The sequence below is a fragment of the Pempheris klunzingeri genome, chromosome 9 (genome assembly GCF_042242105.1).
Source record: "Pempheris klunzingeri isolate RE-2024b chromosome 9, fPemKlu1.hap1, whole genome shotgun sequence".
In the NCBI taxonomy this organism is placed as follows: domain Eukaryota; kingdom Metazoa; phylum Chordata; class Actinopteri; order Acropomatiformes; family Pempheridae; genus Pempheris; species Pempheris klunzingeri.
Window position 1 is genome coordinate 13,732,650 of NC_092020.1, and position 72,089 is coordinate 13,804,738.

Sequence of the window (72,089 nt, forward strand, 5' to 3'; positions counted from 1 at the left end):
GTGGCGTTTTTTTTCAGATATTGTTCTCATGCCCCCTCACTCTGCCATCCTCTCTCAGGGTTTCCGTCTCCTCCAACTCAGTGATGCACTGGTATCTCTTGGCAGCGGATGTGGAGTCCTTCATAACCCTTCATAAAAGCCCTGTGGTGCCACTTCATATCTCGTGGTGCTTGTGTTCTCCTTGGTTCTCGTCTCCCTCTACCTCCCACCGAGCCTGTGAGTCTTGTCTTTCCTCTCCTCCCTCACTCCCTGAAGACGTTGCCTTTAATTAGAATTTAACTGTCAACACAAATGCACAAAGTTTACCTCACCTCTGACCTTTTGACCTTGTGCTCACTTGCAGTTGCAGCTATCTCCTTTCCACATTCCTTCCTAGTTGGTCATTGCATATACAAAAAAACTTGCCTCTTGCTTTATGTTTGCAGATTTTAACTCATTTATGTCACTATGTCGCTGTCACTTTCTACCCTGTCTAGACATAGACATCCTGCTTCCACTCTCCCTTTTTTTCCCTCTTCCGCTACAAAGGTCTTAAAAATACCTACCCTGACCCTGTTTTCTGCCCCCACCTCCCCCTAATTTTACCCTCTTTCACATCCTCCTCCCACCTTCCCTCTCTCTCCTTCTTGCGAGCCCTGTCAGTGTCTCATGGTGTTCTTGCCAAACTTGTCGCCAAGTTGTTGGATGAGCTGGGCCAGATCTCCAGCGGCCTGGGACTTCTCCTCCAGAAGCTCATAACGGAGGCTGGAAATGTCTTGCTTGATCTCCTTCAGCTCGCCTGAAACACAGTCACACACGGACACATATGCAGGTGAGCACGTAGTATATGAAGCCATAGAACACAAAGAATACAATGATCTACAGCATAACTTAATTTACTTAATGTCACACATACAGACACACACACACTAAAGCCCATCCTTTATCCCTCAGCAACAATCCATCCTCATCCACACACATGCCCTGAGGAAATAATGACACAGAGTGAGCCTTAATGAAAAGGGAATTTTTACCCTCATTGACTTCATCGTTCTCTCTGTCCACTTGAGCCTTTAGCACATACCGCTTAATCAGGCGCTTCATGATCTTCTACAAGGAGGAGAGGAAAGGAGAAGATTAAATAGAGAGAAGGTGACAGGGTGATGTGACAACACATGGTGTGTTTATCCAGTAAACAAACTGCTCCTTCTCTAATTACTTTTATGTGCACATTTGTGTGTACGCGCCTCTGCACACACACAAAATCATGCAGACAGCGGTAAAGAACGGCGCTGCGTCTCAGAGACTGTGTGCGAAGAGTTGGGTATTGATCTGTGGCCAGTAGGGATGTCCTGCAGCTGCTGCCAAGGCTCAAGCAGTCATCCTCTGCATGCAGGCAATCTGGATATGGGTCGATACCTGTCATACCTGTCACCACACAATTAAGTGATATGTAATTGCTTGGTGTGAGTGATCTCGAGACTTTGTGTGCTGGATGTTGGAAAAAACAAACAAACTGGGAGACAAAAGTGCAGTCGACCAGTAAGGGAAGTTAGAATTCCCTCAGTGCAAAGGTGAAGGCTAAGGAGGAGAGGATCTCTTCCCTCTTCGGTGTGAAATTTCGAGCTCATTTACCCTGTGTCTGCTTTCGATCTGCCTCAAACAGCTCATTAGAGGCATTTACAGGCTTACTCTGTTGCTCTCTTTTTCTTTTTGCAATTCCTTCTCTCCCTCTTTCACTCGCAATCACTTGTTCAATCCTTCCTTCCTTTCAGTCAGAATCCTTTCATCCAAACTCTTGTTAAATTCTTTCCTCCCTGTTGTCTCCCTACCCTCCTCGCTCTTCCTTCCCTCTGCATTTCTTACCAGTCTCTATTTGCCTCTTCCAACCCTCTCATTTTCTCTCTCTTTCTGTCATCCTTTATCACCCTCCAGCCAGCCCACTCTCTGCTGCTATGCCTCTCTACTTTTGTTTTCCTCCATCTTCCTCAGCCTGAACGTTCCTCTCCATCTCCCTTCGACTCGCTCTTCTCTGAGATTCCACGATTATGGTTTGTCTCATCTTCGCTCTCTGTCTTACCTGGTATCTGGTTGGTTGTTTTCTAGATTTTCTTGGAATGAACTCTTCTCCCAGTCGTGGATAAGACCTGAAGCGTTCATCCTGTTGCAACAGTGGGATACAGACAACAGTCCAGTGTTAACGTCACATTTCAGGGTTGAGTGATCTTCTATAATGGAAGCATTTGAAAAGGGTGTTAGGGGAGGCAACACACTGCCAAAACAAAACAACAATGAAAGGCAGGGCTTAGTATTTGTGTATCTCGTCCTCACAGATGTCTTCAAAGAGAAGGCAAAGAGAATTGACAGCATCACTTGACCAGGGTGAATGTTTATTATCTGATTTCTACATGCCTTCCACGCCCATGACCATGCTTTGTAGCTTGTGTGTCATTTCAGCGCCGCAGTGTCAAAATGAGTTTTAACTGAAGTGTGGAAACGTGCAACTAGATGGGACTCTATGTACATGAAAGCTGCAGAGGCCTGGTGATACCTCTTAAGTCAACATAAGAGTCGAACAATGACGAAGAAAAATAATGAATAATAAACAACATGGGAATTTTCTGCTTTTTTCTAAAATATAACTGACAAAGCTTTAATGTTTAAAGCCCTGACAAAGCTAAGTAACATTGGTTTTCAATATTAAAGAATGTTTAATTTACCTCAGACAGTAGCAAATTCTTTCAAAATTATGAACATAAAACATACTGTACGTACAGCACATATATTAATAAAATACTGATGCTATACACCATATACATCATAGTTTTTTTTTTCATTATACAGGGAAATGTACAGTCATTTTAGGACTTTGTTGAACTTGAGACACCTACTGCAAATCAGCATTTTTGTTATTGAGCCAAAGAACTACTGAAACTACTGTTTCAGTTTCATGTCAACGTGAGGAACACATCTGACAATGCTTAACTCTCTTTGAGGGCAGTCTTTGATCTACTCCCTACCATTAACTTGCTTTGTTGGCCTCAGCTGCTTCCCATTTAAGTGATATTCAATTTATTTGCTTTAAGCAAGAAGCTAATTGTCGTAATTACAGTGAATATATGAAAGACAAATTCACTAAGGGGCCTGATCATCAACTACTGCATATGGGCAAACACACACACACACACACACACACAGTACAAATACTTACTGAATAAATGTGAACTTATTACTTCTTTTAAAATCAAAGCCACCTACAAATTTTCATTTAAAATATATCCTGAGGCTCAATCAGTTTCTCTTAAACATGTACAATTTAGTCATTAAAACTGGCATTTCACCAACTACTGACTTGGTTATCTTTCTGAACATATGCTGCTTTGAAAGCAACATAATTACTAGCTTAACATAGCTTAAATTCATTAAAATTGTTGATATTCCACCTGAGAAACATGGACCAGAAGATTGAAAGGACTAAATTAATGATTCAAAAAGATGTGTTGTCTTCTCTGAATCTCACTCGACATCTTTTAAGCTGCACCATGGTCGAGCATGAGCTCATGTATCGATCGCCTGCTGCACCTGCTTGGCTCTGCAGTTAAACTGTCAGGGCTGTAGAGAACTTGGGGCTCACAGAGGCAGCAGGGTGTAACCCATCTTGTCCTCATCAGAAACCTGCCCAGACAGTTGAGCATACGTGGGCAGATCCAATGGCCTGACTAATAGCTTAGGCAAGGTGCTGAGGTGAGCCAAGGACTCAGATGGAGGAAATGCTTGCAGACAAGGCCAGCACTAATTTTGATTCTGTGTTAAATGGACTATGCCATTTTCTTCACGCAAGACTTTCTTTTCATTACGATGATTTTATTTAGATGGACAATCCATGAGAGGGACAAAGTGTGAAAATGAACAAAGCTTAAATTGCATCCCAGGCTTGTGGAACATCATCTATTCCCTGGGTCTTAACCACAAGGGTATCAAGTACAGTGCATATATATGTTGAAGATCCAATAATTGACTGCAAACAGTAGACCCAGACCTGTACATATAAACGAGTCCACTGCAGATTGTGAGTGCAATTAGTGAGCCTGTCCTTTGCCCCTTTTCAAATATCGACCGTCCTTTAAGTGAAGTCACCTAGGAAATAAATTATAATCATCATCATTTAGCTGGAAAGGAGCCTGCAAAAAAGAAATATTTGGATGGAAAGTACTGATATGGCCATTGTCTTCTGCACAAAAGCAAAGAATAAACAGGATATAAAGTGAACCAAACTCCATTAAAAACTGCTCTTCGTCACTTGCTTTTTCTGTGTAAACTATAACTTCATAATACTATTTTCCTATTGTCTGAAAAATAATATGCTGGACGGGAGGCAAGAAAAACAAGTTGCATGTTGTCAGTAATTAGCTTGCAATTATTGGCTCCAACCACAGTCTCTGGAAAATGTAGGAGAAGTTGAATGAAAGCACTGAGAAAAGATAATTGTGAGATGAAGAGAAACATTACTTAACAAGTATTCATTGTTTTGAAAAATCATTAATTAAAATGTGACAAATAATGTAAACCCATTGTTCCCAGTCACATATGATAACATATGCAAAATAACAACATATTTTTAGCTTGTATCTGTAATTTGTCATGAGATCAGGAATCAAAGAGTTCCTGACACTGACCTTGGCCTGTGAGTTCAGCATACCCATCTCCAGCTCGGTGTTATGGCTATGGCTGCTGGCCTTGCAGAGGAGTATCAGGCAGGCCTTGATGCGAAGGACCAGGTAGTAGAAGGACTTTGGACTAGGAACCAGGTTGAAGGGGGCGGGCAGTGTGCGTCCCTCGTCAAAGTAGGACAGCCACAATTTGGCTCGGGCAAACTTCCATTCCACATCGGCATCCTCCTGAAGAAACAAACACACAGAGAAAGAGGGTGCATTAGAAATATGTAGAGCGGGTGATGAGTGGAGTAAAAATAATAATAATAAAATTCAAAAAAATCACACTGAGAAAAAACTTGAAACTTACTTAGTCTTAGTTCTTCAGGCCCATGACAAAATTATTCTTACTGATAATATCATACCTTTTCTGTATTGAATGACCATTTTATTTAAGTACCTCTATCTCCTGGTATGAGCTGTTGATCATGGCAATTAGCATGTTGAGCAGGACAACCACCATCGTGACATTATAGACTCCATACAGCACGTAGCCGATGTTCTCTATGAACTTATGGTCATACTTCAGCACTACTGAGATCACTTCAGACAGCCCAAAGATTGACCAAAAAAGAGTCTTAAAACTCTCTTCCACCCTGCAAGGAAAGTGAGACAAAATGTGGTAGTAAGAAAACAGTAAAAGACAATGAATACACACATAAAAGCCCATCATGTGAGCAGTTAATTGCTCTTTCACTCAAACATATACAACGGGCACATACAAACACACGAAATCCTTTTTAATGTTGTGGGGTTTATGAGGTGGCACTGATAAAATACCTGATGAGTCATGTCCAATTTGAATACATGATCCCTTTTCTCCAACGACAATATCACAGCCACTACCTGCACTTTATCACTACTCATTTGTTGTTGTTTTTTTTTTACTACTGTGTGATACTTGCAATATCCTGTGCAATACACACATATATTTTATATTTCTCATTTTTTTATATTTGAATTTATTTTCAGATTTGTTATATCCCTTGTTTTTGCACTACTTCCGTTACTGACACTTTGTTTCTGCACCTTCTCTGTCTCTTCTGTTGCTGTAACAAGTGAATTTCCCCACAGTGGGATAAGTAAAGTCTCTCATCTTATCTTATTTATTGCTCTCACATACACATACACATACACACACACACACACACACACACACACACACACACACACACACACACACACACACACACACACACACACACACACACACACACACACACACACACACAAACACATACAAACACATACACTTCCACTTACAATTACACACACAGAGCACTGCAAATACATATGCATAAAAACCTTTGGCTTCTGAAAAACCTAACTAACTAAGTAAGTAAATAAGATTTATAAAGAAAATCAATTAAGGAAGTCATAGCCTTGTCCTGTATCTGCCTTTACACAAAATAGACACTGGAGTTAATGGAGAAACAATAAAGGTTTGTTTTGCACATAACTTACAGTGAATATGTATGTGTTCTTTTTGGGGGTGTCAAGGCTGCATATAATAAGATAAATGCAGAAACATTTCAACCAAGAGTTCACTAAACCGCTAAAAAGCACACTGAACATTTTCAAAAGTTAATGGTGGCTAACTATACTTTCTTCAGTTCAATGTCATTGTGAATCAGATTTCTGAGACTGATCATCATAGAGACACCAGGAATTAGTTATGGCTGAAATACTTAAAGTTAGCAGGCTTCACCTGTCTTATCCCTGACATTTAGACCTGATAAAGTAAACACTGTTAATGTTGTTTCGTGCATTTTCAGCTGCAAGACCTGTGAACATTGACATTCCGGTACATGTCTGTTATTAAATATTTCATGTCCTCTCAAACATGGGCTTGAGATGACAGAGAGGGGCTCAGAAGGGAGTGAGAAGCCGTCTGGTTGGATTGCTGGAGGGGTTGGAGGTCTGAGGGAGGCTGTGGGGAGAGAAGATCTGTGGGCTCCTGGTCTGAGGCTGTAGGTGTCTTCCAACTTAAATTCTTTCAAACAGACCCAGTGTCATTGGCAAGCAGAGAACTAGGTGAGGGCACAGAGGGAAAAAAACCTACCCTCGTATGCATAAAAAGACAGAGACAGACACAAACACACATAGGCTCAGGCTCTCCCCTCGGCTTTCTCGCACACATGAAAACAGAGACTCCTCTTGGTACTTCAGCATTAACCTTCCAGGAGGAAACCAAAACACACACAGAGCAGATATGTGTGTGTTCTCTCTCTAACTCAGCTGCAAAACATCTAAGAATATGATCTGCTTTTATCCAGCACGTTTCCTTGAAAAATACATTGCTGTCTGTGAAAACATTTACCAAAAAAGTGAGGGCTCCCACTGGTTATGAATAGACTGTTGAAACTCTGTAATTACTAAACCCATATAACTGTCTCTTCTTGTGTCACATTTAGCTTAGAACAACCTTGTTCATTAGAAACACTTCTGCTTAATGACTCCCTTTATCAGGCTGCCCTTTGGGTGTCAGCCCGCAAGTCAATATTCCCTCTGCATCTCTAAACTTTAGCTGAATAGCATAATTAACAGTTGGTGCATACCATGTATTTATAGCTTTTTACCTTTGAACAGATTATTTCTCCTTCAAACATGGAAAAAACATCCCATGTTCATTGATTTAACATGTATGGACAATTGACTCACGTGCCAACATGACCCTGATGTCCTTATATCATTACACCACTGTCTGTTGATAGTTTGGGTGTGTGAGCCTGAGTGAATGTTGAACATTGTATTAACATGCAAAAAAACCCCCCAAAAAACGTTCTCACATGAAAAAGTGTTACAATAAATCGATCAGTCTCTATTTCAAAACCACAGAGCACTCTATAAACTTAATTGCCCTGATAATGTTTTTTTTCGTGGTCAAAGTCTTACTAGGAGTGACTGATTTCTACATGAAAAGAGAATTTATGTCACATTTGACGTCACTGCTTTTATTTTCTCTGTGCTTTTTGTCTTCTCTCTTCTCTTCTCTTCTCTCTCTCTCACTTCTCTCAGAACCTGACAACAACCGGGGACCACTGTCAATCAATTTTATCAAACCACATCCACCAAACCTATCTCCTAGAAATTCTGTTTATATATTCTAATTTTTTTCCCAATAAAGTTGTGCCAGCATGACAAAAGCTACGACCTTCTCCTGCCTACGTTTATATGTTACCACACTAACTGCCAGGCATATAAATGGATACATTACAGATTTACAAATTTGCTTGAGTCTGACATTTTTTTAGCTTGCTTTAAGCAGTGCAGGTGGAGACTAACCATCCAGCCTCCTGCAGCTGTATGTGCTCATTGCTGAAACCGTTCAGTACAACAAACCTGTATACTTGACTGTACTTGAACTGACTCGACTCAGCCGCTGCTGAATCACCTCTCATTCATACTCACGGCCATCAACACTTCCAACATGTACTTCATACTGTACAAAAGTACCAAAGAGACCACTTGGGGGATTCAGGGCTCACAAGATGCATTCATGCACTAATCAGACAGTAGGTGCAGTGCTTGTTAGCCTGTTAGCCTGTTCACATTCCTGGCAGAGTGTGGACTGAATGTGGCAAGACTCATCGCTGCAGTTTGTTTGATAGTTAGTAGATGTTTTGCATCTTGACTGAAACATCACACTTTTCCTTGTTTCTGCTACTGCCAAGATACATCATACATTTATATTAATTGCTGGGAACACAATACTGTTCCAAGCAGTAATACACAATACTGCTGGGAACACAATTCTCAAAAGCTCAAAATACTTCATATGTTTACAGAGGCAACATAACATTTGAACCTCACAGCACAAAGATGAACTGCCCTTGTCCTAATCCCTGACCCGTGATGTCCAACTTCTCTGAATGTTAAGACACAAAGCAATTTCTCAAACCAAGTAATGATCAAATAAATAAATGTCTTAATTGTCTTTTTCTCAACTTGATTAATGCAAATAAGTAAAAACCATTGCTTTACTTGCCCCAGTATAAGTGTTTCTGACCAGATAAACAAGCAGTGACATCATGTAACCATGGAAACAATTTCTTTCTTGACTAGAATTTGAACTGACATCACCTCATCAGGTTACAAAATATCTACTTTGTAAAATATCCATCTCTTTTACAGTGAACACAGGTGCAGAGGCATGGACATCATAAGTGCCAACACACTCATTAGTGACACTGAGCACTGGAGGCATGTGTAAACAGAAACACATTCACCAGCATTAAAAGTACATCTTGAGTGTTTTTCTTTGCTTTGTTGCTGTAATAGATGACCTAAGCATAGACCATTACTTGGAGACTAGCAGCAGCTGAAGGCAGCTATCAACAATACCATCGTCTCACTCATTATTCACATCACACACCTACCAGCCTATCGCGCAATCAGGAGAGCCGAGTGAGGTGATTTCGATGGACTTGCCTCGAAAACCTGTTATTCTAAGCCTTCTCTCTTTAAATAATGTCTCGTCACTTATCTACAGCCTGTCTTACCAGATAAAAATGCTTTCCCGTGGTTTTGTAATTTGAACCAAAATAAAAAAGGGGACAATTATCTGGTCGTGATTGTGTAGCATCCCAATTATCTTTTTAATCAAATTATTCTGTCTCCCAGCTTTCCTTCCCACCCGTGTGAAATGCTCACTCGATTTAGATTTTCATGTTCCAAAAATGTGAGTGCAGATAATGATGAAGGGCTTTGTTCCAGGCAACATTAATATGTGCCTTTACACCAGACACTCGTAGGGACAAATGCACACACACACACACACACACACAATTAAAATGACACACTCAACACATGCCGGACTATTTATATACACTGTTCATCTGCGCACAGACAGATTGTCAGTTTAATATAAAGCAACTTCCAAAATGTGGCATTTATGTGTTGGCAGTGTTGCTGGAATTGATCCCCTCACAGCCCCATCCAAGTCAACCATGTATTAATGTAAATGGCTACATACATTACACCTCCCCACTTCTATTCATAAGACACACGAATACAGACTCAGAATAGGGATAGAAGTGCATATGAGGGTAGAGGCCTTTCTTGCATACTGGATAATGTTGATGCATGGGCAGCCAGTCCTGCTGTGCATCATCATTTGTTTTGTTCACCTTGTTTTCTGCTTATTGAATTCACTGAACTTTGTGTGAGGAGCCTGTCTGGGAAGAAGTGCAATAATGAAAAATCTAAAATGTATCCATGGAGATCAACAACACAAATTTGAATTTGTCTTTTGCTAGTGTCAGCTAAGGCGCTGGTCATTTGTGTATTATACAATCCCCCGTTACTGAGATATATGAGATGCTTGATGCTCTGGATAATGGAAGATTTTTTAACAGCCTAGGAATGAGATTATATCATTTAATTTTAACTTGTGTGTCCGTGTGCATGTGTGTGTTTTATAAGAGCATTGTACAACAGGCAGTGAATCAGCAGGGACAGTGGGCATCTGGAGACAGAGATGGACAGTGTGTTATTATCTGTTATTAAGAGTGGCAGCTCCCAATAGGCTGCACACAACAGGATGGCTTCACACAGACACACACACACACACACTCTTGCCGCTGAAGGAAACTGACAGTAAAGAACTAACTCTGTAACTCACACTCTACCACACGTACAGGTATACACACTCAGGCCACATACAGCACGGTGTGTGTCTGTGTGTGTGGGAGACTGGTGAGTCACCTCGGCTCTGCAGGAGCGGTCCAAACCCAATCACAGGCAGGCCCAAATCAACCTCTTCCCCCCAGAGACATGCTCTCCGTCACTCTTGCTTTGTGCTTTGTTTGTCTCTGTTGCTGTTTTAGCTCCTCTCAGCCACGCTATAATATCTGCCTCTCGTTCATCTTTCACCCATTTTCTCATTATATTCCCATTGCCAATGCTTTTATATCTTTCTCTGCATTACCGTCCATCCCTCTCTCTCGCTCTTTCTATCTTTCATCCCAACAGCTTTTAGAAATTTCTGCCACTCAACCTATTCGTTTGATTTTCTTTTTTTTCCATTATTTTTCCCCTCTCGTACATTTCTCCTCTTTGTTTCATCTCCAGCAATACTCTCACATTGGCCAATAGTAGCTGTAAATGCAAATTTAGACTTTGTGAACGGCCTTCTGCTCTGCCTCTTTCCTTCTGCCCTTCAGTCGTTAGCAAGATATTAAATTTCTCCTCTCCTCTCCTCTCCTCTCCTCTCCTCTCCTCCAGACAAATATAGATGAAACATCTTTAAATATTAAATTGAGTTTAACTTTCTGTGTATCACACCAAAGGAGCTGTCACCATGGCGACAGCAGGGGCCGTGCCCACCTCGCCTTTTAATGAATGAATGAATGCTGCTCCCAAGAGGTGCATTCTTGCCTGCCTGTGTGTGTGTGTGTATGTGTGTGTTTGTTAAAGAGACAAAAAGAGGGAGAGAGAAAGAGAAAGGGGAACCAGATGAAAACGAGTGTATCTCATGAATGTGCCTGTTTGAATGTGTGTATATCTGTGTGACAGACAGTGTGACACAAAATGAGAGCTACGCAAAAGGAGACTGTTTCAGGCAGGTTGTGAGATAGATCTTATTAAGCGGGGGATACAATGTCACAAGACGAGCAATTAAGAGTGTTTTGATAGCGAATCAAGCTCAACATCAACTTTTTTCTAATTTGTCTGCTCCCTTGCTGTTTTCCATCCTCTGTTAGCCTGTGCTGTCTTCATCTTTTCATAATACGCAACAAAAACCGATGTGCTGGGACTGGGATTTTGGCTACTAATATGTGTAATATTAGCCAGCCAAATGATGACACTCAGTCTTTTTAACTTTTCATTTACCAATCAAACTGTAAATGGACTGTTCGTCAAACATCAAACAGTAATTGCGGTGGTGTCCATAATAACTTTTCCAAAATCAAAATCACAAAGATGTGGGTTAAAAGTTTACACTTAAGCAACTCCAGCCAAAATTGTTATCCAAGATATTATCACCTGGTGTTATGTTTGCTAAACAATGATTACACACAGGTTTTGTCTACCTGAATTTAAAGTGCTAAATCTGCCACCACCATCACTGCACTTTAAAATAAGTTTACAGTATTCAAGTAAAAGCAGCAATACCATACTGTGAAAATACTACACTACAAGTAAAGGTCCTGTATTGAAACCCTTACTTCAGTAAAATCAGCAAAATTGACTTAAGATAAAAAAGCAAAAGAGCTCATTATGCAGAAAAATATTGTCAGTGTTTTGCTGTTATATATGTGATGTTTTGGGAATTTGTTTGGATTAGTATTACTGATGCATTAATGTGTATGTTGTGTATGCAGATGTTTAAGGTTGAGCTAATTTTAACTACTTACTACTATACTACTATAATATACAGTTAGGTAGTTTAAGCTACAGCAATGCATCATATAAAATCACCTGTTTGCAGTATTGCTGTCCTGTGTGTCCTTCATGTGCTTAGAAAAACAAACCTGTTTTCAACTTTGTGACAATGATTTTTGTTGTTGTTGTTTTTTTCAATGTATTTATCTCAAGATATAGGATACTCTTCACAGCCCATAAAGGAATACTCAGTCCTTCAGTTTATCAGAAAAATTCAAATTCAAAATCACCAAATTTGGAGATACAGTATATGGCCTTCAGTTGAAGAGAAAATTGAAATCTGAAACTTGACTAGTGGCTGATGCTGTCAGACGTGTAAATGTAATGTGGTAAAAAGTACAATATTTGTCTCTGAGATGTAGTGGGATAGAAGTATAAAGCTGCATTAAATGTCAAAAGTCAAGTAAAGTACAAGTAAAGTAAAGTGTCAAATTTGAACCAAGTACAGTACTTAGAAATGTAAGACGTAAATGTACTTAGTTAAATTCCACCACTGATCAACTGTATTTATGATGTGCAAGTTGGAGAGCTGACAGTTTTTAATGTCTCTAAAGTGGATTAATTCTTCATGTGATGGTTTAATGAACGGTACTGATGTGATTCCATGACCATATGTGGGTTGAGCTCCCTGCTCTGGACTTTTTAACTGAAGCACTACTACTCAAAGAAATGAATTTGAATAGAAATATTTTGTGTCAAATGATGGTCTCACTGCTTTTGCATTTCAAACAGATTACATTTGACCAAAAAGGAAATTGAATGCTTGACATCATTTGGCAGGGTAATGGAAGAATTTATTTCAAAATACTGAAAATTGGCACAAACCCTAAAGCTACTGGTCTGAGCACTGACATTTAGAAGCCCATATTGGTCACACAGCATGAATGCATTCTTCTTCATTTATTTTTGTCTCTCTGTCCTGTCTGTCTGCCTAACTTTAATTGTAATTGTGTCTTCTCTCCTCATTTTGACATTCAGATGTGCTTGACTGGTAAAGGCTGAACATGACACCTCTGCCTTGCCTCCAGAGCTAATAAATTCTCTCTTTTGCTCACCTCGACTCTGTCTTTACCATCTCTTTCATTTTCAGCGCTCTCATCCTCCTCTTATCCTCCTCTCAGAGCCTGTGTCTCTCAGAGAGATCCCCATCTTGCCACCATCTTCCAACTCTATCCGTCACTCAAGATTCAACAACTCACACCCTTTGTTTTTCCTTCTTTTTCCTGACACTTTCTCTCAGTCTTCACTTCAGCTTCAATTTATATTCCTGCTTGCATCTTCATTTCTGCATTTCAATCTGCCATCCCTTATCCACTCCACTTTTCTATTTTGTCTCTATTTGCTCTCACTGTCTCTCTCCATTTACATTGCATTAAATGGCTTTGTCCTTGGCTTTAATCTGATATGCCTCCTTATCTTGCCTCTACTGTCTCAGGTCTCATTGTGTCTTTCAATTCAATCATGTTTCACTGCTATGAAGAGGGCCCATGTTGCCAAAGAAACTTCACGGCCTTAACGACATAACATAAAATAACACATTATGGTATATAAACAGCAGCTGAATGAACATGTAGCACTCATTGACTGCTGGAAAAAGGAGCAGCTGAGAAAAAATTCATACTCTACATACTATATTTATTATTTCCTCCCACCTTTTCAAATGGTTGCTGGTAAAATATCTGCAGTCTAAATCTGTGCTAAGCCCGCGTGGCTGTGCTTCTGTCTGTTGCTTAGTCCGTTTGACCTTCTCTCATCCTCCCTCACTCTCTCTCCCTTCTTTTTCCTACATTGTCTATGCATGCTGGCTGGTGTACCACGATTTACCGGAACAAAGAGCTGAGCCAAAAACAGCCTCCTCTGCAATCTGCATCTTTCCCTGTGGTTCTCTTCTCATCCCTCATTGCCTCCTCTGGACTTTGCTGCACGGCTAAGCTGTCAGCTATCACAACGATTGTGTTGTATTAATTCACTATTATTTCCACTGTTTCACTTCAGTATAATCATTATTCATTATATTGATCTTTTTTTCAAGGTCCTTGAAACACCCTGTTTTCCTCCGGCTTTGACCTCTACCTGTTTGAAAGCATTTACCTATTTCATCCATCTCTCCTTCTTTCTCCCATGTCCTTTCCCCCTCCATCTGTCTCTCTGTCTCTCTCACTCACTGTAGTGCTGTCATGCATGGTTGACTAGAACATAGAGACGGGTCCACTGCTCCACCAGTGCTGTCCAAATCAGAATCCTGATAAGCGTGTGTGTGAATTGATCTGTACATAAATGTTTGTTTGCCCACCTAAGCACCTGTTGTGACAAATGCAAAAACACAGAGGGAAAGAGAGGACATGTGATTGTGCATGTATGTGCCTGCTCCTTGTGTGTCCCTGCTTAAGTGTATTTGCACATTTGAGAACATTACTGCGTGGGCACTCAGCAAAGAGCATGTGGTGTGTGTTTTTGGTGCGTGAGTCAGATAGTCGTCTGAGTCTGCGGGTCTTTGGGGATTGGGCATGTGTGGCTATTACTGTTCAGTCTTCATTAAGCACTATCCAGCTCTGCATTCAACTGTATGTGTGTGGGAGTTTTAGCTTGTGTGAGTGAGCCTATGTGTGTGAAAAAGTCATAACGTCCACCTGCACCTCACTCCACCACCACACCCCACCCTTCTTCTACTCACATCCCTCCCTCTGTCCTCAAGTCTGAGTGGCCCCTTCTGGGGAATCATTTCCACTTCCACCTGGCTCCCTCCTCATCTTTCTGTATCAGCGCTATGAGACCTGCCTTCCATCAAACATCCCCTGTCAGACAGCCAAAGTCACAGTGTCCACACACACAGAACTGGACACACGCACACATATATATATTATTATATATTATATTCATACAGGCACATGTTCTCTGCTGGATGACAGAGAGAAAACAGATAGACGGGAAACTGCTCTTTTGAGAATTCACAATGTACGCACAGCATGGGCAAGATTATTAACAGTCATATGCAAAACACATCACAGCCTCATGTAGTAATTTAATTGAGTGGGACAGAAAAATACACATGCACACAAAAGAGATAAAAGAGACGTGTATCAGAGCACACAGATGGCAAATTCTATGAGACAATCATAGACAAAATATTGAACAAAAGGGTTGATTAGATTAACTCAACAAAAAATTAGACACTGCATAAACATAAATGCATCGCTGTCTCTCTGCACTGTTCACTCCAGGCATTTGTTTAGTCAACAACTACACAGATAGGTTGAGATTTAAAGCTAGACTGACTCCTGGTGGCGAGACTGACAATAACAACGGAATTTAAGGGGTTTCTACCAAGCTAAAAACAACTCTATGCAGTTCCCACTGCCAAAGTAGGCAAAAACTGTCAGAGGGACACCAGTGTGTCTCATTTAGGCAGAAATTCAGGGGTATTTTCTTGCCAAAAAAATAAAACTCCAACAAGAAATGCAGTCTGAAGTTGTTAAGATGTGCAGAAATAGCTTCTATTTTTAACATGGCTCTGTTAATGCTGATTTTTGAAATCAGCCTTGATGTAGCTCTCTAAAACAGAGAGAAGTGATAAGAGGAGAAGAGATGTACAGAGCTGTATCATACGCCCCTGATGGAAATGAGCATGTAATGGTAATGATAAGGAATTCCATCTTCAGTGCCCAGGATCTTTTCTGCACTTGTCCTTTGCTTTAGGAGAAGTCTTCATTATGTCTGACTCTGAGGTTGTGACCAAAATCTTTCTGACTGTTCATTTCATCTCAATTAGACTCTAATTCTGCCTGTTTATCTACCCTTCTGTCAGTTAACGCCCTCTTATACCACTTTTCTGTCTGTCTGCTCATCACATTGCCTGGATCTTTGGTTCCATGCAGGCAGCCAAGCAGAACTCACAGCCCTCCTGTGCTATGGGCTCAGCAGAAGAGCTACTGTGTATGCACAGCACAGAGGTGCAGGGTAAGTCAGCATGGGAAAGTAGAGTCCTCACACTAAAAGTCCAATCACACACCTTTTATCATCAGTGATTCTGTCTATGGTGAATGTTCAGCAGGTCATAAACTTGTAATTGCTCCCAGGCGTTGCATACCTCACTGGTGATAAAAAAATATGTGAAGATAATGGCAGTGAAACAACTGCACTTTAAACAAACTGAGGCAGCACAAATGTAGCATAGCATATTTGATTTTATTGTTATTGGTACTTGACCCTATCTAAGTTTATGTAGCGTATCAGCTGCGGGTGTGTGATATACTGTTGAAGGCAAGTTTAGAACTTTCAGACCTAATGATGCTGAAAAAAGTGTGTAAATGAACCGTGTTTATAGGCGAAGTCTAGTTACACAGATGTTAAAGAGATATGCCACTGTATCAAGTCGACATATAGAGTCAAGCGCAGGCAGGTTGACAGACGTGTGTCTACAACAAGATAAGAATTACAGGCAGACAGACAGATAGACAGACAAACAATCTGGCATGGTAGAGCCTGCCAGGAAAACTGAATCTCAATCACTGTACAGCTTGCCAAAACAACTAGAAACAGTGGTGGCAGTGTTCCCAGGTCAATCTAACTTTGCCATATTTAATCCTATCGTTTAGTTGTATTGCAGAGGGGAAACTTAGATGCAAGGCAAACAACTGGACCATAAGGCTGGTCTGTTTTACATCAAACCACTTTGTTGTTTACACAACACCCACATCACAAGGTTTATGCTTATGAGGTGACAGATGTGGACCTCTGGCAGCGGTTTGTCATTGCTGGAAAGCCTGCTGATACAAAATTAACTGAGGGCAAGAATTCATGTCAGACTGACTTTCATAATCTGGTCTTCGTTGAACCTGTCTACAGCTCTAACCTGGTGGGATGACTGATTATCAAACTAGTAAAAAGCAGAGCTACTTGTGACTTCTTTAGTGCAGGCTGTCTTGCAAATAGAGAGTGTGAACTTTAATCAATGTACCAGATGAAAAACTGTAGTTGCATAGACATTAGTACTGTGGTTAGTAAAAAACACAAAAAACAGAACAGTATATGCCAGTGTAAGTACAGACCAACGTGTAAAGCATGAATTGCTCTAAGCAGAAATAGTGAAACGTCATCTGTTTAAATCTTTAGATGTCTTCTTCTGAGAAAATGAATAATGACGCGAAGGGGAGAGACCTCAGAGAGCGTTTCCATTTTGAGATCAATGATGATAAACAGACTTCTGTTGAAAGATTCTGTCAGCAGCCCAAGATAAATAACTTTCCGACAAATGTCGGACACTGACGAAAGAAAGATGATGAAGAAAGGAGGCATAAGTATTGATGTTCAGATTGATGTGTTGTTGTGTTGGATGTGTTGGATGTGTTGATTGCTTTACAAGCAGATTGATATATAACACAACTTGCCTGTAAAACTGCTACAATGAAATTGATAAAATAAACTTTGAATGAATTGGTTTTATACACTCCACCTGTGTACTGTTTGACTACTTGAAATAGTTGACCCTTGTGATTAAATTACATGCACTTAAGCAGGTAAATCACATTTAGAGTGTGGTTATCACCGCCTTTGTAATTCCAGTTGAATGATGTTCAATTATCAAATACAACAATAGACTATCCCACTTGATTTGTCTAACTGAAACGGCTGAAGTCCAAGGAAGAGAGGAACCAGGAGAAGACTGTTTCATGTCTGGTAAGGAGAGGAGATTATGTAGATATGGCAAGTAATTATTGTGCCGACTTAAAAACAGACTAAAAATGTTGTTGAAGGGTTCAATGTTAGAGTCTGGTTAAGTGCTAAATGAAGTAGTAGTGAGCTTTAGTTACACACAGATGGCTGACTTTTATCATTTGGTTCAATAGTTATTTCACTGTTAACCACTTTTTCTTGGTGTTAGTGGAGTTAAAATCTAATGACTCTACCTAAAACTTCAGGAAATGATGGGAAAATTCTTGCGTGTCTGAGGAACTTCTAAAACTTTTCAGATACTGCCAAAACATCCCAAACAGCTCCTCTTGTTACTTTCACATCCATATTGATCTAAAATTTCAAAAAATCAATAGCCCAAAATGTTTTATGTATCATTAACACCTAAGCACTTGGCATTTACATTACACCAATATTAATGCATTTTTACTACAGCTCAGACTGAATCTACCATTAACACTGACACTTGCCATCTCACCTTCACTTCTATTTTAATTTTAGCCAAAAACAGCTCTGACAGAGATATAGCAGAGTGGAGCTCTCCTCTTTGGCACAGTAAACACAAAATGATGCAGGAGAAAAGCCTTATTTCCTACCCATAACTTTGTTTAACGCTTTGTTAAACCACTATTCACCAGTGTTTATTATAGATCTTAGTGAGAAAACCATCTCATTCAGCATTTTCCTTATTAAATTTAACCAAATAGTCTGATTGCCAGCATTAGGCCTGGGGGAAGATGAAAGTTCGATTTTTGCGGCTGATAAAGCACCATGAATTTAATGAACCCAGCAAAGTCTCATCAAGGAGGACATGTGAGGAGTTATATTGTCCTGGGGATTTCCCTGTTATATGGCCTTGTCTAGCAATTACAGTGGCACTGAACCCAAATCAGATACTTTTGATGTAAATTCTTTGTCTGTTTTGCAGTCGAGTCTGATTAAAAAGACAAGGGTAGGGCCATCATGTAGCTACATGGTGTTTGCCTTTCTGATAGCATTTGTGCATGTCCGTAAGAGCGTGAAAAGGATGCAGCCATGTAGATGTAAATATGTTTAGACATAACCAAACCATAAACACACTTACGTGGTAAAGGCAGGATTGTACTTGGCCCCCAGGTAGTATGAGTACAGGTTGAACATGCCAATCATGAAGGCCACAAACACCATGATGAAGATGACCATGAACTTGAAGATATCTTTGACTGTGCGCCCCAGGGAAATCTGCAGTGGGCCGAAGCTCTCGTTGGCTGGTAGGATGTAGGCAATGCGTGAGAAGCTCAGCACCACGGCGATGGCGTACAGGCCTTCTGAGATGATCTGGGGGTCTGAGGGACGCCATTTGTTCCTGGCTGTTGGAGAAGAAAGGAAAAGGCTGAGCTACTACTCAGAATAAGCTAATGCAGTGTCAAACCAGAGAGTACTGTTTAATTGTTTGATTTTGAGGGAAACTGGTTATTTGCACAATAAAAAAGGTCCCAGGTTCAGATTTTACCCCGTTAACATTTTCACACCAAATAAAATCTGATGCATCATATATACAAGTACAGTATAGCTCCAAAATAATGTTGAAATGACAATTATAACTAACCATAATAATCCACAACAATGCAGAGATGATAAGTGTATGTAGGCATTATTTTTTTTTCTTCGAAATGTTGATGTCAGCTATCAGCTGCACATAACTGTTTTTCGCCGTATGTACAGAGCAAACTTTTGGTGACAGTGGGATCTAGATGTTTGTAAGAGATGTTCCTAAAGGACATAATCTCAGAGGGATGGATTAAGTGAGGATGGCTGAGATGTTGGAGAGAAGAGGGTGAGGGAGGGAGAAGGGAAGGGGACGAGTATGAGAGTGATGTGCAGCAATGAGAAGGGATAAAGGGATAGTGTGTCCAAGGAGAAGGAAGGACAGACTGAGAGAAGAAGAGGGAGGGGCAGCAACAGAGACACAGTAAGACATGTTGATGGAGAGGATAACTGAAAAAAATGAGATACCAAAGAGATGAGGACCATAAAACAAAAAGAGAAATAGAAGATTCCATCACACCGCAACTATCTAGTACATATACACAATGTGTGTACATTCCAGTGCAAATATGAAGACACATGGAGATAATAACTGACACTGCAATAATATTATTCTGTACATTCCCATGTATACTGATGTGTCATGACAGAGTCAGACCACCAGATGACAGCACTGATGAAGGTTCCCTTAGTGGGCCACAAACAGTCTATAGCCGGCACTCTGCAGCAAGTTTTAATATTGTTGTAGAGGGATTTTAGTTATAGAAGTGAAATATAAGTTTACATGTTCTGTAATCTTGACATTTTCTTGATTTATTTAATGAAAAGCAGATATACAATATATCTATGTGCAATATACCCTGTGCATGTGTTTGTGTTAGTGTGTATGTATGACATATGAAGTCATTAAATGTGGTGTGGTGCAATCAAGCCAAGGATCAAACAGGAGAATGTGAGCACAAATATGCGTGAACATCTTGAGGCAAGTACACAACAATTGCATTTTTATCTAAATGATGTCATCGTCTAGTGTCCCAGCTCTGGTTTTGACATTTCCAGACAAATACTCATATAATTTGCTGCTTGTTATCAGTGACTGATGTAGCACAACAATGATTCAAGCACCTCATGAAGGCTTTTACATTTTATCATGAGGTGTCAAATTGGCCTTTCCTCTGGAAATTATCTGGTAGATAAGAAGCGAAGCAGTTTAACTTTTTGTGCTGCAGAATAAACAAGTTTTTTCAAACTGAAGATCCCAAGGATTTGAATAGTTACAATGAATAGCGGTAGTCAAAATTGCTAAGAAAAGCACTCAGACTCCATCCAAGTAATCTCAGGGAAATGTAGTGCAAAAACACTAAAAGAATTCAGAAATTAAACAAAGAATTCGTAGATATCTTTAAAACCTTTTATCTCAGTTTAACATTGCTAGCATCTCTGACATTAGTTATATTCATATTGGAGTAACTGCTTACCGTAAGTGAAGTAGGCCACTTCGTCAGGCAGCGAGGCATTGCTGAGATCTTCATCTGGAACATGCATGTCCACATACTGCTGGGCTTTGGATGCCTTGAGGAACGCCATGAAGCGTGCCGTGAAGGATGCCACGAAGATAGACAACATGCCAAAGTCCAGAACGTTCCACAGGTGCATGATGTACTCCCTGGGCCCGTCGCTCCAGATCTCCTTACATTCTGACCAAATCATACCTGAGGAAGGACACACATACACACACACATACAATAAACACAATGAATACTAATACACAACATGAAGATAAAGAGGCTCTCACAGGCAATTATACAAACATAAACAAGTTTATATATACTCACAAGAAACGTGCACATTCACGGATGTTGACAACAAAGCATATACATCCCCATTTATAGCTCATGCACACACACACATACACACACAGATACACACACACTCTCTCAGTGGAAAACCTAATTCCTCCTACGCAACCACTCTCTCATTCTCTATTTGGAGCCAAAACAAGGAGAAAATTGCTTACTGAAAGGGGACCCTGATCAGTATCATCTCTATAACAATTACTAGGCCTTTGAAACATGCTGCTGGAATTACAATTACCCTGGTCCACTCAAGCCAACACTCACTGAACACACACAGAAACAAACACACACAAGCACCTGCTGCCAAAAATTACCACAGATGGGAAAAGAATGGTGCCGTTACACATAAACAAATAAAAACAGAACCATATGTGCACCAACATACACAAACCACACTCATAATGGAAGAACATCAGCAGATGGGAAGCAGCTGAGGACTGACAGATATTGCCATGGGCTCTTTATCTGTTGATTTTGTCTTCGTCTTTCTGTCACCCCTGTGTAGCTCCCCGTCTGTGTATGCCATACACTCCAACAGTCCCTCTACTTTCATCCATCACCTTCGACTGCTCTCATCTTTTCTCCATTTCTGTTCCTCTCTATCCCTCCCTCTAATATTTCCTCAGCAGCACTTCTTAGGTCAACCTCCAAGCTTCCCTCCAGCTTATCGTTGGGACACAGCATGGCCCCTGCATTAACAATTCTGGCCTGTGCTGCACCCAAGCAGGACCTTCTACTTGGCCTTTGAATGATAACAGAGAATGAAGTGTTGTATTGGCAGTACTTTGGCTTTCATCCCCTTGGTTGGTATGGTGTTACGTTAATGTTTAATTTTGCCTCATTGCAAAGTTTGGCAGAAAAATTCACTGAACTTTACTGATTCATCACAACAGTGTTGTGTTGTAGAAAAACGTAAAGGGAGTAACATTTAAAAGTGGAGAACCTTAGTAGAAACATCGCTATAAACTCGTCTTATTTGCATGTTGATGTTGATATTGATGAAGTACATCCATATTGATTAAAACAAAACCTTGAAAAAATATACGAGGTAACTTTTTGTCTTGACTTTCTTATATCAAGGTTAATTTCTTATCATGATGGAGAGTGTGCCTTGACAATGGCTATCTCACAACCATTTGCATTTTAATAGGCTGTAACTACAGAATTTCAAACATTGCCAGAAACAATGTTAGAATGCAACTCACCCAACACCCACTTCATGATCAACATCTCTGTCCAGGAAAACTGGGTGGTCTTGACCCTGAAGACCTGCCGTGGGTGGTCTGTGATGGTCTCATTGGGCAGATTCTTGACACCTTCAAAGCGATCTGAGGCGTTCACAACCAGCAAACCCAAGAAGATGGTGAAGGAGACAGCGTGAGCCACGAACTTCATGAAGGGGCTTCGCAGGATCTGACCAAGCTGGAAGTGACAGGATTGAGGATATAATCAAATTAATGTTAAATTGTGTATCTGTGGTTTACAAAAACTAGCAGAGTTAAAGCTGATCTAGTGAAAGTGTTGCCAAATTGCCAAATCCCATTTAAAGATTTGATGAGCTCCACTATGGCTATAAGCTAATTGCTAACTTGGTCTGGCTGTCTTTTGGAGCTGCTTACGTAGTATACAATGGCTTTATCAAAGTCTTTCCCCTGAAAACAGCTGTTTGTTACATGTCTGGAATGTCCATGTGTATCAAAGTGAACCAAATATTTGGATGATGATTCTCTGTGGCTTCATCACATTTCATGTTACGCATTGTCATTTGGTATAATAACAATATTATTTCATAACATTGTGTGGACTTTAACTTGTTAATAAACAAAAGTTATATTTACATTTAGTGCTACTTGTTATCAACCAATGAACTCTGAGAAATGTGCTGAAAACATTTCTTCTCTTTGCAACATTTTCAACCTTGCATTATTTGCATCCATGGTTTCCTTGCTAGTCTTCATCTTTCCTGCAATTGCTTGCTTATTGTGTTTTATTGCTGTTTATTGTATTTCTTGGTACTTTACTACCACCAGTAGATCAGTGGGATAATGAGAAACCATTGGCAGGAATGTGTGGGGGCCTCTCCATAGCTACTAGTGGACAAAATTTCAGATACTCAGTAACTATAAGATGAAGATGATGAAGCCCTCTCATGTCCCTGCGGAGTACACCAGAGTAAATTGATAAAACAAAATTTTATTTGATAATATTTGTCAATTACTTGTGTTCACATGCAAACACAAGAGCTTGAGAAATCTGTTTTTGTGTCAGACTGAAGATGCATGTTTGAGTTGTATTTTCTTAATGCAGTTAATAAAATGTCTATACACAAGTGTAAAGGTGCAGCCAAACAAACCATTTGTTTTTATTTACTGAGACAATGCAGTAGTCATGCTTTTTGCCGAGTTGCTGAGATTTTGATCCTAAGAGATCAAAATCTGAAAAGCATCACTAAACAACCATCTTAGCGGGCAAACAACAGCTGCTATGATTCAAGGATGTGCTTAACCATTGATCATTTTCGCAACAACATAATGGTGGAATAACTAGACACCAAACAATCACCAGAGTTTGCGGAAATGCACCATATGGAGAAAGGTGGTGCTGTGCAAGGTGCGTTAAACATTCCACCACACAGAGGGACCTTTTTATAATTGAACTAAAATATGCCAAGACACACAAATGTGCATCCATGTACACACACACACAAACACACTCAACCTCATAGAGACATTTGAGATCCCAATATTTGCCCCTCTCTAAACCTGCTGTGTTCAATATTAACTACCCACAGGATATCTCTGCTCTCTGCATGCATGCTAGCACATTAGATTCACTAGCTGTTCCATTGCCACACACACTACTAGACCATGTGGGAAAAGGTTGTCTGGTAAATCTTAACCCTGCAAAGCCCTCTAAACCTCCTCCTGCCATTGGGACAGCTCTGCCTCCTTCATTTATCATTATCTGCTGTACTGATAAGGCCTATCCATGTCACCCCCCTCCCTCCCTTTCCAACCTTAAATGTTAAGCTACTGCTGTGTGAGGAATGCAAACCCCATGGGTTTATTTTTTTTATCAGCGATGGTGACAAGAGCTGATCTACTCTCCTCTAACAAAATGGTGGCTGCTGGCAGCAGGCACATGCACACTAAATAAAAGCGGTTTGGTGTGAAATGGAAATCTCACATGGAGCTGCTGTGTCTTTCATTATTCCCTAACATCTTTCCACCTGGGAGAGTCAAGCCTGTTGTACATTGTGTCCACTCTAAATAAATACTTATCTAGATTTGAGCGAGGAAAATAAATGAAATCATTTTCATCAATTACATTCCTGTAAAGCACTATGAGACACTCTGTTGTGATATTGGGCTATACAAATAAAATTGAATTGAATTGAATTGAATTGAATTAAATGTGTACATTTCAGGTATCTGTTCTCATTTTTCCTTCTTGCCAGTTCCCTCTCTGAAACTCATACACAGACAAAACAATCACCACTACAGACTGTTTAATTGGTCAGCAATCGAACTTGCAGCCACCTATTAAACTCTAAGTCTAATATTTTGTTAGTGATACAATTTTTGCTTCCTTATTGAAAAGCTTTTCAATCCAAAAGGACTATTCAATGATGTCCAGTCATTGCATCAATGATGAATGGACTGTGACCCATGTGCATTGACTGAATTTTTTTCTCGTAGTGACCTCGGTTTGAACCTCCCACGAGACTAGTGAGAAAAAGGGGAAAAAAGACCAAGAAAAAGGCAAAAGAGATCCTGGGGAAGAACCAATGGAAATCTTCAGATATAAATTAAAAGAAATAATCAAAAACCCAATCAGTGGGGGCTTGTTCATTGTTTCTAGCTTTCCATCCTTTAGACTCCTTGTGTTTCCTTCTTTTGTTTCCTTATTCCCATCTTTCATTTCCTTTTTATTTTCCTTATTCCCTTGTTCCATTTCCTTGTTTCCATTCCTTCTTTTGTTTCCTTGACTTTCTTTCTTTTGTTTACTTACCTTTGCTTTCTTGTTTTCTTTCCTCCTTTTGTTTCCCTGTTTCTCTCATTTTGTTGTTTCCTTTACATGTATCCTTCTTTTATTTCCTTCTTTTGTTTTCTTCTTTCTTTTCTGATCTCCCTTCTTTGTTTCCTTGTTTCTTTCTGTCCTTTTCCTCTTTCCTGCCTTCCTTCACACAGAAAAGTGTAGTGTAATGTAATATACTGTATTTAATGTTAATGTAGTAGAGTAAATGGTGCAAAATTGTAGTGAGGTACAGGACTTGAGTAAATGTACTTACTTATTTTCCACCACTCACTTAATCACTAATTAATTCAGTGATATTTCGAAAATAAATTACATGAAACCAGTTGGCTCCTTGGAGAAGCTGCATGCTGTGCTACAGAAATCTATATTCCCTGACTTAAACATGAAGCTTGTTCTAGGAGCATGGTATCCTGCCAGCCATTCCCATGCAAGTTTTTACCGATTGCTTTTTTCCCCTCTTATTCTGTTTCATCTTTTTCCTGTCACTTAGGATAGACTGAAAAGATTTCTTGGGTTCATCATCCAAAATGTGTGCCATCAATCTATCTGCATGTTTTCATAATTTTCACCCTTTCCAATCAATAAGAAACATTCAATATCAAATACAGCATCTGTTTTTCACCACCTCCAAAGCAAAATAAAATATCAATATCTTCTTCATCTCTCCCTGCTGATATGAAATGTAATACGGTTTGTGGTTCTGATAATGGTTTGTTGTGGTGGTGTAAAAATTGAGAATATTATGAGCTGTAAGAGATGAGAAATTGATAATGTGAGCAGAGAAAAATGCATGATTAGTGCCAGGTGTAGGAGGGCTTATTACACACAGTTAACCAAAACGCATCAAAGCTTCCTCTCTGAAATGTCTATCTTGCTGTGTTTCTCTGATTCACTTTGTCTTCATCTGTTTCATTACCAAATATTTAATATGCCTTTTATCTCCACTAAGTTGCTGTTATTAAGCATGCATCCAAAAAACATTATTCACATTTATTTTCTATTAGTCTATTTTCAGTATATGTATACAATAATAATAATAATAATAATACAGTTAAAACAGTGGAACACAGGCCCACTGGTTCATAATCAGATATAATCATAGATAAACATGTGTATACATCTGCGCGCACATTATGAAAGTAAATCATCTTGTCATTTGTTCACTTATTGTGCTTAGTATTGTACTGAACTGTATCTGACTTTGCATGTCTTCAGAAAATATCATATACCTGTCACATGTTGTTGCAGTTTGTATCAGATAATTGTATGGAGACACGTCTTCTGAATGACCCATGAGCCTCTACAAGGCGTTGTCTCTCATAAGGGGTCCTTTGTTTGTTGGAGGCTATAAAAGATGCTTAATGTATGTCTTCAGTGAGACAGATGCTTTTCCTCTGACTTCAAGTTCCTTGTGAACAAGGCTGTTTTTTAATCTTCAACCATCTGTCTTTTGTGCATTACTTCATATGTGTTGAGTTTGTTGCAGACAATTTTCCACCACAACATACAAATACACACTCGCACATGGAAATGAACATGCTCAGGTGTTTATGTGACACAGTGAGATCAGAAGCAGATAAAAAAAAGCAGGTAACATGATTGAATCCATGTCTGGCTCACAGTCTTATTGCTCTCCATCCTTCCTGTCTTAGTCTACAAAATGACTAATTCATCAGTCACACCTGACATGAATCACACAAGGGTCCTCAACACTGTCTCTGAATCTACCTTAGTGCACGAGCACACACACACATACACACACACTCACACTCACACTCACACACACACACACACACACACACACACACACACACACACACACACACACACACACAATCACCACTTGATGATGAGGTACAGGATTATTCAGGTTGTTGAACACAACTGCACACAGCTCATGTGTGAGTATGTTTGTTTGTGTGTGTGTGTGTGTATAGTGTATATATGTGTGTGGCCTACTTGTCATATTGCATCACTTTACAGATTATAATTTGCTTGATGGGGTATTAACCCCATAGTTATGTGGCCTCAGGGCACCATAATCAAATGGTGACTATACAATGCTCTTTAAATCGGAAATCTGCTATGTTTTTAGCCATGCTGCTCATTTGGTCCGTCTCTCCAACAACTTGTCCAGAATTAAATATCTTCACAACTAGTGCATGGATGGCCATGCATTTGGCCACATATTCATCATCCCCTGAGACCCTGAACCTGAAAGATTTGTGCATGAGGAAGTGTTTTTCTGTGTTGTTATTGTAAATTATATGTTATGAAAACTTTCCAAACAACATGATTTTAATATGTGGCTTAATCTGTTAACTTTATGGGTGCTAAAGTGCCAAAGATCAGAGGAATGTAGGAATGTTTGACAAAACAGTTGGTGTATTTTGCTTGTTTGTGTACGTGTACATGCGTGTTCATACCTTGCTACATGGCATTATCCAGTAGGCGATAGCCAGGAAGGGCAGACCCACGGTGACCCCCAGCACAGTCCAGCACTTCACCCCGATGGACTGCTGCCTCAGACCGGGCAGGTTCTCGTACCAGATAGTCAGCAGCTGTTGCTGACAGTTGGGATGGGCAACAAACTGGAGAGAGGGTCAGGGACAAGAAATGTACATTAGTGGAAGACGAGATGAGACCTGAGGGCAAGGAAGAGGTGAGCAATTCTTCATTTTCAGAGAAGCAATACTAATTTGCTTTTCTCACCATGTCTTCATTAAACATTAAGAATTTTACAAAGCAGCACATTGAGCAAACATTGTGACAATATATCTCTGGCAACTATGCTAAATGGCCCAGTAGTGATAAATAGGTGGCTTATTTAACGGACTGATGCATAGTTATCTTGGGGTTCAATATTGAACATACAGCATATTGAGTATAAAAATCAGATCTGACAAACTATTTTGGAGCCTTTTTACAACAAACAAACCCACAAAATAAAATGCTGCTAACAGGCTCATGCATCACTAATAATGATCCAGTGATATAAAATCTATATATGACACTCTGAAAGGGGCAAATCTACACTAGTGCTTAATTTTCAACACTGACAATACATTTGGTTTTTACTTAGAAGTACATTTGTAGATGCAGGACTATTACTTTGATGAAGTATTTTTACATTGTGATGTTACTACTTTTATTAAGTACAACTAATGATCTTAATACTTCTTCCACTACTGTATAATATGCCAGACACAACACTCCAGAATTAACACATATCAATAGTAGTTTCAAAATGGCACAAGCCAGAATATGGTGTTGTGGAATTTACCTCTGACAATCTTTCTTTTCATGGGATACCATGATTGTATTATCTTTTACAAACAGGTTACAGATATGTTGAAGGAAGTGTTCTCTATACTAGACAGCATTTCATCATTTCTTCACAATTTTGTTGTTTTTGGAATCCAACCAGCATTTTTGAACAATCTTTCTATTAATTATGTCCCACCAAAACTGTTTGAATTTCAATGCCAAGATCAGCAGATTGAATTAATTGAGTTAAACCAATTACTAACTTTATTGAGAAAAGTACCAATGCTTCACATGGTACTTTCCTGTGCTTTTGAGTTATGCCAATACAAAAGATGGCTTCTCTTCATGTTAATATTCAGGGTATTCCAGAGTGGCTGCGCATGCAGGCTGCTTTTCTATTTAGGGCACATCTATTGTGTATTCACTACAATCAAAATATATTGTTCACAACACATTTGTAGCCACAACTACCACATGGCTTCTTTTGAAATGAAAAAAATGCCAACAAGCAGGTTTGGAAATCCATTTAACATACAGTACGCAAAAGAAAGCAGGCAGCAATTACAAAGTACAAAGTGTTTACATTCATTTCTGAAGCATATTTGCTTTATTAGATAAGGCTTGGCCTGGCATTTCAGCATCTGTTGACGAGTTTACTCCAATAGAGGAAGTGATAAATGAAAGCAACCACTGGTCTGGTGAGGAAGGAGACGATGGATGTTTTTGTTCCAGCTGGAGGAAGGATGTGGACAACAGAGTGATCGATGCTCCCTAGGAGGTCATCTAGTGTAACAATCAAACTCTGTTTGTGTATTGCTTTTCGTTTACATCTAAGATCTAAGCAACAGGTCACCTCTGGTCACACCTGTTCTCCCTTGATTTTCATTACTCTCTCTCCCTTCATCAATCATTCCCACCCCCTTCACCAATCAGCATCGGACATCACATTCAAGAGGCATTTATCTGAGCTGACAAATGACATCCTCTGCTCCCATTCGCCGATCGAAGTGCGCACATGCACAATGTGAATAGGTGCATTTAATCATTTCTAAGTCCAGAAGGAAACTGCAAACAGCCATAACCATTGCAAACTAAAATCGTAGTTAGCATAGTTTCCTACTGGTGTCCAGTCACCAGTCTATCAACCCAGTGACCCGTGACATGAACCCTGCCTCTCCCGGCAACATGCAGTCATGCTCCACCTGGTTTCCATGGAAATCTATTCCTCCGTCTTTGCTTGCCTCCTGCGTAATTAGCTCTCAGAGCACAGGTCGAGGTCTCTTGTATGGGATAAAAACACAGGCTCAAACTGGCTGTGTACAGCCCAACACATACACAAGCATCCACACATGCACACACACACACATTTGGGATATACCTGATTAGAGAAAACATGCAGCACATGAAGGTCAAACGTGTATGTGCGTGAGAGAGAGTTCGGTTGGGGGAAATGGGGAAAAGGGATTTGGTTTGACATTTTGTAAGAACAGCTCTGCTCAGCAAGGATTAACTCTCTAACACAGAGGCCAGTTTGTTGTTTACATTAGACTCCCCAAGGCCCCATGCAGGAAAATATGCAAACATATAATATGTGCAAAAAATTACAAGTCACATGAAAAACACTTCTGTGACACACTTTGGCTTTTCTTCCATGTTAATGTACTCAAGACATATTATTGAATTATGGCACATATGATATCTAATTTACTTTCCAGGAAATGTTTAAAACCAACATTTAAAAAAACATTTATATTGCACTTTATATTTATGGACATCTATCAATTACAATAAACCCAAATAACTCAATAATCCTAAACAAAACAGGATGTGGATAGGAATTTTGTAATGTGATGTGAAAATGTGTTTTTATGTATTAATCCATTATCGCAGAGTTCTTCCAATAAGTCCTCATATCAAATCAACAAAATAGTTTGTCAGTGCATTTCAAAACCTACGTGCATCTTCTGACCTATCCCCTCCTATGGTTAAAGGTGTGCTCCACCAATTTTTCACATCAGTTTACTTTTCATAGGGAGCACTGTGCAGCTTGTGAAAAGAGTTGTATAATGTCTTTGGTGGCTTTGAAGGGGCTTACCAAAGTCTAAACAAATTACTCATGATTATGTCATAGTGATATCATCTGGCTTATCTTGGCTTGCCTGGGCTTGAAGACAAATGCATACAATTAGCTTAATAACAGAAAGCTTGTTTTACAATCTGGGAGCAGGGATTTTGAAAGACTTGGGCATTTATCAGACAGGGAGTGTCCTACTAGAAACGCTGTCAAGTTGCATCATGGGTTCCAGTGTTTTTGGAGCATGATCTTTATTAGAGACTAATGTCACGACATAGCTGCCACTGAGTCTTCTTTTAATACGTTACTTGAAAGTCCCACAAACTTTATGGAAATGCAATATTTAAACCAGCAATGATATGGGATATGAACCCTGTTTTCCGGTGTGTAAGTCCAAGCACAATGTATAGCCGTCCTTGGCCTCCTCACCCTTATGATTTTCTGCACAATAAAAATGGTCACTCCACTTCCTTGTTTTGGCATCGATCATACCGGTTTGTTTGTGTATTTATTTCACTGTTGTTTGCATTATACCGTTGACGGCCATCTTACCTTCTTGACTTCGTACTTGATGGCTAGTATGACACGGCTGAGGCAGGGTCGGTTGTACGGGCTTGGAGGGCACTGGTCCACATCACCGTTCAGTATGGCCTCCACTTCCTCTGTGTTCCGACAAAGGTCCAACACACCCACCACAAAGTCCTTGCACTGCATGGACAGCTTGCGGTAGTCATTCTGCATGAGTCAGGGGTGGGGACAAACAGTTGAGTGGGTAGGGGAATCACAGGGAAAGAGAAAAGATGGAAGAAAGGACAGAAAATAAGAATGCAGGGAGAAGAATTTGACTTAAGACAGAATTTAAACATCAATTTGATTCATGTAAAACACAAGTATCATGGGAGGGAAGATTCATCAAATCATGAATCTGCCTTCAGTTGCCCCCTTTGCTGTCAGTTTTGTATCTTTTTACACTGGCCCCTAGTCTACTCTGTTTTTTCCCTCTTGTTTTACACATCATCCATGCACCTCAGATGTTCTTATCAACCAGTCCTCTTTGTGTGTCCTGTTGTCACGTTATTTCATGTTAGCTGGGGCATGGCTGTCAACTCACATGACACCTGGCTTTGCCTGGGTACAGCATTGTAAATCACCTGTTTTCTGTGTACTTCAAAAAGAAAAAATCTCTTGGCCATTGCCAGTAAAGCCTTGAAACCATTTCTCCTGTTTTTCATACCTGCTGGTCTGTGTGTATGAACTGTATCACCTTTCTTTTTTTGGTTGAGAGCTTGAGAATTGTCAACCCCATATAGACATTTGCTCTCATTTGCAGTACAGTTTGGGTGTAATGACATAATGTCATGACATAATGATATTGTGATTTGGTTTGTGACCTGCTCATCTTGAAAATAAATTAGCTTGACTTTACAAAACAATTGTTGGATGGACTTTATATCCAACGCAGAGAAGATTGTCTTTATAGGTGACATTTGCTCATGTAGGAGCCCACTTGATATATATCATATATCAAAAATATCAGTGTTGCCACAGGCCCATCATATCCAAGTCAAGATTGAATCAACATTCTCTCAGAAATCTCACATTAGAAAATATTTACATCTTTGTTACATTCCCATATTTTGTACATTATCAGAAATAACAGTCATCTGTACTACAGAATGCACTTAAAACCCATAAAAGCTTGTTATGCTCATTTAGTGCATTCCCATTCACCTGATTTTATGCACAGTTTAAATTTGTGAATAAAAAACTAAATGGAAATGCTTGAATTTTGAAAAATTATGTTGATATGGGAAGCAACACATGGCACAGTGCCATGGATTTGGCAACTGTAACTGTTGCAATCTTGTTGCACCCTCTATTTGCATAATGGCAGTTGATGGAAACACTAATTTGCATTTTATTTCACAACATTTTCAAAATTTGATAAAAGTGAATTGCTTGAATAGAAACAAAGAAAATGGCACATTCATTACCATGATGCATATATTTCAACTTATAAAGACTGACATTTACAAAAACCCTCCATTAGGATGATAACCTGACTGGAATATATGCTTGCCGTTACAAATCCAGGCAATCAACATGAGGCCAACTTGGAGGCCCCACACATGTGGACCTTATCAGGAACACAAGACAACAAGCACAAACCAGAGCGATTCTTTAAACTTATTAAGACTGAAATGTCAACCTTATGAAGACTGAAACTAGGATCTTTATAAATTGAAACATATGCATCAGAGTTGAGTGTTTGCTTTCCTTTTCTCTGCGTGAGCCAACACTTCACTAGGCTGGATCTGCGCTTTTCCTATATTTTCACTTGAATAGAAACATTTCTATTGTTGCTTATTTACACCTTTTTATTGATATTCTTAGTGGAGTGAAACTTACACTGCAGCTGCACTCTCTTATGAAGAAGATTGTGAAAAAATGCAGTGAAGGCATAAAAAAAATCATCTTTTAGGACTTTGGAGCTCCCAAAATCCCTAAAAGATGATTTTTTTAATCTTGTGCACAGAGGATAAAACTGTTAATTCACTAATGGTTCAAGTTTCAACTCTTTGCCCCTCTGCCTTGTAGCCACTCATTTCTCACCCTTATTTCTTACACTATCTCCCTGCACCCTCCAGCTTTCCTCTGGTACTAAAAGTTGGCCGAGTAGGTAAACAGTCAGTAGATTGGAGCCCCCATGGAACGATTCTCATTATGCATTCACACTGCGTTTATTCCATGTCCAAACATATGATTACTGTGATAAGGCCCACTTTCATGAAAACTTTTACACAGGCCTTCCCAGGAAAATCATCATTTACTATGGTGGAAAACTGGGCTGCATGGTGGCGCACTGTTTATCACTGTCACCTCACAGCAGTTCTCCACTTGTTTGTGTGGGTTCTCTCCGAGTACTCTGGCTTTCTCCCACAATCCCAAAGACAAGCAGGTTAAATACAGGTTAAATAAACTCTAGATTGCTTTTATGTGTGAATGTGAGCGTGAATGGTTGTTTCTGTGTCAGCCCTGCGATTTACTAGCACAAAGTCCAGGGTGCACAACGCCTCTCATCCATGTCAACTGGGAGTCCCCCTGCAACCCTCTAAGGATAAATGGTATAGATGATGGATGATGGGAAATTACCTGTTCTACCATCACTTTCTTTTAGTATACACTTTTGCAGGTATGAATTGTTTATATAGAGCATGTACTGGCTTTTGATGCATGATAAACATAATTTGCATTCCTGCAAGGTTTGACCCTGTTCGTAAGGCAGTTTGTTTTTAGCATGACTCGGACAGTGTCTGCTTTGAATATTGAATGGTCTAATCCAGGGGTGTCCAAAGTCAAATGCGGCCCGTGTTCAAATTTCCTGCGGCCCGAAGCTTCTGTTATAGAATCAATAATATGCGGCCGCCAGCACTGTTGACCACAGTATAAAATACAGTGTACAAAAAACTATTTATTTTACCAGAAGATGGCAGCAGACCTGTGGCCACACTCTCGCCGCGGGAAACTTTGACCCTCGTCACAAGGGTCAAAGAGCACTGTCAAAATGGCTACTGTAAATAAAAAAAGGAAAGTTGACAGCAAGGGCCACCGCTTTCAAGACAAATGGAAATTGGAGTATTTTTTCACTGAAATACGAAACAACTGTGTCTGCCTAATTTGCCAGGAGACTGTGGCTGTTTTCAAGGAGTTCAAACATCAAGAGGCACTACCAGACGAAACATGCTAACAACGACAAGCTAACCGGGAACGAACATGGCGCAAAATTGAAGCAACTGGAAGCTGCTTCGACAGCACAGCAGCGCTTTTTTACAAGAGCCCGTGAATCGAATGAAAATGCCACAAAGGGAAGTTGTGAGGTGGCAACGCTGATTGCCAAGCACTGCAAACTCTTTACTGAGGGTGAATTCATTAAAGACTGCGTGATGAAAATTGTGGAGAAAATTTGTCCTGAGAAAAGGCAATCGTTTGGTTAAGTTTGCCTGGCCCGTAACACTGTGGTACGGAGAATTGAAGATGTTTCATCTGACATTAAATCTGACATTTGATCTGAGTCTAAAATTGAAATGATGAAAAACACTGCCTTTCTCCTTTTTGATCACGAGTAATACAGGGATTCATATACCCCTCAATGTTTTGTACTATTGTATAATATAACTGTTAGTAGGATAACGTTACTTTTAAACCGACAGTTCAGTAAGAAAACAGTCAGAGCGTCATCCAGCGTGTGATGATGCTCTGAGGAAGACTACAGATGCAGTCGAAACATGTCGACAAAGTAAAGCCATGCTTTCTTACTTAATTGTCGGTTTTAAAGTAACGTTATCAAATGAAGATTATCCAATTGTAACTGTTAGTGTTATTTTCCTGTTCACATGTTTGAATTTAGAAGTTCATAGTGAGCATTTCATAGTGAATAATAGGTAATGTTTCAAATGTGTTTCAAAATGTTTTTTTCCAGACAGACTTTTACCTTTTTTATGTGGTCTTCAAATATGAAAGGCAGAGTGATTTTGGTAAAACTTTAGATTTGTTTTCTGTGTTAAGACATGAAAAGTATGCCATTTGCAATAAAAAAAATTTCATGAAATATTTCATTTGCATTTAATGTTAATGGTTCAAAAAATGTCAGGCTGAATGGTTGGCCCCCCACGCATTTTCACCTCCCAAATATGGCCCTCTTTGCAAAAAGTTTGGACACCCCTGGTCTAATCAGTTTTGTGCAATCACGATATGTTCGTACTCTTAAATACCAAATAGCTGCAACACATGCGATACGTTTTAAAATCTGGCCCATCAGGCTTGAAGAAAAAAAAATACTAAACTGAATGGCATGTTAGATAAAGTTGGTCAATAGGCCAATCACTCTCTGCAAATTAAAAAGTAATTCAAGCAATGGCAGCAAGCATATATTGGCCCTTTGGGGACACAAAGGAAAAAGTGGCATTTGGTATATGTTACCTTTAGGCTGCTAAGCGAACAAAATCAATTACAATCTCATGTCTGTTTACATTTAGGGAAAGGCAATGCTTCAGGGTTGTACATGTACAAGAGTGTTAATCTTTATCAATGATATTTGCGTTTAAAGACACACAATAGGAACACACACACACACACACACATGGAAACCACACACACTCAGTATATGTGAAAATCCAATCACGATTCAAGGTATGTGGCTTGTGCCTCGGGGGCTGAGATAAAGGAAAGGCAACAATGTTGTGAGATTGAAAATGGAGACAGAGCAGTGTGAAGCAGAGTGAGAATGGTTACAGATGAGTGAACTGAGGGGGACATGAGCCAAGCCTCAAACATGGTGGGAGGGAGGATGCTGTAAGATGGAGGGGTGAGGAGAGGAGAGGGACAGAGAGAGTTTGAGAGCTTATGTTACTGTACTTCACCACCATTAGTTTACCTCTTTTTGACTGCGTGTCTTAATTCAAACTGAATTAAACTAAAATTGGCATGACACAAGAACAGAGTGAAATGGATTTAAGAAATTAAACAACACGCTCCTCTGCCTTACTTTTTTTTATCTCCTAAGGGCATGTGGGGTGTGTGTGTACTGTATGTGTGTCTGTGTATGTGTCCAGAGGCTCTTATGAGAAATTGATGGGCTGTCTTGAAAAGTAGGATGTTTGAAGATAAATGTTGACTGTTAGGGAGGCACTGATATGCCTTTACCAGTCTCCTCATAAACATCTAACCGAAAAACATTAGGTTTTATCATCAGGGGAACAGTGCATTCAGTACCAAATTTAATGGCAATCTGTTCAAAGTGTTGAATGACATTCAATGTGCTCATGTGTCTATGGGAACATGGGCACATAATGTACTTTATGGTTACATCTGACTGAATCTGGAACCCAAATCACATTAGTTGGAGCTGTGGGGGAAAATTAAAATCTAATTAAAAATCTATAGAAACAGACTGACTAACTGCATACTGCATACATGTGCTTGTGAAAATCTCCAGCTTTGGAAAGTTGAGTGTTAGCTGTTTCATTCACAAACTGTGCTGTCAGAGCATCAACCCCAGAAAACAATCAAGAATCAAATGTTGCTGTAATGATTAAGATAACAAGAATTTATTATTTTTTTATATTTTTATAATTGATAATTTTTAAAGTTGGAGGGTCACACAGCACAACTTGCTAATCACTCTGGAAGAAAAATTAACTGCTGGTGAACTGCTGGTAGCAGCCAGCCTTAAGGCCGTCTTCACTCATGAGCTCAGGTTACATCTCACTACAAGTGGTAAGACAATCCAACCATAGAAGTGCAGTATTAATGATGACTTGACACACAAACAAAAAATCTCATAATGTCTGAAATCCTTTTAAATGTTTGAGTGTCATAAAGGTTAGCTATTACACTGTCTTTTTATTATTGGAAAATATCAACATAATTTGCGGGTGATGTGAATACAGACAGGGAGTCAAATAAAGAGAGAAGACAAGAGGGTGATAATGAGATGGTAATGAGACAGATGAGCTCCAACACAACCTGGTCCCTCAGGTGAGCCCTTCTCATTAACTTGTCTGGAGACAGAAAACAGAGTGACAAGCAGAAAGGCTGAATGACAAACACGAATGTGGGCAGAAAATTGAGGAATCGATTAACAAGGAAGGACAGAAATAAACAGAGACCAGAGAAAAAACATGCATCAACATAAGGGCGGACAAATGAAGACCAATAAGTAAAGAACTGTAATGTTATCAGACCATTGTTATCAGATTGGTTCAATCATATGATCATGCTTTCTATATTAATGATCTCAACTATAAATTCAGTATGTAATCAATGAGAGCTGAGCAATGTTGGCAACTCTGAAGTGAAACATACCAGTAATAATTATGTAAATGTTTTAAATGTAGTCCTATATTGTACATATTGTAAACTGTATAAGTAATATAAAAAACATAATTGAAAATCTAGAATCTATTAATATGACTCACCTACCAGTGAGCATTTGCACTGAAGCTGACTCTTTATTAAGGTAAGTCCATGCTATTTAGTGTGAGATATAAGGGGATCATCTACAGTAAATCCAAAACTTTAGACAAAAGGGATGATACGCAGAAAAGTGCACTTTTCACACCCTGTGGAATATTAGACTGTCAAAAATGACAAAGCCATAGAGCCAGTAAAGTGGCTTTTAAAGGGTGTTCTTGGCAGAGAGACAAAGCGAGACCTACTTGTTGTTTACCACACTGAAAACAGAAAACATAGCATTGTAGACATCTGGAAACAAAGTGGTAGTATATCTCTCTAAATATGCTGCGCTAAAATACAGAGCTTAAATACAGTGAAGATTCAACCACTTGTTATCTTTCACACTTCGCTGACTGCTGAAAGGGCTAATTCAATATGTAGTTGACTTATGACATCCAGAAGTGATGATTCCTGATTATTCAATCTTTGTCAAAATTAATGACTTTAAGCAAGCTGTAATTTAAAAAATTAAAAAGAATAGTCATTAGAATATTTTATTTAAACATGTTTTTTGCCTCTAAAAATCTATCAATATCACTTCCAGGATGTGAAAGTTTTGAACTTTGTAGTTAACGGTGATTAAAACACAATTTCATCACGCATTGACTGGGAGACCAATTTAAAATGTAATTTAAATTTTACATGTGTTTTTGCATTGATTGGTATTTTGTAATATATACTCACAGAAACTATTTTTTTTATCAATCTACACATAATGATTCTAACCAGTTCTACTGGTCAGTTGGTCACAGTACATGTTTTCCACACTCTCTCATTTGTCAGCTAATCAGGATAGGTGTACCAGCTTCGCAGTAGGGGGGAAAATCATCTCCCTCTCCACCTCAAGCTGCTGCTTACAGCCTGTGAAAACCCGACACACAGTGTAAGTGAGCGGGCATGTTGTGCCCTGGTCTGAGCCAATCAATCTCCTTCAGGACAGATCCCGGCAAAAGGTATTTAGCATATGAGTGTGTGGGACTGCTTCATAAAAATCTGGGAGTGCACTAGAAAATCCATTTAAGATGAGTTCAATCATTGGTAGGAATGGGTTGAAATATGGCAGAGATGGATCTACAACTCATTCAGCACTGTCTGTATTCCGCATATACTTAAAATGTCAGTGAATGTGTCAATGCAAGGACTGTAATCATATTCAATTTACATTTAAAGTATATCATTCAGACATCAGATATATTCTAAAGTCTTTAAAATGTAATGTATTGTGTGCGTCAGTGTGTGTGTCTTCCGAAGAAGACGTCCCTCCTTTTCACCCTCAAAAATACAGAAAACACCCTACCTTAAACTCTGTCTCAATGTTAGCCAGTCTTGCCAGTTCATTGCTGAGCTCGAGGGCGGTGAGCACAGGGTCCTCACTGCTGAGCGACAGGTAAGCTGCACTGGCCAGGCCCTTATACGCATTCATCCTGGAGCGTGAATGACTGAACGAGTCTTTCTTCTGTTTCTCCACACATTCTACACACTTACAGAAGTAGTCATGAGGCCTTTCTATCCGGGCCCCCTTTGTCAAAAGGATGTGGACGATCTCGTACTCCTGACAGTGAGCAGCCAGGATGACGGGCGTGATGTCGTGTGAAAAACGTGTTCCATCCTCATCATAAGCGTAAAAGTCATCATCACGCATCTCCTGCTCCAGAGGGCTCAAAGCCAGTCGGAGACCTCCAGCAAAAGCAGGGTTGGCAAGAATGGTTTCAACAATTCGAACGTAACCCTTGGAGATAGCCAGAAGAAGACCATCCCCAATCCTTGCCAAACCATCCTTCTTTAGAAGCAGCTCGCTCACTTCTAGGTGCTCATTGCCTACTGCCAGCTGCAAAGCATTCTGGCCCATGTAGTCCACACAATTGAAGTTAAGGGTTTTGGACTCTTCCAACATTTTGCGGACCACAGGAATGTTTCCATATTCAGCAGCATCCAGAAAACGCTCCTCCTCTGCGGTGAGGGCTGAGCCGCGTTCATTGAACATGTAGGCTGGGCCTCGCAGTGCCTGGCGACGCCCCTTCTCTCTCAGTGTGGTGTGCCGACGATGCATGGTTTCCATCCTGGAGACAGTGCAGGAGATGATGAAATGATCGAGGGTGAGGAAAAGAAAGGTGGAGAGCAAGAGAACAAATGATGGAGGGATGAGGAAAAGACAGTATCATTAGTTCCATCAAACTGTCTGTGGTGTAACAAGGCAAACAAAGTAATTACCGTCTCCCCATCTAGATGTCCTCTGTGGACAGGGATTGGTCAAACACAACATAGAGTTCTCCCCTGACCCACCAAGACATCAGTGATATATCTGTCCCCGGCCAGATCAATGAACTATGAGGGTCAAAGCTCATTGCAGAGCTTTCTCATGTCAGTTGTTATGATTGGCAAAACAGAAATGAAGCTGTCACCTTAATTGATTCTGGCATGACAAACTCCTTTTGTATTGTAGAAACACAATGATCTGTCACAATGTCTGTATCTGCTCCAGCCTGACACTCTGAACCACATGGAGAAAAAAGCTTTGAAATGAAAAGTGGGAAATGGAAAATCTGTAGTGGTGCAGATGGAAAATTACCCAGACCCAGAATGTTTTAGTTCTCCAGTATGACATAAACAATGTTGACTTGAGATGGAATAATCTTAAAAGAGGAGTGTTCACTGAATTGATGCAGTGACCTTACAAATGACAACGGGTCCAGTATCACAATAAGACCTGTCACCAAAATAAAATAAACAAAAAAAAATCAAGTAAGGTTATTTGTTATTCAGGCTATTTGTAACTCTCCTTATTTTGTGTGTGTGTTGGTGGAGGGTTGTGTGTATGCACAGAAGGCCAGGCATTGAAGGAAAAGGTGCAAATGGAAACCTGTTTATGGTGAAAACTTTCCCCTAAGGCATTAAAGGACGTGGAACTGAGAATATGGTGTGTGTGTGTGTGTGTGTGTGTGTGTGTGTGTGTGTGTGTGTGTGTGTGTAAAAGAGAGAGCGCGACAGAGAGAGTGTGTTTGTCAGTGCGTGTTTAAAGGGTATGAAAGGTCTGCAGCTCTTGATTTTCGATAAATACAATCAGCTGTGCATGCTTTAGGCTGCTGATCAATGATAGATGGCAAAGTCTCCCTCTCTCACACACGTTTGACAAAATCAGGTTACCTGAAGAAAGTGGACACATACATGCATCATGTAAAATAGTCAATAGTCATGCAGTAAATACTGCCTTTATGAGGCTTATACTGTTTGACTTTTTTTGACTGTGTGAGAATGGTATTTGTTTCCTAAGGCCACAGTTTGTGTTGTTGATTTAGTACAATGTATCATGCTGTAGGGTGTTCCAATCACTCACACACACACACACACACACACACACACACGCACACACACACGCACACACACACACATACAGACAGACATATTTGTAAGCATTGGGAGGATTCCTCATAAATGAGGGGACAGTCTGGCTGCCAGACCATCTCGATAACCTTATAGTCAGGTAATGAATCGCCTTTTTCCATCTCTCCCCATCTGACTCTCCATCCATCTCTAACTGTCTGTGATTCTGATCTGAAATAGAATTTACCTGCATAATTTCTGTGTGGAATTACAGTCACAAAGACAGGAACAGGCAGGGAAATATGTGAGTAAAGGAACGATTGTGTATGTTGTCATGACCCTGTATTTTGTTAAGTTCAGTATTTTGTCTCGTCTCATGTTGTCTTGTCATTTCCTGTTTTATTTTGTAGTAACCCTGTTTTTGCCTCGTTTTAGTTATTTTACTTCCTGACGTCTGTGATTGTCTAGCCCCTCCCTGATTGTTTCCACCTGTTCCCCATTACCTTGTGTATTTATTGTCTGCGTCTCCCATTGTCCTGTGCCAGTTCGTCATGTTCATTGTCTTGGCATTGTCTTGTCCTTGAAATCGATTGTTGGAGTTCCATTCTGGAGGTTTGGTTTTTTCAGTTGTTTACTTTGTCTCAAGTTCTGCCTTGCTCCTTTTGTTGTTCACTTTAAGATTAGTCTAGCTTAGTTTTTTCAGTTGTATTTTTGTATTGTGTTTCTAGTTTTGAGTGCCTTTTGGCCTGAGTATTTCTGTTCTTAGCCTTTTGATTTTGTTTTGTCTATTTGCTCCAGTTTTTTCACAGTTGCCTTTTGTTAATTTAGCCTTAGTGTTTTGCATTTGTCCCTGTCTTTCCCCTTGCCTTTGTTTTAATGAAGTGTTTATTTTGTCACTTTGAGTCGTGCATGTGGTTTTCCTTGTCTTGTTACGGACGGACAGACAACTGGTTGTAGAAAATGGGTCTTGATTTGCGGTGGGCTCAGCAGTGTTCGCAACCTCTTCATTTGATTTAGCTTTAGTGGACTGTTGGAAGCAACTTACAATGTGATTAAGACAAATGCTAATCCTTAAGACACACTGCATCGATTCGCTTGTTACTGAAGCCTCATTTTCATGCTGCATCCAAGTCAGAGGCTGCTGCAGATCACTCAGAACCCCGGTCCAAGCAAGCAGTTCCCTCTCCTATTAACAACAAAACTGTCAAAAGGGAGAAACTATCTTGCACCACTGCTACTGCAGATTCCAACTATATTACAACACACCTTTGCAGAAACCCTGACTTATCCAGCCAAGCTGTAGTTATATTATTCCACTTGTGTATTTGGATGGCATTATACTGCCAAGTATAAAATGTGTAACTCTTCGTAAAATAGGTAACCCACCAAAGAAAAATACTCTATTTTGACTTATACAATATGACTTAAAAATTTGTTACCTTTTTTGTTAAGGTGCATTTGGAGAGTTCTAGTGTCTAAAACGAGCATTAGTTGCCTATTTAAATGCATTAAATAACCATGGTCAGACCACTTATGTCCAAATTTTTGCTGACAGCTAGAAAGTAATTGTTATAATGTTATGTTGTCATGGTTTCAAGCCAAGAAGACAATATTCAGTGTGAACTACTATGCAATGTAGAAAACTTTGCACTCAAATGAGTGAAAAGCATACCTCGAGGGAGGGTAGTAAACCAATCTAGACACATATGGATCTCTTGGAACGAAAGTCATCAGTAACAAAGATAATGAGTGAAAAAGGAGTTTTGACTCAGCAGGAATATTTACAGACTTGACTAATGAGTTGGGACTTTATCAGTACACAGACATGAGCAGAATTTTTCACACTCTCAGCTCTCTCTCTCTTGCTTCTTCTCTTCCTTTATCAAATGCACACTCACAAAGACACTCTTTCAAGCAGTAAATTGCTAATTTTTAAGATCAAAGGTGAGCTGCTCACCATACTTCACTGGTAATGAGAAACAGGCATGTTCGTCCTCTCTTTTACACACACAGACACTCTCACACTGCTCACTGCTGTCAGGCAGCAGTGAGAGCATACATGCTTCCTTTCCATGCAAGGCCTTTTAAGCTGAACGTTGGTGTATCAAAGGGGGAGAACAGGGAAGATCAAAGACGCAACACTAGGGCCTGCCATTCTGCAAAATCTGATAGTCATACAGTGGCTAAGCTGGCAGCGCTACATGAATATCCATTAAGTGTCACCATTTATGTCCCATTTGTGTCTGTGTTGCTGCATGAATGCATCCACCAAATGGTCTTGTGAGCACTTACCTTACACTGAAGTAGTTAAACATATAGGACACCACATCTGCAAAATGGCAGAGAGGTTCCCAATCAGCCTTGTGGGGATGCACTGTGCAAGCCAAGTTCTGTAGTTTACTCTGCTCCAGCTCAGTGTCTCTCTCTTACTCAGACTAACACACAACACACACACACACCCAATCCCTGATGACTGCTGCTTATGCAGTCATGCACCAGAACCTATCAAGGTACTCCCTTGCAGCAGAAGGACAACATAATCTGCAGTTGCAAGACACACTGATTCATTGAAACTCACACACCCTTCATTTCCTTATGTATACATGCAGTACACACATGTATTCACAAGGGACACAATACACTGTAACCACATCAGCCACACAGAGGCAGCTTAATAGCATGAGGTGGGGGAGAGAGAGAGACAGTTTCAGACAATCCAGCCATTTGGGATCAAATATTTTAAAAGAATGCCATATTTCAGCAAAAGCTAAGTTAAAAAAAAACAGCAAAAAAGTTTAAATATAACTCAGTTAAACTTATTGCACTTACTGCAAGCACTTACTACTATTTTGGGAAGGGACGTCAGTATGCAAACTAAGCAGTGCCTCACAGCAAAATATCTGAAGATGTTCCAGTGACACTAATCTACTGTATCACAGTTAGCCCCTTTGATGTACTCCCTAAAGGACACAAGTGAGTGTCGATCATTGGCCCTTTGCTGCACAGACAGGTGAATGCAGCAGGGGCAGAGAAAATCTGCTGCTTTAGCCTGCTCTGCTCTCTCCAAACTGACCTCTACTAGTTGACATTCCTGCTGGATTAGCTGCTGCTGATTTAATTCTCTGAACCCAGAATAGCGTTGTCATCTGTAAACAGTCGCTCAGGAGCCTCTTTGCATAACTACAAATTGCAGAGTTCATGAATAAGCGTGAGGACTCCACACAAGGCCGCCAAATTGCTCACTTTACTTATTTATAACGTCTCTGGGTGGATGAATGAAAGTTGCGGTTGAATATAAAACGATGACTCACGTTTGCCTGGTTTCGGAGTTGAACTCGGAGTCGATGTGCTCAGCAGAGTAGTGGTTCCCGTGGTCCGAGCGCTCCGGAGCCCGCTGGAGTCTCTGTCCGCGGTGCTGAAAGCGCTCAACGTTCGCCGCTCCTCTTCCTCTCCACTTGGGGATCGGGTCATCGTAGCGGTCGCACACCGCATCTATCCGCGCATCCTGCCGCGAACCAAACGGAGAGCCAGTGTCCCCGGTGCTCTGACGGAACTTTGGCGGTGTGCAGTGTGGGGACTCCACGGGCTCCCTGTCCCCTGGAGACGGGTGAAGACACTCCGGAGAGGCGAGGTAAGGCGGGTCCGTGTTCCCCAGCAGCGGAGAGGCGGAGGAGAAGAGGTCCAGGGGCCGCCGAGTGGAAGGGGATCCTCGGGGAAGACGGACAGACGGAGGCGGGGAGGGAGACTCGGAGAGATGCGCTCTCTCGCCGCTGTCGCTTTCCTCTCCCTCGTCAGACATTGGAAGAATCTGTGAGCAACATACACTTTAAATATTTGTATCTATGTGACGGACATTTAACGTAGTTTGCCAAAGTTTCGACCGCACAAGTTTCCTCTGAGTCGCGCGGCAGCGACACGCCGAGCCTGCTCCTTTACACAGGAGCTCGCGCACTAATCAGAGAGCGCCGGGAGTGCGCGCGCAGGGAGGTAGCTCCTCACAAAATGGAAGAAAACAAACGTCACAAAACAGCCGAATTTACACACTTCTTTGACCTACAAAAAAAAAGTTACGTTACGATTCCTATCACTATCGAGAAGAACAAACTACGGCTACGAGTTTTCAGCCTGACAAAGCAATACATAGGTTTAACTGCGCTGTTGGGCTACTTAGGAGGCCATATAACTTGACAAAGCACATATAACCGACTTTTTTACCGAGATAAAAAACAGAAAAAGCGGAGACTAGAGGCTACTGGTAAATAAAACCTGAATATAAACCAATACCCTTTTGAGATAGTTTGCAATGTGACCGCATCTCCTTGTTTTGGCCTCGCAGAGGAGGGGAGAGAAGAGGGTGGTTGGGGAATGAAGGGGTTAACATGCCCACCTGTTGTATGCCAATTACTGCTACTGACATAATCTCGTTAATGCTTCAGAGAGCAAGCAATTAGTACTTAAAGTAACCCACATCTAACGACAGTGGTGTATTTACCTTGGGATACATTGAGTCCGTCCGTCTTTGTTAGATTTACATAAACCTGTATGCAAGGCCTTTTAAGTTGTCTGATATAAAGGGGAAGATAATGCAGTGTCTGAATACCACTCCTTAGCGTGTATCCCTGTGTGTGTGTGTGTGTGTGTGTGTGTGTGTGTGTGTGTGTTTGGTCCTGTAATTAGAGTCAGAGACCCATTAGTCACAATGGAGACTTCCTGCACCCCCACACAAACAATAACCAGTCCTAACCCAGGTCTTTGATCTATCCTTGTATTTATGCACCCAACACATAAACAGATCACAACAAATCTAATTAACAGATGACAAACTGTTTTCAGTGGTGTTTACATTTCAGTAAAAAAAAAAAAATGATTCTAACTTATGCAGTCTATGTTCCCAAAACTGTCTAGTGAGGTTTGTAGATTACATCTTATGATCATACTAGCTATTGAGTTTTGTAAAATAAAATAATAGACTTAGACTTAGACTTATTTTACTGATCCCTCATAGGGGGAAATTTACATGTTACAGCAGCAACAATAGACAAGAAAGAGTGAATAAAAGCAACATTGGAAAATAAAGCAATAGCAAAATAAATATGATAAATAAATATTTACACTATGGAATATTTACATTACGGAATATTTACACTGTATCATAAAATAAAATGTGAAGTATGGACAGGAATATCAAGGAGTGGAATGATATGAATGGAAAAACAGGGTGTTAACATCAGCCAGTGATGCTGCTGTTAAAGAGTCTGATGGCTGATGGGAGAAATGACCTGCAGTAGCGTTCCTTCTTGTAGGGTGGGTGCCTCAGCCTGCTGCTGAAGGAGCTGCTGAGGGCCCCCACAGTCCCGTGCAGGGGGTGAGAGGGGTTGTCCATGATGGACTTGAGTTTTGTTAATGTCCTCCTCTCACACACTTCCTCTATGGAGTCCAGGGAGCAGTCCAGGACAGAAGCAGCCCTCCTGACCAGTCTGTTCAGTCTCTTTCTGTCCCTCTCCGTGCTCCCTCCTCCCCAGCAGACCACTGCATAGAGGACTGCAGACGCCACCACAGAGTCATAAAAAGTCCGGAGCAGAGTCCTGCACACTCCAAAGGACCTCAGTCTCCTCAGCAGGTGGAGACGACTTTGGTCCTTCTTGTACAGGACGTCTGTGTTGTGAGACCAGTCCAGTTTGTTGTTGAGGTGAACACCCAGGTATTTGAGGGTCTCCACCCTCTCAATGTCCAGTCCCTGGATGTTCACCGGTGCAGTCTGGGATGTCTTCCTGCGGAAGTCAATCACCATCTCCTTTGTTTTACTGGTGTTGAGCTGAAGATGGTTTAGCTCACACCAGTCAACGAAGCTGGAGACGACCTCCCGGTACTCCTGTTCGTCCCCCTCTGCCACACACACTACGATGGCTGTGTCATCGGAGAACTTCTGGAGGTGAGAGTTCCCAGAGTTGTAGCTGAAGTCCGAGGTGTACAGGGTGAAGAGGAAGCGGGAGAGTACTGTCCCCCGTGGGGTCCCTGTGCTGCAGACCACCATGTCAGACACACAGTCCTGGAGCCTCACGTACTGCGGTCTGTTGGTGAGATAGTTCGTTGTCCATGCAGCCAGGTGACAGTCCACTCCTGCTCTTTCCAGCTTCACCCTGAGCAGTGACGGCTGGATGGTGTTGAAGGCACTGGAGAAGTCAAAGAACATGACCCTCACAGTGCTGCCGGTGTTCTCCAGGTGAGTCAGGGATCTGTGAAGCAGGTAGATGACTGCATCATCCACTCCAGTGCTCAGTTGGTAGGCAAACTGCAGTGGATCCAGAGTGCTGAGATGGTCCGTGCTTTGATGAGTGGGGGAAGGGTTGGGGGCAGAGTCGAATCTGTTGAAAAACAGATCAAGTTCGTTTGCCCTCTCCTGGTCTCCTTCCAGCCCCCTCTCATGGCCTCTGCTGTGAGATGGTCTTTAGTCCTTTAGTCCTCTCCAGACCGCCCTTGCATTGTTAGTCTGCAAGTGGCTCTCCATCTTGGTCCTGTAGCTGGCCTTACACTCCCAGATCTTCTTCTTCAGCTCCTTCTGCACCCTCCTCAGCTCCTCCTTGTCCCCAGATCTGAAGACCCTCTTCTTCTCCTTCAGCAGGGCCTTCAGTTCTGAGGTCACCCAGGATTTGTTATTGGAGAAGCACCGTACTTTCCTGGTGGGTACGGTGTTCTCCACACAGAAATTAATATAGTCTGTGATGCAGTGGGTCAGAGTGTCAGTGTCCTGTCCGTGGGGGCTGCACAGCACATCCCAGTCCGTGGTGTGAAAACAGTCCTGCAGCGCCTCAGTGGCCTCCTTAGACCACTTCTTCACATACCTTTTGGTGGGGGGTTGTTTCTTCACCAAAGGTAGGTTTTATTGCCTCTTGTGAAGCAGTCCACATACTGGCGGAATTTGGGGAGAGTGGCAGACAGAGAAGCATAGTTAAAGTCCCCTGATATGAGGATGAGGGACTGGGACACAACACTGTGGATGAGCTCGCAGGCAGCAGCCGCGTCGGCCGAGGGGGGGATGTACACAGTCAATGCAATGACGTGAGAATTCCCTCGGCAGGTAGTATGGCCGCAGGCCGACTGCCAGCACTTCAACATCCTTTTCAGCATATTAGTTGATAATTTACTGATTCTTTAATTCGCTATAAATTACAGAGGTATATTGCTCAAGTAAACATCCATTTATAAATGAAATACGTTTTGAATATTTGTTGACTCTCTATTTGTTTCTTTTTAGATTTATGTGTTCAGGTGTTGACCTCTGCGTAAAGCTTCAGGGTTTCACTGCTTATTTTTGGCTCACTTTAGTAGCTTGAAATTGCTCAACTAGATTACAAAGTCATTTCCAGGGAATGTGTTAAGAAATTAAAGGCACATATTATTTTTTCTTTGCTCAGAAATTAGAAAACCAAAGGACCCATAAAATATTTTCATGTCAGATGTTCACATCTTCCCAACATTAGAGCGATGGGATTCAAAGGGGGGAAAAAAACCAGCAAAGCAGCCCTGCAGGATTAATTCCACATTAAAATGAATATTCTAATGATAATGTAGAAGTAGTACAAGACACTCCTCAAGGTTGTGGCTTCACTTTTCAAAAGCCTCCAGTAAATCACTGGCTTGGGCTTTCATACCAAGTGATCTATAGGCTCTACACATTCAGATCAGCTGACCTTGAGTGGAAGAACATCTAACGCGTATGTGTTATCGTTGCTCAAGTTCCCATTCCTCCTTAATCCATCTAAAGTCTGAGCCGACAGGTAATGCAGGGATTAATGAGAATTGGAAGAAACTGAGTGCATGTACTGAAGTATATGAAATCCTGAGTGAATGTCAATAGGCACTGAGTGGTCCACCTGTCTGTGTGCGTTTGTGTGTGGGTCTGCCATTGTACCTTCTCTCATATTGTTTTACGCTTTAGAAGTAAAAAAGGGTTGTTATGAGTGTTTGATTTCAATGCTACTTTAAAAAAAGCTTTATCCATCCAATTTTATGTTTTCACAACCAGCCAAGCTTATATGGCACTGACAGTCCCATTGTAAGAACCATTATATTCTATATTATTTTACATCATATTATATAAGACCCTATATCTTAGTAAGAGTAACATTACTCTAGTCTTCCAAGGCACACTATTAATCTTCCTGCTGAAGCCACTGCAGATTTGCAAACCACAATAGATAGATAATACTGCTTTAGGAATGTTAATATATTGAAAACAATGGAATTACTCATAATGGTAAATCCTTATTGGACAATGTAGGGTCTCTCTATGGGTAGAAATTTTATTGCCTCACTTCAATCACTCCTGTTACAGCAGGAGTTTTCTGTTGTCTGTCACAGGCAGAACTCCTGCTGGGAAATCACTGATTGACGGTGTTTAGAGGAGCTACATGCTTGAAAGTTTCAATCAGCAGAGAACAGTGCAGCAGCACTTTTCTGTCCTGTGTGATTCAGTGTGAAATTACAGCTTCAGAGAAAAGATAGAACCCACTTAATATGGAGGGCTTTGTGGCATATCAAACGCCACATTGAATTATATGTCTCCTCAAAAGGTTGGAGTTAAGACACTGTATTCTTAGTATATTCAAGAATGACAGACAGGGATGAAAAGCAGGGAGACAGAGATGGAGATGTTTGACTGAGTCACAACTTTCAACAAAGCAAAGGTCACAGAGGATCACATTTAACACCACTCTGAAACCTATTTTGGCATATCAAACACTTGTCTCTGAGAGAAGGGTGCATACAGAGACACTGAACTGTGGTGCAACAGCAGCTTCCTTTTTACATACCCTGTTTTCAACTGTTTCCATCAGAAAAGGGGACACAGCATCCTCCCCACATCTGTGGCATCACCAGCTAGCTGCTTGCCGCATCTGGTAGAAAACCCTGCGACTCCCTGATGAACCCCTCTATTGGGTAGGTTTCCATTCTCTAGTGACAGCAGATGTGGCAGCTTGGTGATGTCAGCTATAACGTCCCCTGGAGGAAACAAAACAGTTCTTGAATTAAGGTTCACAGTCCTGGCTTCACATTTCATAGGGGTTTGCCTCAACAAGCCAATGGCAACCAGACTGAGAGTCCATCAGAAAGAGCTGACAGTTCACGAAACTGTAAGCTGTTTATTATGGTGATGGCTGAAGAGGGAAAGCTGCATTCTGAAGTCCCAGCAGGTTCATCCAGTCCTCATTTCCTTTGTTCCCCCCAGGATTGTAGAGCACAGCAGGCATTCACCACTGATATTGAGACCCTATAAAGTGTGATATATTCTAATGGGTCTCCAGCAATGGTCTTTTATCTACCAACTGCTGTAAAACTAAGTTTCCTGAGTTACTTTTTTGGATACAAAACACTGTTGATTAGGGTTATTAATTGGCAGAGAAAAATTCCTTCTTCAGTAACTGTTCAGACATTAATTTCTCCTGTTTCATACACTTCAATATACAGTCCAGAGAAAACATTCTTTAGAAGGAAAAAACAGGTCACATCCATATTAAAATTTCTTTGTCCCAATGGATGTTCATGCACACAGACAGAAATTCAAATAGTAGAACACAATCATATATTTTCAAGCCCACAAGATATTCACACCTATAGCATGGACATAAGTGAACCATGATGCACATGTATGCTGCCTGCATAAACAGATAATTTACTAAACAAGTCACGCTATTAAAAAAATTTGAAGTTACAGACAACAAAAAGTGTTCTGATTTTGAAAACAGAGGACATTGGTACAGGAGAGCAGGGTCTGCATCCTACTTCCCACATGTTGTTAGGCTTGTAAAACACCGGGTTATGGATAGAAAAAGATTGTGGTTGTGGGAAAATATTGAATGACTTAAGAGGTCTATTCTTGCTGTTTGAGTCAGCACTGACTTCCTGAATATTTAACCAAGATCACACTCTTTCTCTAACCTTAAATGGATGCTTTCATGTGTTAAATGCAAACCTTTCCTGGTTATGTTGATTACAAAAAAAAGAAAATGTCACCTGAGGTGGTATTACATTTTATAAAACATATTTGCTTATGTAAATGTTGTTATATGAGAATATCTTCAGGGGACTGTTTTGCACATAGAGTTAAAAAGACAGAATGACAAGAGAGAATGACAAAAATCAATCTTCCAATGTCTCCCATCGTCAATTTTTTTAATCCACGCTTCTGTCCCCCCCTTTGTCACACCCAGTCCTCCCAGCAGTCATTCATCTAGTGTCAGACACTGTCAGCTCATTGTCTCTGGTCCCAATTCCTATCACTCCTCAATCAGTTGGTGTGATTACCAGAGGTGGTCACATGCTGCACAAAACATACAGTGCTGAATAGGATCATAGTATATTTCATTTCAAATGTACATTTATGGCATTGTCATAAGCTGTGTGGATTAAAAACATTGTATAATTCACTGAAACTGTTTCTGTTATTGTGGTGGCACTTTATTGTGGAGATTCTTGGAAACCAAAATATGCAAACCCAGTCTCAGTGGTTTTTGAGGATTAAAGCAATAGAAAAGCTCAAAAAACATAGCATTTAGTCAGCTGGCCCAACATTTTTAGCTTCAAAATCATAATAAAAAACACAAATGGTGGCCTATTCAAGGTGTCTGAGTGATTGAATGAGGCTAAAAAGTGGTATAATGGTACCGTCTGTCACAGTATACAAGGCCACATCGCAATCTGCCTTCCTGTCCTGTTGCCTTCAACGGGCAAATTAGTGTTAATGTGTCAGAGGAGGAAGGGCAAGGACGCCAATCACTCACATCCTCCATCGACCTCATGATAATTTTATTGGTTCCTTGATCAATGACACGTCATTCCATCAACAGTGCTGCACTCCCCTGAGGACAGCAGATGCCAGCAATGATTCCCTACAGATTTGTTCTTTAATATACTCTGAATGTTTAGGTAATACCATCTCCCTCTTCTTCTCCATCTAGTAAGATCCTTTACAGCTGAGACTCAAATAGCGGGCAGATATTGGAGTCAATCCATACTCTATGCATATTTTATTGGTACAGAGCAACGTGAGAGGCATTGAAGTGTTTGAAACTTTTATTATGTCTGCTTGCCAGGGTTTGATGAATGACTTGTGAGAGAGCATTTAATGAGGTATTCTGCCAACTGCCCTGTATTAAAAACATCAGGTACTGTGTGAGTGTATATGTGTGTAGATGTGTGCAGGTGTCTGAATTGCAGACCCACACAGATGCTACTACATACATGCGCAAACACAAAATGATGCAAATTCGTGCTAATAAAAGCTTGAAAAAATCTCAAAAATATATTCAGAGCTATTTCTGGTGCACCAAAACATTTTGAATGGGCATGAATTGTTCAAATCCCCTATATAGTGTACAGTACTTTCCATTTATTATTTAGTTTACCAGTTTAGCAGTGTGTGTATGTGTATTATTGTATCTGGCCTTGGAAGAGGCAAATTTGACAGATGGAAGAATTCAAGGGGAAAAATAAAACATATTAATTCAATGTGCGGGTAAAGGACAAAGGGAGAAATGTTACAGTTGATGCTTGTTTTGAATTTGAATGTGCTCCGTATAACGCCAAAAGGGCCAAAAGACAAAACTGACATTAATCCCCTGATTGAACGAAGTAAATCAAAATATACTCAGGCCTTTCTCTTACGTGCCTCTATTCTTTGCCCCAGCATGCATTCTTGACAAGCTGTGACATGACTTGAATGACAACAACAATTGGAGACGTGAAGTTTCATTTCTCTCTCAAGAACTCTTCAATTTGCGATTCTTCTAATTCAGTACAAGCAAGGATTCACAAAGCGAACAACGCTTTGTGAGTCCTCGCTTAATTTTAATGCTAAATTGGTGAATCTAAAACAATCAGTTTATCCTGGGTAAATGCTCACTGATGTATCACTTGCTGACAATTAAAGAGCGATTTTACGGTGGAACAGCTGCTGATTTCTGCACTCTGGGGTTGAGAGTTGTCACAACTAGTAGTCCATACAAAGTAGGGAATGTGGTTTCATTCCTCCATGCAGAGCGGATCATCAGAGTAATGCCTGCCATCAATTATCCTCACCAGTGGCCTATGCTAGGAGGATCAACACAGTCTCTGGCACTGAGGCTGCTCCCTCAGCTAAACAACTGGAGCACTGGATGTATATGGGAGAAAAAAAACAGTAAAGTCAGGGACATCGAGTGAGAGGCCCCTGCTGAGTAAACAAACCACCTGGGTTGTGCTTAAATGAATTTGTACGGATGTCTAATTGAATGAAAATCTATTTTATAAATCATTATTGATTGCACAGCAGGACAAGCTAAAAGTCTATGTGCAAGACCTTGAATATTCAATATGAAAACACAACTGTTCTGTAAGTCTAAATGTTTATGACATTGCAAATATAACTAAAACAACAAATAAAACACGTAAAAGCTGAAAACTCATCATTTCAAAAAAATAAAAGCTAAATAATATTATTGTATTTTACCCAAAAAATGAACTAACAATAAAACTGTGGGTACAGTGACAGTGACTTTTATTGGTTTATATGGTAAAGAAACCCTAAGTCAACACAAAGGCTCCTTTTTTCCAGACTAGAATGTAAATTGGCAAGTTCTCCATTGATTTGATTCGAAAGTGCCACTTAAATATTTCAGCAGGTTGGGACACTTAAGTATGCATTTATGCAATAACTAAAATACCTTTCATGTTGAATCATGAGCTTGTAATGGTGTATGGGTTCAATTTAATTAATCAGATGAGACACGTTTTTTGCTGCCATTTCAACACTCAACACTGTTTGAGTAATGGCATGGTACATTAAAAGCATTCTAGTTGGAAGCATGAGGCAGTCTCATAATGCAGGTAAATGTAAGGTACAAGAGGATGAAGAGACAGATGGGAGTCCATGGGCCACAGACCCTGATCTGGTTTGCTGTCCACATATGTCTACAACATACCTTGATGATGCTGTCTCTGATGTTTCCTCAATCTTAGTCAATGCTAAATGGTTAAATAAAAGGATAGATCTGGTTAGGGCATTATTTAATGGACCAAACCACGTCTTCCAACAAAATATTCCCACCTACAGTGACATGGGGCTTCTCTCTGAATTGTAAATGACTCCGCATTGTATCTGCCTCTGGCTTTGTGGTGAATCCGCACAATCCTCACCACTGGCTTGTTACACCTCAGCTTTCTTTGCCAAACCCCTTCATCTCAGTCTCACCCAGCCCTGACAGCCATGGGAAATCCATGCTGTAAATTGAAAATGGTCCTGAGAGAATCTAGTGGCTGGCTAGATTTTTTTCTTTTTCACACTTCTGAAGAAATAAGTGAAAGTGAAACAAGGCTGTGGTCTTGAGAGTGTGTGTTTTTCCATGACAGCTAAAAAGAACAGCAGCCATCTAAATGCAATTGGTGGATAAGGAATATGAAAACTAGACAATAAAAAACCCCCAGAAAATAAATAGAACATTTCAGACCAATGTACAAGCAGCATCAGTTGTTTCAGATATTTCTCACAATAAATGAAAAGCCATAATCAACTTGCCCTCAAGTTAAAAAAAAAATGGTCGCTGGTACATGACAGCAAGAGGAACAATCAATCTCAAGTCTCTAACTGCTCACTGTCAGAAAACTGCACAGAGCACCACCTCTAACAGTTTCCAGCTCCCTCACAAATTGAGTGGAATGATATCTTCAGCAAAATTGGAGCTTATGAAAAGCTATCATTCAGCAAAATTAGATCCATTCTTTCTAAAATGAAAAAGGCTGATCTTATGGCTATCTCGTGAATGCCACAACTAGCAGCTTTTTCCCGCCAACCACAAACCTAATGCTGTATGGTTTACTATGTGCACAGTATGTTTGGCTGTATAGGAAACTTGAATTAGCATTTATCTTAGCATGCTCCTTCGATGCTGACTTAGAATTTAAATGTGTTTAATTAGCATATAAAGCAGGTCCATCCTATCACCATAATTCTCAGTCATGCATGTCAATCATTAGCTCAAGGCATCAACTGAAAAGTCATACTCATACACACAATCAAATCAACCGAAATCAGTCCATTCTTAAAACAGGCTTACATTTAAAATGCATAGAAATTCAAATTCAACCACGTGCCACCTTTAATGCAATTATTTCATGCAGCCAAACAAATTTAAATACAGGTGACAATAGTCTGCAGGGCCAATATTCTCTGGAGAAGATCCCAATGTTAAAGCCCATCTACACTAACAGTTTCACACACAGACCAAGTGGCCAGACTGCAACAGCCAATACTCCACTGCCTACCTTGCAGAGTGAGAAACTAACTTGCATCGGCTGCTGAAATTCAAATGAGATGTCTTGTTTTTCCCAGGCATTTATTCAAATGAGGTGAATGTTGGTTGTCAGTGTCATCTAATGATTACGCCAGAATAGCCTGAGGCATTTAAATGAACAAGAGTGAAGGGCTATGCTTGATAATGAAATGGTACATGCAGACACTGAGACCATGAAGCATATTGTATTACACCTTTCTGTGTGCTATGGGTTTAGCTTTAACTCGCCAAGTTTTGCTAACATGATCAGGAATGAAGTCCTAACCCATAAGAACCCAGGCCCATTTTTCTTTAAGGGAAAATTATGCTGTATATAAAACAGACTAGATGGACTACATAGAACACATTTCTGAAGTTATTTTGAAAAAAACACCCCTAGTGTCCAAGATCCAAGAGGAAATTTATTATAGATTATATATGTTATTTGAAAATAAATCCACTTGACAGTTTCTTCATTAGAAACACAGAGTTGCCTTTTTATTTACATTTCCAGAATATAAATCAAAATTACTTCTTTGTTAATAAGATTTAGCAACAATTTTTTATTCTAATTTGTTTTGCAGCACAAAAATGTGCAAACTGAACAATAAAACAGCCTCATATTAGAGGTATTGTCAATAATAAGCTATTGTTGTAGAAAACTTAGCAACACATATGTACAGTAAACGTAAGACATAGTGCAAAAACAAAACACTGAAGTGAACCTGAACATTTGTACTATCCACACTATGTCTGAACTATTCTTTTCAGTTCTTATGTCAGTAGGCTGTATGGTAGCATTTGAAACAATTTCTTTCTTCAGTGAAGCAAAGTCGCACATCGCATTTGTCACAGAGGGTGGTGGTTGCATTGACTTTGCAGAATTTGCAGCGGCCATGTTTGTCACATTTGGCAGGCCAGCGTGCAATGCTGTCAGAGTGAACATCATCTGGAACTCCAACACGAACTCTCTTGGGTGGTGGTGGTGGAGGAGATGTGCCAGTCAGTGTTGGGCGACCTCTTCGTGAACACACCAGAATCAGGCTTGTGGCAACTTCTGCCTGGAAGCTTCTTTATTTCAGTGGCTTTTTTACGGTCACGGCGGTAGACTAGCCATGCATTGACAAGGCCTAGCATGATGGTTTGCCAGAACAAGTAGAGGTACCACCTCCGTGACCTCATGTGGTACTTGCACCTTGCGACGCATGCATCATGGAGATCTACCCCTCCCATGAATGTGTTGTACTCCCTCACAATGTGTGGCCTATTGACCTCCACAAATGTCTTGTCTGATTTGCTCCAGCGTCGAGCTTTGTCTTGGGGCTCAGTGGCACAGTATGATGAGATCAGGGTAACAGACTTGTTGTCATACCACTTGACAATGACAATGGGTTCCTCTTTCTCCATCTTGGCATCAAAGGATCCTCTACCTCTTTTAGCAAGACTTTTCTCATCTTCAAGCTGACAACCAGCCAAGCGATTGCTACGAAGAGTTCCTACAAAGAAGATCTGTCGCTGAAGAAGCCTGTGCACCAGTTGTACTGAAGAAAAAAAGTTGTCAGCAAATACTTTGTAGTTCTGGTTTGATGGGAGCGTTTCACACAGTTTGACCACAACATCGTCTCCTATGCCAAGTGAAGTTTTTTTCCCAGCACCACCTTCGTAGACCATGAAATCACAGAGGATTCCAGGGGAAGAGCAGCGACCCCAAATTTTCAATCCAAAAGGGTGGGGCTTGCCTTTCACATTGTCCATTGTCCTGGGAGTGTAATCAGGGTCTTCAGGATCTTCATCCGAGCTACTTTCACATCCGTCAAAGTCACCGTCATCTCCAGTGATGATCCTGCAGTGCATCCTGAACACTGTACCGGTTCTGCTTATTCATACTACAAAAAAAAAAGAGACACTGAGACAGGACCAACTTTGGATAATAAAATCCCATTTGTGTGTTTTTGTTTGTTTATTTATTTACCAAGAAAAGTGTTTAAACTAAAGACAAGGTGCCGTTTTGGGACTGATATGCAAAACATGTTTCATAATACATTTTATTATTCATTTATTTAACTTGACATTATTTTCTTTGTTTATATTTGTGTAAATATGCTTTCAAATGAACCACAGAACAATACATTGATAAAAATTAACCGACTGAGCTGAATTATTTGAGCAACTCATCGCTATTTTTCTTATTGTGACAAATACGTCACATGGTATTTTCCACAACAGTTTTTAGGCTGAAGGCCCGATGTGTTATATATTTATTTGTGTAAGGAATGTGATCAGAACAGCTTAAATGTGATCTTGGACATGTTATTAAAGGATTACAATTGTTTTCTCCCATGTACTCACCAGGCACACCACCATTTTGGAAGTTGTTATGCCCCAGTCTAGGGGTTCTGGAGCGTAAAATAAAAGAGCCTTACTTACCCAATTCCCAAATGGTCACTGACACAATCTTCACTGGATAACAGGTTTATTTTCCATAAACAACAAATGACCAATAAACAGAACTGAGAGCGTCAGGGTGGACCCAGGCCAAAACAACAAATAATAATCCTCTCTAGAAATTAACCACAAAGCTGACCTACAGGAAACAAAAAAACAGGGATCTAACTTCCTGCTCTAAGAAACACAGGAGAAAACTTCATAAACGGAAACTGGCAGTCCACCCCTACTAAATCTAAGGAAATTGAGCAAAGGTTGGTCATTAACAGAACTCTGAAGGACCAGTTGGGAGCTGAGGGAGATGAGGGCTGCGGGACAATGCGGAGCGAGTCAGGGCGAGTGAGCGGAGAGAGAGAGCTGCGAGCCGAATGCCGGGCGAGCTAGTAGTGCCGAGAGAGAGAGCCATTCCACCATCTTGCTCCTTATCTGGCCGACGTCATCCGCCACGCCCCCAATTCGTGTCCACAGCGGACAGCCCCTCCAACCATCGCTGGGCTATGGCACACACCTATTTGCATACCTGCTGAGCGGAAGCAGAACACGTACACACACACACAACATACGACCATATTCGTAACAAAGTGATGTCACGTGGACAGGAATTGACATACTGTCACATGACTTGACCAGTATGTTGAGTGGATGTCACTTTGGGACTGTTGGGCTTCACTACACGGTGAATAGCACATGGTGAAGACCGTATGTTTCTTTGTCTGTGGAACTATTGGACTCCATTCCCCAGCGTCCCCAAGTTTCACAGATAGGTGTGAAATCACCCTTGCACCCAGCTCCACAGCCACCATTGGCTGGAGTGGGACACATGATTTTACGACCTCAGGCCAACAAAACCAGTTCACCCCCACTGAACTGTCTCTTTCCCATTGTTTCTCTTGGAGGAGAAACGTCTGTCCTGAGGAGGACAAACCAGCTCTTTTTCCTGGACCTGTCCTCACAAGAGCAGGCCACCTCCTTCATGGTAGCGACACAAGGTCCTGCCTGAACTAAATAGATCAGCGCCAGCAGGTACGACCCAGAGTCTGCCAGCTGATAACCAGAACCAACAACAGGAGCACACCAGCAAGTTCGTATCAAGCTGCTAACTAGCCAGAATCAAGGAGCAACCGGATTCCTCCAGCCTGTAACCACAGCAAGGACACAACCAAACCCCTTTTCTCCAGCAACCAGCAACTCATCTCAAGGACTCTTCTTCTCCCCCTTTAAGGACTGGTAACAAACCCCTGTTAATGTATTTGATTTGCTTTAATGTACAGTGAGTTTGATTATTGTGATGTGTTGTAGTTACTGTGAAGCCATTAAGTTTAGTTGATGTTAGTTTGTTCACACAGACACAGAGTCTACACACAACTAACCACCTTTTCTTAACCTGGCGCCTTTATCTCACACACAAAGTTTCCAACAGGCCACTGAGGGACAAAGCTAAGCTAACAGCACTTAGCCTCCTTAGCCCACACCCCAGGGGGGCTGGCCATCACCATTTGGGCTCTTCCCCCCACCTTTGTGGGCCCATCTCACATTCCTCAGCCTTATCACACACACACACACACACACACACACACACACACACACACACACACACACACACACACACACACACACACACACACTCTCTCTCTTCCTATTATTTGTTAGTTTAGTCATAGAGACTTAGTTAGATTGTTTGATTGATTTTGTTCTGTTTTAATAAATGTTTTAATACCTGCTGTCTTCTTTAATGTTGTACAAGGGTGAACACTGCCAACCTCTACACTGTCAAGAACTCCAAAATCCTTCAGCTACCTATCAATGAGGTAATTTTGGTAGTAATTATTAAATTAATTATAAAACATAATTCAAAATTGATAGTTTAGTATTTTTATGAGACTAAATCAATTAAAACGGCTATCTTTTCCTCGTTTCTCGAAGTGGTGCCCCAATCGAGGTGGACTTTATTCAAAGTTCCATTCATTTTAATAATTATTAATTATCTTTGATAATTATTAATTATTTCTGATAGCCAAATTGAACTTTACCACATGTTAAACCCCAACAGGACCTCATCAGTTAAATTCAAGAATAAATGTCTATTAGGAAATTTCTAGAATATTCAAAGGGTGTGTGACACCTGTGTCACCGTGGATCCTTATCTCATGAACAGTGGGTCACCATTTTGAATCCGCACACTACTAGGGGAATCTGGGGAGGAGTGGGGAATTATAAATTGATCCACCTCCCCCTTAACACCTCTTATAACATAACCAGCATAACATGCTAAAGCTCATTGGCTGTTAGTTGCATACATGCTCCTTCAGCTTGCTGGCATCAGTAGATTATGTGCAACATCAGCATCTGCTATTAGCTGACAAGGAAAAAAACAACAGCATTCTACAGAATGTACAGAAACATGCCTTAAAGGTTCATTTCAATTTCATTTTTGCTATTCTGGTGTGACTGCAGCTTAACTCCTCTAATCTTTCTGCAAACAGCAGTGTGATAGCAGCAGCTCCCTCAATCATCCAGTTCTTCTCCTGGCATTTTGTTCAAACATGTCTAACGCTATGATGTCAAGAAGTTATCTGAATCCTGTACTTGATAGATCTACATGTTTACCAGGCGAATACGATGGGGGATTTAGTGTTCCAAGCTGATTCCCTTGGTATGCTTATTTGATTCTTGAGGGAGCTTCACTAAAGATCACAGACTTCTCTGCCAATTATAACTAAACATCTGTACACGAGTGTACTATTACAACTGTACAGCCACCTCCAATAAATGTTTGATGCTAGAATTTCTGACAAATAAAATATCTTCCATATCTAACATTTTTTATATTATATTGTAAGTTAGGGAAAGACATTTATGCTTTTGGAATTGACTGTTTACCATTGATGTTCATATAGTTAGATTTGGTAGGAAAAGTTGCAGCTCTTTGAGGAAGCTCTCAAAAAATCTCAATAAGCTGATGAATGAGTTGATAGTGAAGCATGAATGAGGCAGCTGACACAAGCAGGACTTCATTGCACTGCCTAAATGCAATGCTCCATATACTGTATATGTACAGTACAATACTGTAGCTATAGAAATAAGCTTTGCCATTATTAATACAGTCATCAAAGCTTTGGTGTTGTTTAATATTTAAACCTTTGTTAAATGACTACAACATCCTCAGTGTGTTAAAAGACTGTATGAAACATTTGAATCTGTGTTCTTACATTCCCAAATGTTGGCAACAAAGGATGCAAGCTTTTCTCTTGTCATGCATACTAGATGAAAAGATTTCGGAAGAATGCAACTGCGGCCAGATGAAAAAAGGAAGAGTCTTCAATAACAGCTGTATTCCTGAGTAGACAAAGTTTATAGGTTTACAGCCGACGGTGGCTGGGATGTACTACTGCAATGGATTTGAAAGTTATCTACAAGACGAGTGACAGGAGAGGACAAGGAGAAGAGGGGAAATTCAGTCTATACACCTGAAGAGGCATACGCCAGCTTGTACAATGTGCACTTGTCTTGTATGAGCACTGTGTGAGAGTTAATGATGAAGTCTCCTCTGTCTGAGGCAGGGATAGCACAGTATCTGCACACTGTGTTCAATGTGTTTTACAAAAGTAAACACCTCCCCATAAAACACAAGCATTGTTTATCCTGCCCACTGTTCCTGCTCGTTAAAACAGGGCAGAGTGTGGTGTGTGTGTGCACGTGCTTGTTTTGTGCAGCAGGTGTACTCACAGAGCAAAAGACAGGAGCTGACACCAACTGACAAATTAAAGCTGTCAGATGAAAACCCTGTAGCTCAAAGTTTTCTGGACCTCAAAAAGACTTGTGATAAGTAATGTTAAGTGACTATGCATAAGAAGGTGCAAGAGTTCTCACACCCAGTAGACAAGCATGCAAATTCTCAAAAAAAAGAAAACTTGAAACAGGGATCATCAGTTATCTTATCTTAGTGCCAGAACAATCCCTAGCCTGATCTCATCTTACATGAATACTTCTTTTGTTTATGGTTTGTTTTTTTTTGGAGAGTGTAATTAACACGGAGTGAAGTTTATGGGTATTCCAGGCTACTCTCTAGCTATAACAGGAATGTGTGTGTCTATGTGTTTCCCTCCTAGGCAAATAGAAAATCATGTAAGTAATTCAGGTGCTCATCCATAGACTGTGGATAGACTTTTCTTTCAGCTCACATATACACATAATGGAAAGTCAAATACAAATAAACACACAGGCTTTGCATTTCGTATCCATTCCTTTCAACTCTGCTGCCAGTTTACCTCTTTCTCCAGCTTCTATTGTGTCTCCCCTTAAGCCTCCTCTGTCCATCACATTCTCAAGGCATACAGTGTGTCCTTTCACCTCATCTTCCTCATTCTCCTCAATATGCCCCCAGACTGAAAGGAGGGAGTTTGGAATGTGAAAAACACAGAAGGTGGACAGAGGTAGTGTAACGTGTAAAATATGGATGAGAATGCACTGTGAAAGTTTAGACCATTTGAGCTCCAACACAAGACAAGGACAGGCAGTGGCAGAGAGAAAGAGCAAGAAAATAACAACCTCAGAATGTGAGACTTCTTGCAGCAGCAAACATATACTGCGATCTTTGGGAGCATTTTGGTGAGTCCGAGCCATGCAGTGAAAGCAGGAGCAGAAAAAGAGAGGAAGGATAAGAAAAAGATAAACAGAGAAATAATGAAAGAAGGTAGAGGTGCACAAGCAGGTGCGATAACATTGAATGACCAGATTGATTGTATCTATGACCATTAATCTTTTAAAACATAGTAACTAAACATTTTATTCAAAGGTAATGGAAGCGGGGAGTTGTTTTCCCAAATGAAATCACATCCAATTTACTTTGCTCAGTTCATCCTCGCCCATTCGATCTTATTATCTACTACAGAACAGGAGAGAAGTAAAGTGTGCCAACTTACTAATGGGAGAAGATTATTCTGTAATGAATTCCAAAAACTCATCTTCTCATTTCTGTTGTTTCTCTCCGTCACTCCATCACCATTGCCCAACACAGTCACATCACATCTCCCCAAGGTTCTTGCCAATAAGAGCGACTCACACATGGTGATCCGGTTAAAGACATTTACAGTAAATTCAATGCAAGAGGAAAAGCTGATTGGGAATTGCACTGAAGAGCAGGACCAGGGACTAGGGAATTAAATCCAGATACCTCTCTAGTGTATTGAAAGATTCAGAATTCAGAAGAGAAGGGTGGGGGGGGTGGGGGTGGGGGTTGCTGAAAGGTTATTCTGGCCCCACAATCAAACATAAGAGTAGATATGAAGAGCTGCCTGAGAATTGCCGGGCTTATCTATCCTGGCACAGAGCAGCCACTTGTCTGTGACACATTGTCTCTCTCTCCATTTTTCAGCGTGTCTCACTGTGTCTCTCTGTCTCCTAGTTTACTTATCCTACTGCCGCTTATCACAGTCTTTCAGTGACCTTCACCTCATTTGTAAATTGAACAACTGGGGGAGTGTGCTGTATTGGTGTATTGGGTGTATATAGCTGTATATTATCAGTTAGGTTGGTTGATGTGACTCTAAATGCAACTAATTATTTCCACTGTGTAACATGTAATTATGTCTTAACTGACATGAATATGCATAATTCCTTTGAGCAGGTGAGAAATTGCACATTTTGACCTCAAACTGGCCTTCAAATTATTTCTTTAAGCACAAGTGACACCCTGTCAGAAGGACATGGGATATGAAAGAGAACTGGAAGGAGAGCAAAGTAAAAGGTTGTGCGTTATAAAACATATATCTATTTCATGACAACCACACACACAAAAACACACATATACACAGAGTGTGATATTTTCAAAGGTTATATTGATTGGCAGAGAAGGCAGTAGCCAAGTAATAATGACTCTAGAGGTTGGCACTGTAGGATGTCAAACTTCTGACATTTCAAGAGAGAAAAGCTCAGTTCTCAGATACAGTGTCAGTGTGACAGAAACACACATTCAGGCATGCGGGCTGTGGTTTCTCTGCACTACATTTAATCCTTTGCACTACATAGCAGCATTTATCAGGAAAAAATGTCTCCTGCCTCCGAAAACATTACAGACAACATTTAAAACTTATACACACACACACACACACACACACACACACATATATATATATATATATCCTGTAAAACTGATTGCTTAAAGAAACTGTTTTAGGCTTTGTAAAATATCTACTCAGTCATTAAAAGGACATCATGAAAAATCAGATGTCACAGTAAAACAACCAAGTTATCTAAATTATTCACCCTTATATAATTGAGAGCAATAATGTGTAATTGACATATTGAAGTACTGGTACCATATAAGTCAAAAAGTAACAGCTCATTTGTAATCAAAGTGATGTTTGCATGAGGGATTCCGTAACAGTCTCAAACAAAGTGAAAAGGTTCCCCAGTGTCTGCTAACATCCACAGAACCAGACATAGATTATACACCACCCTAGAGCAATGTTGAATTTGACAATGAAAAGAAAACAAATGACTCTCAGGATGATAAAATGAAAAAGGATTTTCATCCCTCCTCCTCCTCCCCCTCTCCTTCTAATAGACTTGATAAATTATTTAAACAATGTTAAACAAGACGCAAAGTTTAATTAACTTGGGCTGCCCCTGCTGAGCTGGAAATTAAACTTTCTTACCACATTGTCTTTAGTCTTCTCTTAGTCAAGCTCATACATTGTATTGCTCAGTGTTTAGCCTTGTCCAACACAGGGACCAGACAGTAAATACAAAATCTAATCCTCCACATCTCGTTTCTCACTCTGCAAAACACTGAAAATAATTCACCAAAATTTAATTTAATTTGCATAAAAAGCAAAATATAAAAGCACTGAATCTTAGGAGGACTGACGAATGTCTGTTATCTTTATGATTTCAATCCAAGTCTAGAAGGGAGCACATTTTAAAATTACACTTCACTTATTGGCTCCGTCTTGAATAGCATCCAGGATGTAAAGAGTGCACTGGGTAATCAAGAATCACTGAGTACATAATAAATAACGAATTGTCTCTTGTGTCTATTTACTTGAACACTGGGAATTACCCAACGTGCTAATTTAGCTTCTCCTGCATATACCTACGACAGCAACATGTGTCATCTAGTGATTCATTCTTTATACAGGGATTATATACCTAAAAGTGCTCAGATGGCTGATTCAAAGATATTAAACATATTGTTGATAGTGCATTACATGTTACTGCACTTTAACTACACTTGAATTAACACCACAAAAGCCAGCATAATGTATTCTCACAATTCTGTATTATCTTAAAAAGGAAAACAAGCACACTTTGCAAAAATGCTAATTATTGCAAAAATCTGTTCAAAAACTGTTCGGCCTGAATTTTCACTCTAGATGTTGGAGCAAGTAGTTTGAGAAAAAAAAATATTCAAAGTGCTCTCACTGGCGTTCTTAATGTCCACAGGATGGCATTGGCTCAGTTTTCATCATGTGGCCACAGTGTGGTGTATGTTCATGCACCTGTTATCACATGACAGAAGTTTAGTCAAGCTACTAAAATCAGGCCATGAATTTTTTTCTAGTCACTCATCCGCTCCATCATGCAGACAGGCACTTGATGTAGACATTAATCCACATGCACCCCTGTGGATATTTCTTCTCTTCCTCTTTTCTTTTTGAGAAGATCGAATCTGTTAGGACATAAAATACACAATTAAGTGAAACTTTCTGACATCCAATAAAAGTATGATTACTATCATGGTTTTGCCACATTAGCTCTGTAATCCTACAAGATACATCTATAACATAAATGCTCCAATTATGATATTAAGCCAATTGATCAACTTGCCCATTTGCTAATATCACTGGCAACTCAAGTCACTTTTAATTCCAATATCCAATTTATCCAGTATCACAAATTTTACATTTTCTTCAAAGGCCTTATTACAGTCCTAATACTAACCACCCTGTCCTCGATTTTTGCACCTGCAATGGGAGTCACTAGTGCACAGTATTTTTTAATTCTGAATTATCACTGTTCCCTTGTGCAACAATATAGATGTGCCATTGAGAAACACAGAGAAGATTTTAAACCACATCAAAGGAGGAAGTAGAGAGCCGCTCCTCTGTGCAAACAGAGAAACATTTTTTCAAGGTACTTATACTGAGTAATGAAAGGGTTTTTCCTCATAGCTAATTAAATTTGTCATGCTTGGTCTCCAGGCCTGATAAATGTAATAGCACATTCAGGGGTATTAGGAAACCCTTATTTCTTGCTTGCCTCTACTTTCCCCTCTATCAGGCTCTGGCCTTCAAAGAGAAAGTGAGAGAGAGGAAGATAGAAATGGAAGGACTTTATGTTAATGGGAGGAAGGAAGTGAGATGAAAGGAGAGCAGAACAAGGGAGGAATGACAAAAGAGGTAGAGGATAAGACAGGCGCTTGCAGTGTATTGTCTCCTGTCCAATCTTATTTTCAGCCAGAATTATTTTTCATTAGCGCTCATCTCACAGACTTATGAGTCACAGCTGCTCACAACCTGTCTTTTCCTCTTTGCAACTCACCCAAACATACACACAAACATACTAAGCTTTCCTTTTCACATTTCACCTTTCTAACTTGAGCCAAATGTAATCAAAAGTAAAAAAGTACAAACCCTTCCCATGGGAAAATAAACACAAATAGCCGCTTTAGAAAGAGACTTGTCATTTTGTATTTTGTGTCACAACCCACACAATCAAGAACATATTAGGTGAGAATGGGCAAGAGACAAGTGACTGCAGTGTTTATATATAGCATCATCATTCTGAGGGGAAGTAGTCGGAAAACCATTTAAACAAGTGAGACAAGAAACATGAGAAGAGAAGAATCCAAGAACCCAATCACAGCCTTTCATGGTGATAAATGGTGCTATATATGAGTGCAATAATAGAGTTACACAGCATTACACAAGTGTTGTACAACAGCTCTTGTCATCAGCAGAATCTGTACCTTCCCTTTAAAAGCCAGCCCACGTTTCCATTTTTGACACATCTGGAATTTAACTGACACTCTGAGTTCCCTGCTGTGACAAATTGCGTATTTAATGGAAAATACACAATGCCCCTAAAGAACAAAAGGAACAGGACAAAACAAACAAACAAGCAATGTATATGTTGTTGGTTTCCGATGTATTATAATTTTCCCACATGAGACCTTTAAAACACTTCATGTATAGAACCACACTGCACCATCCATTTCTATCATCATCATCATCATCATCATCATCATCATCATTTTCTTCTTATAAATGAAATATCTGATCAGACCAGGGATCTCCAGCCAATATTGATTGAATATTGATTTTGAGAAAGACTTGGATCTACACATATTTGGAGCAGTGACTTATTATTTGCTTGAGTCTCTTACAGGTATAGAATCTAAGCACATAATGACAAAATCAAAAGTAAATAATTGGGAGGAATTACATTAAATCACTTTGTGTATCCAGGTTTTGGCGGGATTCACCAGTGCATCATGCTTTGATATTATATTTTTGATTGGCAGACAAGTTTTGCTGCAGGCAGCTCCAGTTTATGTTGTTGAACCGGAGACAAAGCTGGCAGCCTTAATTACCGTTATCATTTAAGCATGAAGAGTAATCAAATATGAATGGGAAATTGGGCAGGGTTGTACAAACAAAGCTAGAGTGTGGTCATATTAAAAACATGTTTATAGATTGCAAAGCAGACTTGTGAAAATGAGCCAAAGAGAGAGAGAGATTAACAAGGGTAGAAATCACTATGTACAGTAAAACTGGTGGCCATAGTTACTGTGTGTTTCTATGTGTTTATGCATGGATGTGTTTATATGTGTGTGTGATTTCCCCCAGTAACAGTGTGCTTGCCAGACCATTAAAACACACATCTGCATCTAATTAAATCTGTTGCCCAAATCTCCATGGGTACCCTGTGAACCTAATGCACACTTCCTTTCAGACACCCTGCTTTCATAGAGACAGATGAGGATAACTGAACCATGGTAAACAAGCCACGCACAGATACTTTATTCTATTTCTCTTTATAACCCTTACTCAAACACAAATACAAAACATCTCCTTCTACACCCAAAGGGAGTCACAATAAAAACACCAATTAAGAAATTGTCAGTAATTAGATATGGATTCTCTTTATTGCTTTCACAAAACGACAATTTGTGGTTTTATGTGTGGGACTATTTCTTAACCAGGAGTTGCAACTTCCTGGTGTCTTGTCGTCAAAATGAGGTTGCCAGGCAACCAGAAGAAATCATTGCACCTGGCCAGCAATAAGTCGGCCCCATTACCAACCTTAAAACCACAAAGTATTGTTTATACACTTCGGGTTCTGTGCAGATCACACAAATGAGATATTAAATGTCAAATTGTTAATTTTACGAGTGTTAGTAGGCATTCGTTGGTTTGTTTTTGCATTTTACCTTTGGACAAAGCCAAGTTACGTGCTTTCCCTTTTCCACTTTTCAACTAAACTCACTAGCTCTAGCTGCGTAGTTAGCATACAGACATGAGTGTGGTTTTGATTTTCTCATCCAAAACAAAGACGTGTACATAAAATGTTGAACTATTCCTTTAGTAGGCTGAGTATGTGTATTTGGAGAGAGTCTCACAGCTCACAGCTGTATCAGCGCAGGCTGCAGTAAAGCTTGGCATTGTTAGCTATCCTATAGTGATAAGTCCAAAAAAGGCCCTGTTGCACCATAGACATCTCCCGATCCACCTGATTACCATCCTGCCAGTAACATTTACTGCTGTGATGCTCGACAAGGTACAGAAACACACATTTCAGCTTTAGCCCTCTGCAGTGTAGCTTTGGCCTGTCTGGTCTAATGTTAGCTGGGTTTAATGTGATTTTAGTATTAGCCTAATTCGACATGAGACGCAAGGAACACATAGTTTAGCAGAGAAGATTAAAGGGGCCCTGATTTGAAAGAGACAGAGTCAAAGGCATCAGAGAGCAACATCAGTATTACCAATAACACCCGCAGGTCTCATTTCCTAATCACAGCTCTAATGAAGATGAATGTGCAGCCTGTGTTCGTGAATGCACATGTACGGACACACACTTTATGTTTAATGAGTGGGTGCTCACTCTCATAAATCATATGTATACAGACAAACATATGAATGTCTTTTCATGTTAGTACATTCTTGCGCATATTTACCTGCACATTCATCGAAGTGTGTGTAATTAAATATTGGTTAATTCTCAGCTTGCATACTGATATGACTCCTCTGCATTACAAAGCGGTATTCATCCTGAATTACAATCTGCACCTCCCTCTAGTTAGCCACAATAATGACTTATTATCCCTGAGGGATAAATATGAAAGCAAAGTATTGGTAAGCAATCAACTGATGAAATAACTTAGAACAGAACATCAGTTCACATCTGTAGTTAGGGTGTCATGGCTGCTGCAGGGTTGACTGTTCATTAGTTTACTGCAGACACCAAAAAAAAGCCTGTCTCGGCATTATGATTTTATGTGTGTGTAGGAATTTGTGAAAATCAGATATGCAAATTCACACATAGAGAATAGTAATATAAAATAGTAAATGAAAATACTGAAACTACTGTATGCTTTGGTAACCATGTCGCTTGCTTTCTCTCGCTGTCTCTATTTAGCTTTTGTCCCCAGGTATTTATATTTCCTATTGTTGGCAGTCATTGTCAGTGAGTGGTTGTAGTCATTTGGAGTTTGTGCATATGAGTGGGTTGTCTTGACTGCCAAAATATATTGTGTTGTTTAAAATGATTTTGCATTTATGTCTCAGTGAAGAAAGTAAAAACAGTGTCAGTTGATATTTATGTGAATGCTACCAGTCTCAGCTGGGTTAATCTTGCAATGAAAACAAAAATATACAAAGATTAAAGATAAGCAGTCTTCCATTGGATGGATGGAATTTACATTAACCCCATGATGGATGGCTACCATTTAATGTAGTGCAACTAGACAGGAACTATTCTTCAGATGATGTCTGTGGATGCATAGCATTAAACTACAAGCAGAGCACTTGTAAAATTCTCTAGTTTTCTAGTATCATGCTTCACATAGATTCAGCTTACTACAGACCGGACCTCGGTGACCTCACTGGTGGGTGCAGCCATGTATGTATGAGAGAGTACGAGAGAGTAGGAAGACTACAATGATCACAGTAAATGAGATTACAGTACTTGTCAGATGTGGGAAATTTACCATGATTATACAATATCTAATATCCAATATTGAATCCTTCCATGGTATATTTATATACACCAGATGGATAGTCATAAATAAGTAACATACAAAAGCCTGGTTGTGTGACAGACTGATTTGGATGATAACCTAATGATGCACTTGCAGGAAAATCAGAACAAACCACAATATGCAGCATATAAAAAGGTTAACTGGTAATGTGTGCTTACTCATTAAAATACTGAAGTCATTACCATGCATTATAGAAAAGTGACACAGTATAACAAACATTTACACACAAGCACACAGTCACATTACTGACTCACTATTCTCTTCCTGGAGACTTACCCTAACCATAACCACCTAAGTCTAACCCTAAACCTAACATAACTCTAACCTTACCCAAATCTTAAACCAAGTCTACACCCTAAACACCCTTTACTGATTCACGTTATAGAAACTTGCGTTTTGTCCACAAAAGGAAGGCAAGGACCCACAATGTGTCTAACAGACACAACACAAGTAACACATGGTAAATGCCCACACACACACACACACACACACACACACACACACACACAACTGTAATAATAATTTGTAAGTGCTCATAAACCCCCTGGAGATAATTATAACAGCTGATTAACCAGCTACCAGGCCCTGTGAAGACCTATTGCTAATTTATGACAAGCCATTATCACTGTCAGGTATTCAGCGCACACATACACTTTCTCCCCCAGTCTCATAACAATATGAGTTTAATAAAGCAAACATGAACATCAAGGTACTACAGTGTATTATTGTCACATTGTTACCAAATAGGAGGTAAAGTCTTCAAATACACTGTCTAAACTAAGATTTATTAGAATTTTCTGGATAGTGCCTTAGTTTGCAGAATTTGGAGATTAAGACCCAATTTCCTCTACAACGTTCAAAAGACGTACAACTCTGCATTTAATCTCAAGCATCATAATGTAGCAGACAGCACACATGAAACTGAACCGATACTCTGTATAAGGAAATCTCATTCATAGCTGATGTTGTGTGGCAAAATTATGAATCTGACCAGACATTAAACACCAACTTTTTTCTTTCCCTGCCATACCCTCTTTAACTCTACTGTCTTTGATACCCTTCTACCAGGTACAAGAGGTAGAGGAGACGCGACTTGCTGTGATATTAGATATATAGTTTTTGAAACAGGTGGAGTCCTTTAATGACTTAACAGAGGAAGGATGTGTAGGTGCACATACAGTACATTACCTGAGTGTGGTCTAATCTGAAGCCTTAAGGAGCCCTAGAAAAGCCTTTTGAAAACACCAGCAATGTCCTCACTTCTCAGGGACTTTTTATTTTTAATCTCCCTATCCTTCCTGACCTTCACAGGGATAGAAACACCAGTACTCCCTCAGGACACACCAAACTGTGCACGTTTTGTGGGAATAAATGAGATGTTGTAAAGTGGGTGCTGTCTTTGTTGGATTGATGAGACCTCCATTGTCACAACTCTCCCACTCTGTTAACAACCTGACAGCGAGAAAAATGAATATACAACTCTGTTGTGTACCTCTCGGCTTATGACTGACAAGCCTTTAGCATCAGCAGGGGAAAAAAAGCAATCCAAGGCACACATAGTCCCCTGATGCACACATATTTAATAAACACATACACACTTCCAATTTGACTTGGCAGCTGCTGTGCAGTTCCACTGTTGTTTTACTTCACTTTGAAAAACACAGAGGATTGATTTAATTTGCCTCAACAACAGGGATGGTGTGTCCCTCTGTTCACATTATATGCACACATACACAAACTTAAAGCCAGGCATGCTCATCAGCTTCTGCAATTTTTAGCTTGTTTGAAATTCTTTTCAGTACCACAACACTGCTGCAGTTATATTTCAATTATGGAAATCACAGAATTTTCATTTATTTCTCAGACCACAGAAAGCAATCCTCTGCTAGATTGACAGTCACCAGCAAAACCATACAGCACTGCAACTTTCACAGCAGCTGTCACAGTAATTCAAAGTAATAGTTTCACTGTAGCAGACTTGTCCTCAGGGCAGCGTAGTGTGCGCTAGGAAACATCAGAGACACTGACTAACCACTGCTTAGTAGCAGGTGTGGCAGTTGCACAACCCACAACCATAAGGCACCACAACTGGTGAAAACTGGTGTAGGAAGAAGGCCAATGGCATTACCAGAGACCCCAATCACCAGTCACAAACTCCTCAACTCATTACCTAATACAATCATACGTACATACATTCATACTTTATACTTCTTA

The 72,089-nt window shown here is 40.2% G+C and overlaps 1 protein-coding gene across 1 annotated transcript; it reads right to left on the bottom strand.

Moving 5' to 3' along the window:
* Window positions 1-638: 638 nt before the first annotated feature.
* trpc7b (transient receptor potential cation channel, subfamily C, member 7b) lies at window positions 639-44,664 on the bottom strand. The gene is made up of 12 exons (XM_070836669.1): window positions 44,177-44,664; window positions 38,842-39,604; window positions 31,083-31,265; window positions 27,616-27,780; window positions 22,357-22,573; window positions 20,774-21,007; window positions 18,853-19,117; window positions 5,092-5,287; window positions 4,656-4,877; window positions 2,060-2,140; window positions 1,014-1,089; window positions 639-778 (listed from the first exon to the last, which is right to left on the bottom strand). The coding sequence occupies exons 1-12, from the start codon at window positions 44,662-44,664 to the stop codon at window positions 639-641; spliced, it is 3,030 nt and encodes a 1,009-aa protein (XP_070692770.1).
* Window positions 44,665-72,089: the final 27,425 nt, after the last annotated feature.

What these genes read in the sequence shown, in the direction of transcription:
- trpc7b (XM_070836669.1), bottom strand. Translation starts at nt 44,664, where the DNA reads ATGTCTGACGAGGGAGAGGAAAGCGACAGCGGCGAGAGAGCGCATCTC. An exon ending in TACAATCCTGCCTTTACCAC is followed by an intron (nt 5,288 to 18,852) that starts GTAAGTGTGTTT and finishes CTTTCCTTGCAG; the next exon opens with GGTGGAAGAGAGTTTTAAGA. An exon ending in TGCTGAACTCACAGGCCAAG is followed by an intron (nt 2,141 to 4,655) that starts GTCAGTGTCAGG and finishes CTGTTGCAACAG; the next exon opens with GATGAACGCTTCAGGTCTTA.